This window comes from Paramormyrops kingsleyae, chromosome 15, assembly GCF_048594095.1.
Source record: "Paramormyrops kingsleyae isolate MSU_618 chromosome 15, PKINGS_0.4, whole genome shotgun sequence".
Taxonomy (NCBI): Eukaryota; Metazoa; Chordata; class Actinopteri; order Osteoglossiformes; family Mormyridae; genus Paramormyrops; species Paramormyrops kingsleyae.
Window position 1 is genome coordinate 27,835,655 of NC_132811.1, and position 71,458 is coordinate 27,907,112.

The 71,458-nt window shown below is 41.4% G+C and overlaps 1 protein-coding gene and 1 long non-coding RNA gene across 2 annotated transcripts; one reads left to right on the forward strand and one right to left on the reverse strand.

The window, feature by feature from the left end:
* Window positions 1-11,013: 11,013 nt before the first annotated feature.
* On the reverse strand, window positions 11,014-21,485 carry LOC140578536 (uncharacterized). Its single transcript, XR_011982787.1, has 4 exons — window positions 21,464-21,485; window positions 20,896-20,954; window positions 14,305-14,366; window positions 11,014-11,092 (listed from the first exon to the last, which is right to left on the reverse strand). It is a non-coding gene; the product is annotated as an uncharacterized lncRNA (long non-coding RNA).
* Window positions 21,486-44,790: 23,305 nt separating this feature from the next.
* Window positions 44,791-53,248, forward strand: LOC140578543 (sterile alpha motif domain-containing protein 3-like). Its single transcript, XM_072700033.1, has 7 exons — window positions 44,791-45,640; window positions 46,420-46,474; window positions 49,488-49,649; window positions 50,027-50,974; window positions 51,121-51,273; window positions 51,654-51,743; window positions 52,702-53,248. The coding sequence occupies exons 4-7, from the start codon at window positions 50,036-50,038 to the stop codon at window positions 53,002-53,004; spliced, it is 1,485 nt and encodes a 494-aa protein (XP_072556134.1). The 5' UTR covers window positions 44,791-45,640; window positions 46,420-46,474; window positions 49,488-49,649; window positions 50,027-50,035; the 3' UTR covers window positions 53,005-53,248.
* Window positions 53,249-71,458: the final 18,210 nt, after the last annotated feature.

A 71,458-nucleotide genomic window follows, 5' to 3' on the forward strand; every position in this document is an offset into this window, starting at 1 on the left:
TGTGGTCGAATGTGGAGGGTTCCTCCTGTCACATTGATCATGGGGCACATATGGGCCAGGGGCGCTGTTGAGAGCGCCTCCCTACCCTTATACGCTGAGGGACAATCCCCATGTTTTACTTGTTTTTCTTTTACGGGAGGGAGTGACTTACCCTCCCCTTTTTCCTCACTATGGAGGTGGTCTGTCCCTTGCCAAAATATGGCTAATCTCGCCCACACTCTCCTTTTCTTCTCATGCCTCTCTTCCTCTTTTTTTCCACTTCCCTTTCTGCACTATACTGGCTGTCGCCCTCTGCCTTGCTGCTTCGTCCCTTTGGCTAGCATGCTCTCTCTCCTTTTTCCACAGTAATTCTCCCAGTGAGCGCTTATCCTCTACTCCACACACGGCGCTTCGAACCGCCCCACACATACGCTCCCCGGCATCAGCTACCTCCTTCTCTTTATCTCCTTCACCACTTGCCCCTTCTATGGCTTCCTTCACCACCTGGATCTGCTTTACTAGTGGCTTCCACACTGCATTTTCCTGGGGCGCCCATCCCCCCTCATCTAGCTCCCAATCAAACTTGCGATCCATTTTTAATCCTGACTGTTTTAATCCCTTGTCTAACAGCCCTTCTGCCTCCGGATGTGGGTTCAGCCACCCACACTTAGTACACATCCTTAACCTAGTCAAATGTCCTACCAACAAACACCACCAATACATAAATCAACAACTTCTAAAATAATAAGACTATATTCAGAGCAGCTCACTGTTGTGTCCCCCCTGAACAGGGCACGTCCCACAAGCTCAATCCCAGTCAAACAGGCACGCTCCCAGCCGAAACCCCCCCCCCCCCGATCTCCAGCAATGTCAACTTGGAAGGGGGTGTTCTGTACGCACAACTGAGACAACCCAGGTGGGAGTCAGCTTATCGACCGCACTACCAGTGTTCTGACTCAACCAAGGCCGGCAAAATAGCCTTCAGGCGTCACCCACCCTCCCGAGAGTCCAAGCTAGGGGTGTTCTTAGAACTCACCCTAGGCGAGGTCCTGCTCGGCAGTTGTAATGAACGCCCGAGGTACCCGTCGGCCCTGCCCGTACTGAGTCAGCGGGTGTGGCCGGGCTGGCACGCTTTTGGGCATCCAATTGCTGAGAACTCCCCTTCGGTTCTGACAAACTGTAAGACCGCAAGCAGTGACAGCAGAGCCACGGGCAGCTCAACCAACAGAGAGCGAGCGGCGAGCACCCTGAACAGGAAGAACCCACAACCCTGCTCACACACAACTCAGCACAACAACACACAAATAGCTTTGAGACTCCTCGTCTCGAGACTCCAACCTGTTTTAGAGAGGGGGACCTTATTCCCTCTGGCCAATCTAGCATTCGGGGGTCTTGAATTCCCCGGGACTCTAACCCAGCTTTTCTACCGCTCGTCAGCAAATAGTGGGGTTGCCACACCAAATACAATGCGGGGGTCTCGTACCCTCCGCTCCCTAAGGTCCTACTTCCCTGCGGGGTTCCCGTACCTTCCGCTCCTTAAAATTCTATTTCCCTGCGGGGGTCCCGTGCCCTCCACTCCTTAAGGTTCTATTTCTCTGCGCACAATACCTGGACACAATGCATACACAATACACAGACATACCCAATATATTATATAAACACAGTGCGTGCAACCTCTCCTCCGTCTTAATTTACTGACGGGCCCCAGGACACTTCAAACTGCTCAATTTGACATATCCAATGTGCAGATTTTGATATAACAGGCTCTGCATACCTCTTCTAGTCGGCGCCTCACAGTTCTCTGTGTCCAAGTAGGCCGCGTCACCTCTTAGCCGAATCTTGCGAATCTCCTGGGGATCCCGGACGAGCCCCCAAATTGTTGGAGCACGCCGTCTCCACCGGGTCCGTGGATGAGAAGAGATTCACAGCTGACACGGGGAGAAGTTGCAAATCACCGGTTTATTGTCTTGACTGATTATAATCAGGGAGCGGCCGTCTGACATACATTCAGCATGTACAGGAGGAGGCTCTGCCATATGTATCAGCTGTATCCCTTTTAAAGCCCTTTGGGCATCCCCCCCCCCTTTCTCGGTACCTTCTGTGTACGTGACAACCACATGTGTGATTCCAGCCGACTCGTAGTTGTCCTTCTGGAAGGCTAAAAGATAAGTAGGGGGCCGCTGATATTCTCTGTCGCCCTCCCTATCTGTTCCGATTAGGTAGCCTTGCCTTGCCGGCGCGCCAGTCAGTTCTCATTTTGATTAGTTACAGCATTATAGAATCATTCCCTTTTTTTTATTAATTATTCCCTCACTGGAGACCCCAAATTTTCAAGATATCCTGCCTACCCTGCTGCCTGCGATGTCTCCACTACCTGCTATGCCCTTCTGGCCTGCTCGCCCTTCTGCCTGTGGTGTCTTATCTGTATGCCCTGATGCCATACTACTGTTCACCCTGCCATCTGAAGCAGCTCTAGCACTTGTCTGTCATCACCTCCCTGCCCTCCGCTTTGTATCACAAATGTTAAGACTGGGAAAATGTGAATTGGGACTTTGACTTTCCCTGCCAGCCCCAGGAGGGTCTGAGTCTGGTTCCTCCAAAGGTTTCTTCCTTTTAGGGAGTTTTTCCTTACCACTGTTGCCTGTGGCTTGCTCACTGGTGGCTTTAGGCAGGGATGCTGTAAAGTGCTTTGAGACAATGTAATGTTGTGAGAACGCGCTATACAAATAAATTGAATTCAATTGAATAATATAGAAGAATATTAGGTTGACTTAAAAGGAAAAAAATATACGAAGCATTTTGAGATGAGCTGTTTGTAGGAGAATCAATCTTGTCCTTTCTGGCTTCATTCTACACGAAAGGAAGGCTCACGTCTGCTAACATATGTGTTCGCAAATTTTTCAGCCCACAACCCCAAACCAAAAGTGACAGAGACTAACGACTGCCACTAGATTTATGTTAGTGTTTCCAACCTTTAGAGTGATAGCTATTGAGTCCCTGGGGGGCTGGGCGGGTAGAAGAGATTGAAGTAACAGTTAAAATGGATTTTTTTTTCTGCAAATCATCTCACAACTGCCCACTTTGGGAACTGCTGAGCTAGGAGAAGTTATCCATAGATTGAAATCTCTCTCATATCTCCTTGTTGCTCCCTTGCTTGTTCTTGTCACAAGAGTTTCGCAGTTCTGTGCTCTACAGTCCATGTATGCCTGTTGTTACGAGCCCCAGTCTAGGGTTGGGGCGTAACAGAATGGAAGGGAAAGGGGAATAAGGGAAACACAGGGTGTGGTGCACAAGGGAACACATGTGGACAAAGTGGTATTTTTATGTATTTTTCTGACTTTATTTACACGCGACAGACACAGAACAAATAAATCTGGTGCAAAAGGACTCAGGAGTGATTATAGCCAAAATAACAAAACAGAAAGCCCAACTACCGAACGCAACCCAAATCTAACTTAACCCCCTGGGGTCTTCTTTTCCACTTTCGGGGTAGTCTGACATGCCTTGACATTTCAAAATATTTCACCTATCTAAAAAACATTTATTCCAAAGTGTTACATTTGCTGTTATTCAGCACAAACTCAGCACCAATAATCTGAGACCTCTTAGAATGTTATTATTCTGTTTTTTGTTAAAATCAACTTTAAACATATACTTTTCAAAAACCTATTTTCAGACATGCTGAGAAATCACATTATAGACATTTCTAGGTAAGACTTTTGAGCTCTGAAGCTTATAGACACAAGGGTTGGCTACACATAGGTGAAAGTGACATTCTGAAATTTTATGTGGTTTGATTACTAAAGTGTTAGCACTTTAGAGTGACACTCTTTTTCTCAAAGTCAGTGGTCTTCACAATGAATATATATGAGATAGGTGTTCTCACACCTGTAGTAGTTTGCATACTGTCAATGGCCCATCAGTCTGGAATGTCACTGCACCCCACACCCATCACTTTGGAAAGGCAGTTTGAAACGCAAGAAAAGTAGCAACAATAAAATCCCTTTCACAGTTTATTGGTAGATGGAATGAAAAATGAAAAACTGTGACTATATAAATATAGAAAGCGATAAATATGATGCAGTGACTATTATTAACGCTCTGGGGACGAGGGCATCGTCGACCGCGTATCTTTCTCGTGTACACTGTAAAAAAAATGTTAGTTGTTTCAACTTAAAAAAGTAAGTGTTTGTGCTGCCTTAAAATGTTAAGTTTTGTTAACTTAAATTGTGAAGTTGTCTTAACTAAAAATGAAGTGGACAGGACTTTATAAAACAAGTGCAATGAACAAAATTTAAGTTTAGTGAACTTAAATTGTGATGTTGTATTACCTAAGAATAAAGTTGACAGGACTTTATAAAACAAGTGCAATTAACTAAGTTTAGTGAACTTAAATTGTGAAGTTGTCTCGACTAAGAATAAAGTTGAACAGACAAGTGCATAAACATTTAAAATTTATTTTTTCACTAAAAGTTCAATTAATTAGCAATGATACTGTGTGAAGCATACAGTGATGTACTGCATAAAAATTCATAAAATACAGGGTAATGTACTGCATGAACAACAATGAACTGAATGAAGCATACAGTGATGTACTGCATAAACAATACTGTATAAAACATACAATTTACTGCATAAACAATACTGCATAAAATACAGAGTAATGTACTGCATGAAGGAGTGATGTACTGCATAAACATGCATAAAATACAGAGTAATGTACTGCATGAACAAAGATAATGTACTGTATGAAGCATACAGTGATGTAATACAAACAATACTGCAGAAAATAAGAGTAAATGTACTGCATGAACAAAGATATGTACTCTATGAAGCATACAGTGATGTAATACATAATACTGCATAAAATAGAGTAATTCACTGCATGAACTAGTGATGTACTGCATAAACATGCATAAAATACAGAGCAATGTACTGCATGAACGATTATGTACTGTATGAAAAACAATACCGTCTAAAACAGTAACGTACAGCATTAAATACTGCATTAAAAACTTTGCAATGAACAACACTGTGTAAAGAGTCAAATGTCCAAAATCAAACAATACTGCATAAAAACGAAGGAAACTGAAGAACATACTCCATGAACAATACTGTATAAACAGTATAAAAGTGTCACTGTTTTCGCTTAGGACACTACTGTTTTGCGAAGGAGTCTATTTTTCAGTCCATGCACTTTTACCGAACACTTATCACCTCCAAGGTCAATGAAAATCTTTTGAATCACCTCAAATGTGTAGCGTAGTTTTTTGGGGTAATCAATATTAAGCGCAAAAATCAGCCCAACTAGTAGAGCTACAGCATGAGGAAGCTCTTTCACATCTCTCAGGACAATCTCTTCCTCCAGCACCACTGAATAGTCAAAGGCATCTTCTCCTTCAGGCATTATGAGAATGCCCACATCCATTCCTGCAGTCATTTGGTCTTCAATGTCGGTTTCCTACAGTAATTGCATTAATCAAAATATTTACTGACAGTTATTTTATTGTTGTACAACCCAATTATTAGCAGAAAATTAAGTAGGGAGAACAACTATCTTAATTGAGACCCTGCCTGCAAAATGCTATGGTATTTTATGCAATTTACTGTTTTCTACATTAAATTATCCTACATGACATAAAGAAGATCCTATGAAAATATGACGATAATTTACGTTTGAAAAAATATGCATTACTTAATGCACAGATAATCACGAGTTAATGTATAACTCATGAAGAACTAAACCATTTATTATTGATTACTACATCAGTGTAGGAATTATTAGCTCAGGTAAATTTTAATATCTCCACCAATATGTTTGAATTAATTAAAGTTTAATTAATTATTATTTAATGCTGATTATTAATCAATTGTTATGCCGAATGGTCGGCTCCTCCAAACTCGATTGCGGTATCCCTGTGAGCCTGTTAATGTGAGACTTAAATGGGATTCACTAATTACCAGTATCGCTTAGTAACCTGGGTTAGAAGGCTCGTCCAGCGAGCTGCATCACCAGGTAATGTACACGATTGGTAGCGAAGCTCCCCTCACGGCCAATGAGAGAGAGTCTCGCGATGTTTCAGGCGAGTTTGAGGTTCAGAGCGTGTAGCAAGATCGCATAGAGGCAGGAACTTAGTGTGAGTACTCAATGACGGAGGCTGAAGTTGTGTAAAAGACATGCATTTATTCCTAGCTAACACTACAACTAACATAAGACAGACATTACACCTAACACAAACAACAAACACGAAATAACGGAATAAAACAAACGATGTAATTATGAAAATGCAATGACCGGATTTTAAATGAGTAACCTTAAATGGGAAATACTGTTCTGCAAAGCAAGCACAGTTTGTGGAAACACGACCCTAAAGTCTTATAGCAGGTTAAACAGAACAGCTTAAGTTGTTAGAATGAAAGGAAGTTGGATTACTTGGTTGAAGAGTGGGGGGGGGGGGTCTTGGCAGTTGATGGCAGAGCTGCTGAGCTGATGGCACTCAGGAAGGCGCGGCGTTTGGAGCAGTGGAGTGGAGTCCCTTTAGATTCTCTCTCCTGGTGAAGCTTTGTCTTGGGTGCTGTTCTCTGTTCAGCTGGGCCTTCACCGGGGGTTTCTTGTGGGCTTCTCGTCTCCCCGGCTGATGTTCTTCTTCGGGCTGGCGGTTATTCTCTGCACACCTTTGTTCTGAGGTTCTAAATTTTTATGGTCTAAAGTTCATGAATAGGGATGACCAGGAATTCGACTCCTGGCCCAATGGCTGGCCATCCATTTGGCGGGCTTTCGGAAGGGGGTCTGTATCAGTCCTTTTGGGATTTATGGCCCGACTGATTCTCCCTTTACAGATGATTTTCATTAAGCTGTTATAACTTTTGATACATCCACTTTTATGGTAATCACTGACCAGATTTGGAATCAGGGGTGATTAGCAATCAGTTTGACACCAAACATGCCATACCAGCTTCACAGGTACATACCTCATACCATCTGCATTAATTGATTAAACAATTAATTATTTTATCTATGTGACTGATTCACATCAGTATAGGATACAGGTGTTTTGGGTTGCACATCAACAGATGTTACACTTTGTGCAGACATTACATCAAATAGTCATATTACAAACAGCACATCTTATCCATAGATAGGCGTGGCCATTAGTTTGTGGTAATATCAATATAAGTTGCACATCTGGACACAACATATCTTGGTTGGTGTGGCTTATTCTAATTGATCTTCTCCAAAATGGATAATGTACACCTTAATTCAGTTCTTTTTAATATAGTATGTTAGAACACAGAAACTTGGTAATGGTCCACCAAGATCAGATAAGGACCACAAAGGAATGTTGGACACATAAAAGATAGGACACATTGGTTACACTCACTTTCCAGATTCTTCTGGTATACCGTGAGAACATATATACAATGGTAGCTATACCTATCTATTTATTTAAATTTATATGTGTTCAAGTGCAAAGGGGTAAAATAGGTGATACTCCGTGAACATGGTTATAAGGGTGGCACACAAAACACTAAGATTGTCTAAGGACACATACAAACATAACCTATCTGTATATTGAGACCAGTAGTCGTAAGTAAATCAATATACAGGGTATACAAAAGCCAAATTAAATGAAATTTCCTTTAGGGTGTTCATCTGTTGGGTGAGTGATATGTAAGGCAGAGTGTATGGGGAGGGGGTTGTGTGCCAAGTCGAGGGACCCCTGTCCATTAGGTCCACTCTGCTTGTCTGTGGGTCCCTAAATCTTTGGGCAATAAAAGTTGGAGTGCTGGCCTCCCTTGTTATCTGTGTGTGTGTGTTTATGTGTGTAACCCCCCTTTGGTGCCTCTCGTACCAGGCTCGGCCTTGTCTCAGGCCACCTGGAATTTAGGCCCTGTGATATGTGCATGTGTGATCCTACATCAGCAACTGATGAATATTCTATATGACTCATACATTAAGTAATCAATACATTGTTATTAGTTAAATTTGTCATAATGTACTAATTCCCTAATAATTTATTTTATTAACTAATGATGTAAATTCCTATGTTAATTACCAGTGGTCAAAGCTATGTACTTCAACTTCCAGTTGTCTGCTTTAGTTACTCAATAGCTAATAATTTGCAAATGTATCATTATGTTATGAATTAATTTGTTAATCGTTCTGTGCCTTAACAAAATATGTCATTCTGGTTATGGATAAAGAATTAGTTAGTCATGTGCCTCAATAAGTTAAAGCCATGCATTTCAACTTCCAGTTGTCTTCTTTAATTAAACATTACCTAACTCATTCTAAATCCATAACCACAAATTACTTAATTAGTTAATAGTTCTGTGCCTCAACAAGTCATAACATAATTTCTTTGCAAATCATTGACTAATGATTAAAGCAGACAACTGGAAGTTGAAATGGATGGCTTCAACCCATTGTGGAAATTAAAACATGAATTTACACTATTAGTTAATAAAATACGTTATTAGGGAATTAATACAATGACACATTTAACCAATAACAATTTATTGAATTAATATATAAATCATATAGAATGTTCATGTTACGAATGCAGTAATTATTAATAAATGGTTTAGTTCTTCATGACTTAAAAATTAACTCATGATTATCTCTGCATTAGATAAGGATGAATGAATGCATATTTGTGTACCCGTATTGAACAGCTAAAATCAAAATTTGGCATTTGTTATCTAATAATTAGATTATGAACCTATTCTAGATTTCACAAAAAGGCTCATGATTGAACATATACAGACCATTATTTTAAGAAAAGGTATAATATTAACATGCAAGTCTACCTCTGCTGACTTGAAGAAATCTGAAGGATTCTCGCTGAGGTAATGTGGAAGGCCCTGAAGAACAATGGCCCTTTTCATTGACAGGGAATTCTTAAAAAAAAAAAATATTAGATTGATTTAGGTTAAGGCTGACAAAAATGTAACTGCTTTATAGTTATCTCTAGTCTACCAGACTTAAGTACCGTATTTTTCGGACCATAAGACGCACCGGACCATAAGACGCACCTAGTTGTAGGGGAGGGAAATGAAGAAAAAAAAGATTCTGAACCAAATAGTGTCCTACAATATTTTACGTCAACCATGTACAGTGAACAGTAGTCAACAGCAGCATTAAGAACCATTATCACTGTTATTAACAAATAAAGTCAGTAAAAAACAATAAAAGTACAAAGAAACAAGGAGACACTTCAGTAACAAAAAACTTTCATGTGTATGAATGATCCATTGACACCTGGCCACATCCCTCCCCCCTATTATGGCGCTGATGGGGATGTATTTGGATCGTGTTTCACCGTTGCGTTGTTCACCAAATTACCATGCAAATGTGATTTGAATACGCGCTAATGCGGCTATTTAGAATGTGAATAGCGATCTTCGGGTGACAGCGGTACTACACGCCCCCGATGCAGGTAAAACAAAGTAAGGGGACATAGTTTAATTTTTTGCCGATTTAACCTAATTTTAAAAACTGTAATACTTCCGACAATGGACGTTTTGAAAAGAAGACAGATTACGGATTTAGCCAGTGTTTTTTCATGATTCTACATTAAGATTTCAGCGAGAGATAAACTGAAATAGACGCGAGAAGTACGCTGCGTCGCCAACTATGCATTCGACCCCAGAGGGTTAAAGCATGTGAGCAGAGCAATATTCGGACCATAAGACGCAGTGACTTTTTCTCCCCTCTTTTGGGGGAGGAAAAGGTGCGTCTTATGGTCCGAAAAATACGGTATTTAACTTTAAAATGCACAAAATATTCTTTCACAGAAGATGTACACTGACCAAAATTATGAATGCAAATGACTTTTGTTTTTGCCCCCATTTTTCATGAGCTGAACTCGAAGATCTAAGATTTAACCGTTTTGCTCCTGTAATGAGTGGTATGCCACAACATGACAAAAACAGCACACCACACACTACAGGAGCAAAACAGTTAAATCTAGGATTTTTCCTCCTCATGTTTGTGGTCACTCACGTTTTGAAGATCTTATAAGATTTGAAAAATCTTTTAGTGTGTGCCCAGCCTTAGTGAGCACTTCTCCTTTGCCAAGATAATCCATCCATCTCACAGGTATGTCATATCAAGATGCTGATTAGATAGCATGATTATTGCACAGGTATGCCTTAGGCTGGCCACAATAAAAGGGCACTCTAAAATGTGCAGTTTTACTATATGGGGTGGTGGTTCAAAAACCAGTCAGTATCTGGTGTGACCACCATTTGCCTCACACAGTGCAACACATCTTCACATAGAGTTGATTAAGTCAGTTACGACGATGAACTGCAGTCAGGTCGAGACCCCGATGAGGACGACGAGCATGCAGATGAGCTTCCGTGAGGTGGTTCCTGACAGTTTGTGCAGAAATTCTTTGGTTATACAAACCGATTGTTGTTCTCAGACAATCTTGGAGGTGAAGATGCTGGATGTGGAGGTCCTGGGCTGGTGTGTTTACACGTGGTCTGCATCTTTGAGGCCAGTTGGATGTACTGCCAAATTCTCTGAAACGCCTTTGGAGACGGATTATGGTAGACAAATGAACATTCGATTGACAGGCAACAGGTCTGGTGGACATTCTTTCAGTCAGCATGCCAATTGCACACTCCATCAAAACTTGCGACATCTGTGGCATTGTGCTGTGTGATAACGCTGCACATTTTAGAGTGGTCTTTTACTGTGGCCAGCCTAAAGCACACCTGTGCAATAATCAGCATCTTGATATTCCACACCTGTGAGGTGGATGGATTATCTCAGCAAAGAAGAAGTGCTCACTAACACAGATTTAGACAGATTTTTGAGACATTTTGGGTTTTATGAAGATAGGGAGAAAAGGGAACGGAACAGTGGACAGAAAATGACACGCAAGATCTGCGTGATTAAAATTAAACAAAACCAACATTTGAACAAGCACAAAACTAAAATACTCACATCACTGTCAATCTTGCTGAGAAGACTTTCCAATTGTGAAATGCTGCTCATCTTTGCTTTAAACATCTGAAGGAATCTGGGAACATACTGGTCCAAACCCGACAGAAAGGCGTTCATGAGGTCCTTAGAAGTCAGGCGAGTAAACTCTGCTTCAATCTGTTAGACATAAAGACATGTCATTTACTCTGCAATTCATAAATTAAACAAAATATGTGCTAACATAAATAGACAGCAATGGCACTGAATAACTGCATTTATGTAACAATATGAAGCAGTTGAGGCAGGGAATAATTTGTAAATGTGACAAATGTATGGATAGCAATAATTATACAGTATTTTAGCATTAGAAATACTACTGTGACCAAAGAGATTACACATGGGGTGTAATGGTACAACATTTGTACGAACAGTTTTGGTACAGGGCTTCTGGTTCGGTACACACATGTAGCGAATGCAATCAGTAGTTAGCAGTAAGTTAGCATAAGAACATAAGAACATAAGAAATATACAAACGAGAGGAGGCCATTCGGCCCATCGAGCTCGCTTGGGGAGAACTTAACTAATAGCTCAGAGTTGTTAAAATCTTATCTAGCTCTGATTTAAAGGAACCCAAGGATTCAGCTTGCACTACGTTATCAGGAAGACTATTCCATACTCTGACTACACGCTGTGTAAAGAAGTGCTTCCTTAAATCCAGTTTGAAATGTTCTCCCGCTAATTTCCACCTATGGCCACGAGTTCTTGTATTTGAACTAATGCTGAAGTAACTATTCGGTTGAACAGCATCCAAACCTGTTAGAATCTTATAGACCTGGATCATGTCCCCCCTCAGTCTCCTTTGCTTGAGGCTGAACAGATTTAGCTCAAATAACCTTTCCTCGTATGACATTCCTCTAAGACCAGGAATCATTCTTGTGGCCCTACGCTGCACCTTTTCTAAGGCCGCTATGTCCTTTTTAAGATATGGTGACCAAACCTGTACACAATATTCTAGGTGAGGTCTCACCAAGGAATTGTATAATCTTAGCATTACCTCCCTTGACTTAAACTCCACACACCTGGAGATATACCCCAACATCCTATTGGCCTTTTTTATTGCTTCCCCGCACTGGCGAGAATGAGACATGGAAGCATCAACATACACACCAAGGTCTTTCTCATAATCAGCTACCTTTATTTCAGTAGGTCCCATAAAATACCTGTACTTTATATTTCTGCTCCCTACATGGAGTACCTTACATTTGTCTATGTTAAATTTCATCTGCCAGGTGTCAGCCCAGTCACTAATTAAATTAAGATCCCGCTGTAGCTGCTGAGCCGCTAGTTCAGTATCTGCTACACCACCCACCTTGGTGTCATCTGCAAATTTCACCAGTTTACTGTATATATTGGTGTCTATATCATTTATGTAAATTAGGAACAAAAGTGGTCCTAAAATTGAACCCTGCGGTACCCCACTATGAACGCAGGCCCACTGTGACATCGAGCCTCTTATACAGTAACTACTCGCTGCTTCCTATCCGTTAACCAGTTATCAATCCAAGTTGCTACAGTTCCTAAAATACCTGTCGCTTTGAGTTTAAGTGAGAGCCTCTTGTGGGGAACAACATCAAAAGCCTTTTGGAAATCTAAATAGATGACATCATAGGCCTTCTTATCATCAACTTCCTGAGTAGCTTCCTCAAAAAACTCCAACAGATTTGTTAAACAGGATCTACCTCTCCTAAATCCATGCTGGCTATCCCTCAAAATGTTATTTGAGTCCAGGTAATCTACCATTTTCTCTTTGATTATAGCCTCCATAACTTTACCAGTTATACAAGTTAGACTGATTGGCCTATAGTTTGACAAATTACTTCTATCCCCTTTTTTGAAAATGGGCGTTATGTTGGCATGCTTCCAATCAGAATGTACCACGCCTTCAGATAAGGATTTTTGAAACAGTAATGTTAAGGGTCGGCAAATAATATCCCTCATCTCTTTTAACACTATAGGTAAGATGCCATCAGGGCCCTGTGATTTATTTATTTTGAGCTTAGCTAGGCTTTGCAAAACATCAGCTTCAGTTATATATATATTAGTTATAGACGATGTTGGATTAGTAATAAGAACTGGTAAGTTACTAGTGTCCTCAACAGTGAATACCCGTGCAAAACTATCATTGAACTCATTTACTATGTCAATGTCGTTTTCAATTATAAGACCCTTACTATCCTGCAGATTAGTGATTTCAGCTTTTAGAGCTCTTTTAGAGTTAAAATACTGGAAGAAACTTTTAACGTCATCCTTAGCCTCCAATGCGATCTTACTTTCGACATTCCTTTTAGCTCGTCTAATGTCATTTTTTAATTCAGCCTGTAGATTTAGATACTCTTGCTTTATTATGTCATCATCAGTTATTTTCCATCTCTGGAACAAAGCCCTTTTCCTCCTTACTTTATACTTTATGTCCCTATTAAACCACCTAGGTTGCAATTTCCTAGATTTATTCTAGGTTAATAAGACTTTGTGCAACATTGTCAAAATCGTCACGCTGTGGGTATGGGGTGAAGGCATATATTGCTTCTGCTAATTTCTCAAGAATTTCCGATTTTGTTTCCTTGCTTATGTCCAATAAACTTCCATTGTTGTGATATGCCTCATTTCCACGTCTCAGTTGTTACTCTACGTCATACGTAAATTTGGGGATAGGAAATGGACATGGCAAAGAGCGTCGACCACCACTTGTGGGATTATCCAGGGATGATGCAGTGCTTGAACTTCCCACCTCTATCGTAGGATCCGTGTTATTCGACTCCAGTGTTGGTTGAACAATTACTTTTAATGTGGCCTTTTCTTTGGGAAGCTCTGCTAAGTTTGTCAAATTACAGAATTCATTGTTAAAATCCAGATCCTGGAATTGAACCACAAAGCTTCCATCTACTGCAAGCTTGCATTTCAAAAATGCAAAGAAATCATCAAGAGTTTCTGGTAAACAATCGGCATGGATTTTCCGAATGTCATTCTCGCCGAGTATGATCCTAAACAGCATTATGATCCTCCAGATCTAAAAGAAAATAAATATTTGCACAATAAAAGCATTTTAGAATAGATATTCAGGAATATTTTAAGCCTACAATTATCAGTTGAACAACTAAACCATGGCTATATACAGTAGCTCCGCTTTTTTCAATTAGTGTAACGATTAGGACCGTCACACAAAAAGATATCATGCCTCAGAAACAATTGTAAAAGTTGATATTGTTGTCTTTTTATGAATATTTTATGCCACAGACTACATAATTTTAATATAAAAATGCAAATAAAGTGAACTGGAGCCTCCTAATAAAAATACTGCTGAACAAACTACAGTTTTAAACAAACATCACCTCTCCAGTGAACCGGAGCCTCTTAATCTGGACACAGAAACAGGAAGCTCGGAGGTGTAAGTCTGCAAATAACAAAAGCATTAGAGAAATCACATGTGAATAAAAATACTGCTCAACAAACCACAGTTATATACAAACAAACAAACCTCACCTATCCAGTTAACTCACTTCACTTAAGAAGAAATGCTTTTGGAGAGAGGAGGCACCTGCCTCTCACCATGTATGCAGATAGGGGAGAATAATGATTTAGATCCTCTGGCTGGACAGCACGTTGTTTTTCTAGGTGGTTCTTGCAGAGTTCATAACATCCGAGATGTTCTATGTACCAAGATGTGTAAGGCTCAATGATGAAATATGGCTTGTTCTCAACAATCAATACATTGACTATTTTACCGAAGTCAGGAAGTCCACTTGTGCTCCCAGCTGATAGAAACATCCCTCTGGTGTACTTTGTTCCATGAATTGTAGCATTTGTAGCAAGACACACAGTCATCACACTACTGAATTGACTCTTGATGGTGCTTTTGACAGAGGAATCCAAACAGTCAAGAGCCACCACTGAAATTTTCTTCACTTAAACTGCTGGCTTAAACAAAGCGGGTGAGTCCATGTAATAAGTCAGCATAAGCTGATGACGGCAAGCTAATGTATGTAGAATGTTTTTGAAGTTATTTATATCCCGTACAACCTTCTTGAAAAAACTATGCTTTGCTTCAAACCTTATGGTCCAGAAGTCAAGCGGAGGTCCAAAACAGCGAATGAGATACGGATAATGTTCGATAAAATGGTGCTTAGGTGTCAGTTTAAACTCTGGAAAAACCTCCCGCAGAAGTTGTCTGTGCTCGTGGATTTTGGCCTCAAGGTAGCAAAGTTTTTCTTCAGTAAATACAGATGATGCAAGAACTTCAACAATATCTTTTAACTCTAAAATTACAGACCATACACAGTCATTCTCAGGGATTTTATCTCCAATTAGTAGAGGCAACAGTCTCAAGAGACACCAATTCTCGTGTCCATTCCCTCTAATTGTACCATTAAAGGTCTTAAAGGTCTTAAAGGTCTTAGGGATTTTCTGTGGCCTATTTTTATTGTCAAAAAATCTGTAGGGAAAATTCTGGATCGCAGTATTCAGTTCCTCAAATGTAAAGTATTTCCTGTCAATCAGCGTCTTTAAACACAAACCAAGTTCCACAGGTACAATTCCTTCCAATAAATCGTGCAAAAAGTCCAGAAGAAAGCCAGTAATACAGTGGAAGTAGCTCAGTTCATTTAAGGCACATTCACTCTTTACTCCATCAACTGCTGAAGTTTCCTGCTCTTTTAAAGTCTTGATCGCATCATTGTAGGACAGTTCGGTTCTAATTGGAAATGTACCCGATCTTACCGAAACTGCCTGAATTTCACTGCGACCAGCAAGGCAGAATCTGCAAAATCTTTCTACAGTAAATGACTCCTGAAAGCCAGCAAAAGAATGTGCTCCTAAATTTTCTGAAGAAACATAAAGAACTGTACCTTTAACACATGTATCCAAATGGCTAATGTAAAATCCCTGGTTTTCAAGCACTTTAAGTTCTTTCAGAAGTGGTTCAATTACTTGTTTGTATCCAAAAGTCTTCAAATCATTGCTTTTGCATAGGATTGCAAGGTATATGCTGGATAAAACTGATCTATATTTTACAGGCAAATCTGCCAATACCCAGTGTATTACAGTAACCTTATATTTTTTCCTTGAGGTTCCCAAGGGATTACAGATTTCAAATTCATCTATATATAACCCCAAGGAAATGCACAACTCTTCACCAGACAGAAGCGGGTTATTTTTTAAGTTTAAACCATCAGGAACAGATTGATACACACTATGGTGAGATGGTGAGTTTACTTGTTCAAGAATTTTGTCTATGACATCACCTCTGTTTAACAAGACAGGTAATACCTTAGAAAGTGGTATATACACAAAGTTGTTCTTTTCTGAACCATCCAAAGTATACTCAATAGGGTCAATAACATTGAAATTCTCCTTATAATAAAGCCCCCGCTTATATTCCATTCCAAAATTACCTACACTTGACAAACAGCTAAACGGATCGTTTTCCTGAAGACACTCTGTAACCAACCCAATTGTGGTGTCATCTATATGACTTCTTTGCAGAGCTTTTCTTATAGAGTTCTTTGAAAGTTCACCAGTTAAAACACCAATGTCATATACTGTAGTTCATCTACAATTTCTTGTGTGGCTGACTTGGATATGTGCAAAATGGCTTGCATACGGAGAAGCAACAATCCAAGCCGTCTCTTGATGTTTTTACTTTTATCATCATTTTGAGTTTCATCAACAACTGAACATGAAGCAGTGTCTATCAGGGTATATACAGAAATCCAGAGGTTAAATTTAACACTTTTTAATACCTTTTTTAATACTTTCTCAATATTTTTAAAAACCCGCACGGCATTGAGTTGCAACCGTTTTTAAACAAGTTTCAAACTGATTTAAAGATTTATAATGTTACACAATTTTGGCCTGTACAACAGAATTTAAATAGGGAACATGGGTCAACAGAATAAATTTAGTGACTGTGATTTTGAAAACATCTTGCATTTAACTTCTTCAGTCACAAGTCCATATCTTTATCCACTAGGCTATTCATGGCAAGTGCCTTAATTGTTTGGCTTTTTCTTCAATGAGTTTGTCGATTTGCTCCAGTTGACCAACTGCTCTCATCCATGCATTCCTGATTTATGAGTTGTGCATCGCATATGCGAAAAGAGAGCACTGACTGTCATTATCATAAATTTATCACGTTGATTTAAACTCTTGGTGTGTAAACTTTGTAGTTGCCTGCAGGCACCTTACGTTAGCAAGATAAGTTTGGTGATAATTAATGCAGCTAGCGAATTACTTACATAAAAACCTACTATTTGGGGTTGCAATAAGTTATCGTATTGACCAGTAAATGACAAGAAACATAAATAACACAATCAACAAAAATCTGCTGCCAAGTCAATCAGTACTTGTACTGATCGCTTGCTCCATTTTGATCGCGGTTCCCGAAGAGAACTCTATCAGCAATCTATGGCTCATCCTGCTAGTCCCGGATGTAGAGGGTTGAATTTCGGGTCGTATTTTAAACCACTGAAATTGTGGCAGCATATTTGAAACAGCGAAAATAACGGGACTGAATATTGTAAAGCAGAAATAAGAGGACTGAATGTTACTGCTTGAATAATAAAGATGTGAATAAAACACATGGAATATTTTCAACTGAATTTGTTCTTTTGAAATTTATTTTGAGGCAAAATTAAATGAACTGAATTCATGTGGTTGAATTATAAACATGCACTTTAAAATACGTATCTTTTGGAACTGAATTTTGTACTGAATATTTAAGCAATGAAATTATGATTGAAATGTTTTCAGTTGAAATGTTCAATGTTTAAATGTATGCACATATTAAATTACAGTCCCCAAAAATTCAAAGCGTCATTAATGCAATGCGTTTTTACTCGATAAGTGTAATTCAACGTGTTTTTTTTCATCAACGACTTTTGTCATTAATTTACTTCCATAGTCCTTAAACGCTGGGTCCTCTAACCACTTACGTGCAAATTTGCACTTACCCATGATGACTATGACTTAGCTTTTCTGAGTGCAAGCAGCCAACATGTACTTCAGCGCGCAAACTGTTTAAGACGTCGCTCGACCACCGAATATGACGTCAGCATCACAGAGATCATCTATGAATGAAGGAATGAGCTAATCCACATTTAAAATAATTTGCGAGAAATTTAGCAGAAAAACTTTAAAACACAAATGGACAATTTGTAGTTAAAAAAAAATCTAAAATTTAATACCTCGTAAATTTGCGTGTAATAACTTTTAATACTTTTTAATGGCTTTAATTTTTGCTTATGTGATTTACTACCTTTTAATACTTTTTAAAACCCCGCGGACACCCTGGTCTATATGTTCTGAAGTAGTACAAGTATCAACATTATTTGGTTGTTCTGATGCTCTCAATGAGCGATCAACAAGCTCAGATTTAAAATCTTCAAAAGACAGTGAGTTGTGATGACAACTTTTGTGTGACCTTAAACTAGAATACACAGAAGACTTAAAGAAACAGTTATTATATGGGCATGTAACGGTTTCTTTGTTTTTTAAATGACAGCCAAGATGATGAAAGTAGTCTTTAACATTTACAACCTCATTAAAGTCACACAACAGACACTTAACTCTACAGTTTACAATTTCACTCTGGAAAAATCCGTGAAAATCTGGCAAATTACGTGAGTTTGGAGAGATTTGTGTGACCTAAAATAGCACACACAATCACCATAAATGCAAGGGAAACCAAATCTTTTTCCGTGGTGACCGTGACTGGACTTATAATGTTCTAGCATTCTCTGGCGACGGTTTGTGAAGTATGTGCAAAATTTGCACGTCCATTTCATTTAAAAAGGCCGATGAAGGCCGATGTAATAATCTAAAAAAAAAAAAAAAAAATTAAATATCAACACAATTATATGATTATTGTGATAAAAAGCAGTTGCAAATGTTTTACAAAATATAGAACCTCTCTCTGCAGTTTGCAACAATAAAATGTGCAATACTTTACATTGTACTACCAAATTATATGGACATCTAATTATTTACATTGCATTGTAAAGTATTCCACGTCAACTCATGAGGCCTGGTCAAAAAGTCTTTAGAGTGCTTTATATTACATACTATGCAATCAACTTACATTCAAGTTACAAAAAAAAATACCTTTTCAGGGTATATACAGGAATCATGGAGTTAAATTTAATAACTTTTAAGACTCTTTCCATACAGTTTTAGACCTCATCACCACTTCTAGTTTAGGACCCGCAGGATTGCTTATATTAAAGACATTAAATGCAAAAGAACAGGCACGAGAACCCACTGTTTCTGTCAGTGGTAAGTTTTCATTTAATATGTTTGTGATGGCCCAAGTTTAACGCAAGCTTTTAATGCATTCGTGCTGATCTGATTTCACACGCCACAATCATGCAGGTGCGACACTTCCACACAGGATGCGGAATGGGCTGTGCTGCCCTATAAAACCCAAAAATTTCAATGGCTTGTGCCGCGAAAGAATTTTTTGTCAGTATTGTTTTTTGTCAGTATTATTTTTCGTTTTAATTATTATTATACGTTTTACTGATCCCAAACTTTCGAGCGATAGGTTACAATGTTAAATAGGGGTCGCGCCGCATAGACATTAATGCATATAAAGCAGAGAAAAAACTAAATTTGCTTTTATGCAGGTTGCACTTGCAGTCTCAAAAATGGTTGGTTGCTTATGATAGAGATTGTTGTTGTTAGGGTGAGGGTTGTTAATAGGTAATTAGGTAAAACTACTGAGCGTATTTCACGTTTTAACGTTATTGATAATCATTTTGTTAGTTTACATAAATGCTGTTTATCGCCCATTCTTTCTTAACATTCCATTACTCACCTTAAACTTCACAATGAAGCTTAATTAACCAAAGGAAAGAGCAATGCAGATTGCAGAAATCTATCACATTTAACAGATAAACGAACCTCAGAACAGAGCTAAGCATACATGAATGTTACCAACACACAGGACGAGGCTGCAGCGTTAAATTTGCAAGTGCATTTTTAGTTAATTGTCTATAAAAACACATTTCCTACATTATTTGTATCTAATCAACAGAGATTATTTATGCAACCAAAAAAAATTACCGATTGGAATGTAAAACGCGCTAAATGCCTTACAAATAATTTCATACACAAAAAAGGTTTGCACAGCATTGGTTGCTGTGTTGGGACTAGCAACAGTTGAACTACCCAAAACTGACCAGGATGAAGCTTGAAGGCTCAGTTAACATATTTAAAAGCATATTTCTACTATCTTCAAAAACAAATTTAACAAATAAATGACGCTGGCATTTGTGGAAAAACGCATGACTCGAGCAAGCTCATGGCAACATAAAAATTAGAAAATGGTGGCGGTTGCAGACACATAGATATACAGTATATACGTAGATACCCCATTGGACCGCTCCAAGCACGTACATGCGTTCGCCATATTGGAACAATCAACATGACGTCATTCGCCATACTACAGGTTCTCAGACCAACGGCTGTGCAGGACTGTGGCGTTTCGATTATTCAGTGATTACTATGGTGAATAACATAGATCTATGGGTGAATGATGTCAAGTTGACCGCTAAAATGGCGGACGGCTTACGAATAGAGTTCATCGTCTGACGTTATCTGCATAAAAACTATAAAATTAAATAATTTTTAATCATTAGAGAATTTTTTTAAGCGAACAACTGTTTGCCCACAAAGTACTGCATTTTCAATATGAAATGCATTACATGAATTGGCTTATAACGTAACAAAGTTCAAATAGTTTTTGAGCGCGAAACTGGTGTTGGCCTGGTTTATACTGGAAATATCTTATAAGCGCATACAGAAGCACTCCAAATAATAAATGTAGTGATTCAATATGAAATTCAAATTTATCTTTTAAGCACTTCATGGATTTAACAATGGCGTTACCGAAGATGATAGGTATTAAAGAGACTTTTGTATTAACTCACCTTAAATGGACCAATATGAAGCTCCACGGCTAACACAGTGAAAATCTGGTTTCTCCTGTCTGCCAAAACAAATTTTAAAGATAAACGACGCAGGCAATTGAGAAGAAACTCCAGCAAGAACACATCAGCATGAAAGTGAGATAATGGCGGCGGTTAACATTACTGACGTTCATCGTCTGACGTCATCTAAAAAAAAATATTAAATTAAATAATTTCGAAATATTTGATAGTATTTTTAAAGTGAATAGCTGTTTGTCCACAAAGTACTGCATTTTTAATATGAAAGGCGTTAAATGACTTGGCTTACAAAGTTCAAGTTAACTTTTTGAGCGCGAAACTGGTTTAAGGCATTGGCCTGGTTTATAATAAAAATAGTTGACTACATTTAATATATTAAAACAATATCTTAGACGAGAATACAGAAATACTCCAAATAATAAATGTCGTGGCTCAATATTAAATTTAAATCTTCAAGTATTTCGATAGATAACATTAACGTTACCTTTCTGATATTCACAACGGCATTACCAAAGATGATAGATATTAAACAGACTTTTTCATTACTGACCTTAAATTGACCAAGATGAAGCTCCACGGCTCAATTAACACGTTAAAAAGCTGGTTTCTACTGTCTGACAAAACAAATTTAAAAAAGATAAACGACGCAGGTATCCGAAGAGAAATTCCAACAAGAACACATCAGCGTTAAGTGAGAAAATGGCGGTGGTTACTGGCAGAAGTTCATCGTCTGACGTCATTCAGAAAAAAAATGAAAGCTAAATTCCTACAAATTTTTATCTAATCAATAGTATAATCAATTTGATCTAATTTTCCCATACAGTATTGCATTTTAAATATGAAAGTTACATTATTTGGCTTAATGGTCACATTTTTGCACAGAAAACTGAATTACGGCACTGTTTATTGGGTTCGACTAGAAATCATTGTTGTCACGCCCCGCTCCGTCCGCTCCCGATGTGTGCCACGCCCACCTCGTTACCTCGTGTGATTCCCTGATTGTCTCTTACCTGTGATTCGTTACCCTTAGCCTGTGTCTTGTATTTAGTCCGTGTCTAAGTCAGTGTACCCCAGATCTGTCATCGTTGTATAGTCCGTCGATGTCCGCACCTGTCCTTCTGCCTCTAAAAATAAACCTTTTACCGGACTTCCTGGCTTCGCTCGCCTGCATCCTTGCTCGCACTCCCCACCGAAGCTGACAGAATGACAGATCTCCCGGAAAGCACGAAGCAGCAGTCCGAGCACCACCGGCTCGGACTGCTGCAGGACTTCGTGTACTGGCATTCCCAGCCCGAGGTACAGGAGGACCCGGTAGCCCTGGAGCTGGCTAGCCGGGGCCGGGACCTGCTCCGGAAGGAGCGCCCGTCGGGGCAGGACTACCCTCTGGGCAAAGCCCGGAAATGCCTCCGTCGGCTACAACGCCGGCTCGCCGAGCGAGGGGAGAGGCTGCAGGAGGAGACTCCGTCGCTCTTCCTGGGAGCCTGCTATCTCCTCCCCGCCTTTGATGACACCATCGCTACGAGCCTGGCCAGCTCGCATCCGGAGCAGCCCCCTCCGATGGAGGCTTTGTACTATCGGCCGGAGCGTCTGGGGCAAGGCGGAATTCGCGCCGCAAGAGACGGCGTTCCCCGGGTTCCCAAAGCCCGGAAAGGGAGGGCCCCCACGCGCTCAGCACCCTTCCTGCCGGCTCCGGACCTGCGTGTTCCGGATCTGCCCACGGCACCGCCTGCTGCTGATGCCGCCGCTCTGCCCGCGACGTCGCCTGCTGCTGCTGCCGCCGCCGATCTGCCCGCGGCTGCGCTGCTTGCTGCCGCCGCCGATCTGCCCGCGGCTGCGCTGCCTGCTGCCGCCGCCGATCTGCCCGCGGCTGCGCTGCCTGCTGCCGCCGGCGATCTGCCCGTGACTGCGCTGCCTGGTTTGCCTGCAGTCCCTGTAGCCGGCCGCGTGGAGGCCGCGCCCGCCGAGGCGCCCCCTGCTGACCACGTGACAGCGGCACCCGTCCCGCCTGTCCTGCCTGACCCGCCTGTCCCATCTGACCTGCCCGGCCTGCCTGTCCTCCCTGCTGCAGCTGCCGCCGCTCTGCCTGCGGCACCGCCTGCTGCGGCTTCCGCCGCTTTACCAGCGGCACTGCCTTTCCTGCCTGCTGCAGCTTCTGCCGCTCTGCCCGCGGCACAGTCTGCTGCAGCTTCCGCCGCTTTGCCAGCGGACCCGCCTGTCCTGCCTGACCCGCTTGCCCTGCTTGTCCTGCCTGCTGCAGCTGCCGCCACTCTGCCTGCGGCACCGCCTGCTGCAGCTTCCGCCGCAATGCCAGCGGCACCACCTGACCCGCCTGTTCTGCCTGCAGTCCCGGCAGCTGCCACCACTCTGGCTGCGGCACCCGCCGCGGTGCCCCCTGCTGGCCGTGTGCTGGCGGCGCCTGCTGCGGCGCCCCCTGCTGGCCAAATGGTTGCGGCACCCGCCGAGGTGCCCCCTGCCGGGTCCCCCCCTGGATCCTCGGTGCCGGTCCTCGGTCCCGCCTCCGGGTCCGTGTCGGTCGCCTCCGGGCCCCCCTGCTCCGGCTGGGCGTCGGACGGCGCCTTCGCCGGCTCCGGCTGCGCCTCCGCCTGCCGCGGCTTCCCCCTTCTGCCTGCCTGCACCGGTGTTCCCTCCTGCTCCCTCCGTGTCCCCTCCGTCACTCCCTCGTCCCGTTCCCTTGGCCCCTGGGTGGTCCCCTTCAGCTCCCTTCTCCCTCCCGCCTGCGGCCCCTCCGGCCGCTGCCTGTCGCCCGCCTGGGCTCCCTCGGGCTCCCCTGTTTCCTCCTCCCTTTCCGTTCGTCCCGCCTGTCTCTCCTTCTGGTCCCTTTGTTCCTCCTTTTGGCACTCCTGGCCCTTTCGTGTCGCCTGTGGGTGTTCCCCCTGTGTCTCCCTTCTTGATCTGTCTGTCCGCCTTCCCTGTCCTCTGTCAGGTCCTGTCCTTCTTTTCGTCCCTGTTCTTGTTTTGCGTCTCCATCCTGTTCCCTGGTTTTGGTTGACGGTCCGTCCGTCGCCTCCTCTCTGGCGCGCCCGGTGTGCGCGCCTTTGGGGGGGGGTTCTGTCACGCCCCGCTCCGTCCGCTCCCGATGTGTGCCACGCCCACCTCGTTACCTCGTGTGATTCCCTGATTGTCTCTTACCTGTGATTCGTTACCCTTAGCCTGTGTCTTGTATTTAGTCCGTGTCTAAGTCAGTGTACCCCAGATCTGTCATCGTTGTATAGTCCGTCGATGTCCGCACCTGTCCTTCTGCCTCTAAAAATAAACCTTTTACCGGACTTCCTGGCTTCGCTCGCCTGCATCCTTGCTCGCACTCCCCACCGAAGCTGACAATTGTTATCTTGGAATATATTAAAATTATATAGGAGTACGTACACAAACATTCTAAAGTTAATTATTAATGTTGTGGATCAAAACAAGATTCTGTTCTATTCTGTTATATATATATCATAATATATCTTAAACATTACACTGATATTAACATTTTTGGAGTTCACGGATATTACATTATAAATGGCATGCATATAAATACATAAAAAAAATTAAACAAATTACAAAATAGTTGATTGCATACAAATACAAATTTTAAATGTACTGATATCATAAAATATTAATTAGTTTTCATTTGTATGTATATATAAATATAAAATTGCTACAATATTTTTATCATAATATAGCTGAAACATTACACTGATATTTACATTTTGCAGTTCACGGACATTACATTATAAATGGCATGCATAGAAATACATCAAAAAATAATAAAATAAGTTACAAAATAGTTGACTGCATAATTATTATTTTTTAAATGTACTGATATAAAATATTAATTAGTTTTCATTTGCACATATTTATACTATTTAAAGCTCAGAAATTTGAAGCAGTTATGTTAACTGATATATCTGAGTTCAGTTGACTCATTCTTTTAAGTCTGATAAGTTCAACCAAGGAAAACTTAAATATTTGAATTATCTCAACAAGTTCAATCCAGATAAGTAAACTTGACTCAAAAGGTTAAGTTGTGATAACTAATTGGCACGATCATTTTTTACAGTGTATTTCAGTTTATATCTCGCTGAAATCATTATGTAGAACACGACAACAAAGTCGATCATCGAACTGCGGCCTAGGGTGTCCTGGTGCCAAGTGCACATATGAACACCCTTATGCTCACTTATCAGATCAAGATGGCGCCTCTGTTAGGCTATGCCTCTACCTTGCTCTGCTCACCTCCGTCTTTCCGTACTGCATTGATGGTTTTTTATTGTGTTTCGTTATTGCTTGTATGTGGCTTACCAGCTACGTTTACTTACGATCGCTCATCGCTGATTAACATACGGCTAGCGATGGGAAAGTTTTCTTGCCAGTACAATTTTACCTTTTCTCCTCCCTTGATGGAGGATGCCGCGTTGTTATGCGGATTCCCCCTGCTGCTAGCAAACAGTGCCCGGGACAATCTGCGGGCTCGTCGGAGGAAGAAGAGACGAGGAAAAAGGGCAGGTGTGCATGCGAGAACCCGGTGCTTATGGATCTTTGCTCCCTCGATTTTCTCTCGATTCGACGACCTTCAGCTAAGGCCGACTGTCCTGAGACCGGTACTTCCTGGAACTCCTGCTGTCTCGCGCAACACGCCTCGGCCAAGACCCCGAGTCTGCCGAGAAAGATCTCCTGGGCTACTCCGCGCTATTCCCCGCCACACCGGGTGTGGCGCTCTACCGGCTGCTGCTCCTGTACCGGTAATAACCATTATACTGTATTGTAATTTATCGACCACCTGGTGCAGCAGGCCAATTTCTGGCAGAATTTCAAGACTTTTTGTCCTCAATAATCAAACTGGACAGAGTCTTAATGATCGGTGATTTTAATATTCATGTAGACGACGCCTCATGCAATGTGTCGTCTGAATTCATGAATCTTACTGACTCTTTTAATTTCACTCAAGCATGTCACCGGTTCCACCCATAGCGGTGGGCATACACTGGACTTGGTTTTTTCACACGGGATCAAATTGAGCTGCTTGCCACATTGTGATGTTACTTTTAGTGACCATAAGTGTGTATTCTTTGAATTATTAATAAATGCAGAGTCGGTATTACCTGTTCATATTAGATGCACTCGTTATATTAATGAGTTAGTGACTAACCAGTTTGCGTATTTGTTTTCTAAATGTGATGTGGATAACAATGTTGGAAATGTGGAGTCAGCAGTCCAAAATTTTAATGATTCATGTACTGTAATTTTGGATAAGATAGCTCCATATAAAACCAGGCAGGGTTCTCACCCCTCTTCAGTCCCATGGATGAACGATGCCATCCGAAATCTCAGGAGATCTTGTCGCAAAGTTGAACGCCTGTGGAAGTCCACTAATCTGGAGGTTCACCGTTCATATTTAAAGGATTTGCTTATGTCATTTAATTCTACGGTAAGGGATGCCAGATCAGCTTACTTTTCAAACATTATTCGGGTTAATAAGCGAAACCCTAAAGTTTTAACATAATTAATAACATTGTTGCTCCTACACATTCTAATATTCCGGTGTTCGCTGATAACGATTGTAACAATTTCTTGAATTATTTTGTTGACAAGATTAATGATGTTAGGGCAAACATCGTGTCTGTGGCAGCTCCATCTCTTGTTCCTTTTCCATCTGTCTCAGAAACTTTTACATTCTCTCCAGTCTCACTCTCTGATCTTTCAAAGTTAGTCAGGAAGATGAAACCTTCTTCCTGTATTTCTGATGTGCTGCCGACAACATTATTGTTGAAGAATTTTGATTGTTTAGGCCAGCGGTGTCCAAAGTCCGGCCCGCAGGCCAATCACGGCCCTCGGCCAGATTTCATACGGCCCGCAGCTTCAGTCTCATAATGTGTTATTTATGGTCCGCTAGCTCTGTCAGAATAAATAAATACTTTAAAAACGTAATTCCTCCTTTCACCACACGGTTCCGATGCTATCTGGCTCTGCATTAGAGACCTGCACTCCCGCGGGATCCAACGCACCGAGTGCGGCGCGAGACAAGATTTGATGGGTGAATGCGGGTGCGGGCGGTAAGGTCCTCATGTATGTGCGGGTTTCGGGAGAATAGAATTAATCGCGGGACTCCCGCAAAATTGAATTATCTTAAAATTAATTTATTAAAAACAAATATTCTATTATTTATCTACTGCACAAAAGCAACAAGAACGACTAAATTAAAATAATAATTTACAGGCACAAGGTCGGAAGCTAATTCTCGCGTGGTTCATGCGCGGAACTATAGGCTATATCTATATCCTCGTTCGTGTCCAATGTTCATCATTCCATTTAATTAAACTCAAATAAAACGAAACATATTTGTTTGTTTTCTGTTTCTTTTTTATATATACTCAAAAGGGAAGCAAGTGAAACAAACAACAGAGTAGCGGGAAGAAGCGGTAAAAATAAAACTACTTATATGTTTACCTGCGGGATTTTGCGTGCGGGAATGGGACAAAACTTGAATACTGCGGGCGGGAGCGGGAGAAAATAATATATATTTTTAGCGGGAGCGGGACAGAATCTTGCGGGAGCGGGACTGAAAAATCCGTCCCGCGCAGGTCTCTACTCTGCATCCCTTCTTCACTCATTGTGGTCAAGGATGACTGACTCCCACTTACGTGACATTTTACGCATCTCAACCACTGCCCTCAAGCCAGACCTGGTCTCTTTACTGAAATCTAGATCTCAGTATCACCCTTCTCATTAGTATCAGCAAGTTATCTGTTCCTTGTTCAATCTGAAATTGAGTGTTTTTTGAACGGTAACATCTGTCACTATTAACAATGAAAGGCCTAAAGCACAATAATAAACTTAGACTTATGTCACTTATTTTATTAAACTCTAATAAGATTTGGTTATAACTGTTGATGTTATGTTTGGTTACATTGCCATTTAAAAAATAAAGGTAATCGTGACAATGAAAATTGCTTTATAACAGTGTGTATTTTCATGTAACTTTTCTGGTTAAAAAAATGTCAGAAGGAACTAGTGGCCCCCGGACATCTTCACGTTATCAAATTTGGCCCTCCTTGCAAAAAGTTTGGACACCCCTGGTTTAGGCCCTCACCTTTTAAACATTATAAACTGTTCCTTGTCATCGGGCGTTGTTCCTTTCGGGCGTTGTTCCTTGTCATCGGCCGTTATTTAACCACTGTTAAAGAAAAACAATTTAGATCCAACTCTTCTGAGCAGCTACAGGCCCATCTCAAAACTGCCTTTTATTGCTAAGGTATTAGAAAAGGTTGCCGAACAGCAACTTGGTGCCTTCTTAGATGAGCACCAGCTCCTTGATCCCCTACAGTCTGGTTTTAGGAGGCTGCACTCTACAGAAACTGCCCTCCTTAAAGTTTTAAATGATCTTTTAATTGCTGCTGATGGGGGCCTGTGCTCTGTGCTTGTTTTGCTGGATCTAAGTGCGGCGTTTGACACGGTGGATCATACAGTCTTAATAAATAGGTTAGGGCAGTTAGTGGGCATCTCCGATTCTACTTTAGAATGGTTTGCATCCTATTTTACCAATCGCAGTTTCTCAGTCAGTGTGGCTGATTTTACATCCAATGTTGCGACTATGTTAAGTGGGGTGCCTCAGGGGTCGGTTCTTGGTCCGTTACTCTTCTCAATTTATATTTTCCCCTTATCTTTAATCCTTAAATCATTTCAGGATATCACATATCACTTTTATGCAGATGATATACAGCTTTATTTTTCATTTAAACCCAATCAGTTGAACAAATTATCTACTCTGGTTGACTGCTTGTCTCAGGTGAGGGACTGGTGTAGTAATAATTATTTACAATTAAACTCTGGAAAAACCGAGATGTTAATTGTATCTCCCCCTAGCCTCCACTCTGAGATTAGACTACAACTATCATCTGTTATTCCTGCCTCTAAGTCAAGTGTTCGTAATCTTGGGGTTACATTGGATCAGTCTTTATGTCTCGACTCCCATGTGAGATCGGTTAGCCGTTCATGCTTTTTTCATCTACGAAACCTGTCTAAAATAAGGTCTGTTGTATCAAAACCAGAATTGGAGATGCTGGTTCATTCATTTATTTCATCACGACTCGACTACTATAATGCCCTTTACACGACCCTGAGTAAGTCCGCCCTCTCACGCCTTCAGTTGGTTCAAAATGCAGCTGCTAGGCTTTTAACCCGTTGTAATAGAAAAGACCACATTACTCCAATCCTGTACTCACTGCATTGGCTTCTAGTGCAGTTCCGAGTTCAGTATAAAGTTCTGGTGCTCACTTATAGAGCCTTGCATGGTCAAGCACCGGAATACATTGCCCACCTGCTTCATCGCTATACAGCCTGTCGGGAGCTTAGATCTGGTCAGCAGGGGCTATTAGTGATTCCTCGTACCAGATTGAAAACCCGTGGCGATTGTGCTTTTCAGGCAGTAGCACCTAAGCTTTGGAATGGCTTGCCATGTGACTTGCGCACTGCTGCTACAGTGGACTCTTTTAAAAAACAGCTCAAAACTTTTCTTTTTATCGAGGCCTTTACTCATAGCTGAGCATGGCATGTTTTATGTATTTGTTTGTTGTTTATGTAATGTTTTTTACTGAGTTTTAAGTTTTGTATTTCTTTTTTTTTTTCTGTTTTACTTTGTTTCATTATTGTACAGCGCTTTGTGACTATTTGTCTGTGAAAAGCGCTCTATAAATAAATTACTTACTTACTTATGCCTGAACATGGTGTTCATTATGGACAATCCATGACGTGCACAGAAGTCCAACAACAAAACACCGCTCGGGTTCAGATCGGGGGGGGCGTTCCTCCCAATCACGCCACTCCAGGTCTCACTGTCATTGCCCACGTGGGCATTGAAGTCCCCCAGTAGAACAAGAGAGTCCCCAGGAGGAGTGCTCTCCAACACCCCTTCCAAGGACTCCAAAAAGGGTGTGTAATCTGGACTGCCGCCTGGTGCATAAGCACAAACAACAGTCAGGACCCGTCCCCCCACCCAAAGGTGAAGGGAGGCTACCCTCTCGTCCACTGCGGTAAACCCCAATGTACAGACGCCCAGCCAGGGGGCAATAAGTATGCCCATCCCCGCTCGGCGCCTCTCCCCATGAGCAACTCCAGAGTGGAAGAGGGTCCAACCCCCTTCGAGGAGACTGGTTCCAGAGCCCAAGCCGTGCGTCGAGGTGAGCCCGACTATGTCTAGCCGGAACTTCACAACCTCGCGCACCAGCTCAGGCTCCTTCCCCATCAGAGAGGTGACATTCCATGTCCCTAGAACTAGCTTCTGCAGCCGAGGATCGGACCGCCAAGGTCCCCGCCTTCGACCACTGCCCAGCTCGCATCACACCCAACCCCTATGGCCCCTCCTATGGGTGGTGAGTCCATTGGAGGGGGGACCCACGTGCCTTGTTCGGGCTGCGCCACTATTTTTTTTCATCATAAGGGGTCTTGTGAGCCGCACTTCATCTGGTTCCTCACCCCGGACCTGTTTGCCTTTGGTGACCCTACCAGGGGCATAAAGCCCCAGGCAACTTAGCTCCTGGGATCATTGGAACACGCAAACCCCTCCACCACAATAAGGTGTAGGCTCCTGGAGAGGTAAACTGAAACCGTCATACACAATAGTCAAATCAAAGATAGCAAACCATGTCATAATGGTACCACTGGTTTCTTTGTGTGTATACTGTTTGTGTGTGTCCCTGGATCTTGTCTTTCAGATACAGCAGCTGTCCTCTTATTACTCTATCCTTTTTGTTCTACTGTTTGTTATGTATTATTTTTCTTTCCCTGTCTCTCTCTCCCTCTGACCCCCCTCCTTATTTTATTTTTATTTTTATTATGTATTTATTTATTTTTCTACTTCCTCTGTCTCTCACCCCTTTCTCTCCTTTCTCACTGTCTCTCTCTATCTCTTTCCCACTAACCCCCCGTCAGCTCCGGCTTTGTGGCGCAATGACATAAAAATGATTAATAAAGAGTATACCTCAAGTAACAAGAGGAGCTTAAATCCGAAGCTCCGCTTGTTAAAATAAAAGTGTTGGCACAATAAGGCACCCAGACTAACATCCTGCTTGCTAAACTGCTGGACACGACAAGGGGAAAAAAAAAAAAAGATAGCAAACCAATAGTAATCTAAAAATGAGCAGAGCTCCCGAAGTATTCCAGTTGTGGCCTTTCCTTTTCAGGTCCCGGAAGTGACGAGTGGTGCATCGGAGGAGTCGTGGGCGGGGTCTGGATGCGGAGGCGGAGCAAAGATGCAGCCGGCGAATGGCGACGAGGGAGATCCGGAGAACCTGTAGGCATCCCCTTGAAACTAACGGCACGTAACACTGTGTTGTTCCCTGTGCCAGCTTTCCCATTTGGATGTACCTTAAAATGATTTTTCCAGATATTAAGCACATTTTCAATAGTTATCAGGCTTCTGTTTTTATAGTCATTTGTGAAATATGTTTTAGATTTAGATTTTTTATGGAAATGTAATTTATGGAGATGCACACATGAATAAGCATTAAAATCATGACTAACAGCAATGAGTTGTGAATTGATCTGAATAGGCAGGCAAGGGCAGGAGCATACATACACAAATGAGGTTCAAACTAGAGACAGGTATGAACAGTTTACACATTAGGCTGAAAACAATCAGGGACTTACATGATGGCCAATGGTCTCTGCTGGCCAAATGGAAATATAACAGTAGCTTTGAAATGATCCATCCATCCATCCATCCATCCATTGTCCAGCCTGTTTATCCTACTGGGTAGTGGGGGGTCTGGAGCCTATCTCAGAAGCAACGGGCACGAGGCAGGGAACAACTGTGGATGGGGGGCCAGCCCATTGCAGGGCACACTCACACAAACCATTCACTCACACATGCACACCTAAGGGCAATTTAGCAATGCCAATTAGCCTCAGCATGTCTTTTGATTGTTGGGGGAAACTGGAGTACCCTGAGGAAACCCCTTGATGACATGGGGAGAACATGCAAACTTCATACACATGTGACCCATGTGGAGACTCAAACCCAGGTCCCAGAGGTGCGAGGCAACAGGGCTAACCACTGCACCACCATGCCACCCCACTTTGAACCTACTCATTCATTTATTGCACATTCTACTTATATGCCAATTTGCACAATCTTTCCCAACCAGTTAGATGACTAACTGCATTTCTTTGTGTGTCTTAATGTTTATGTCTTACAATATCATTTTTGTTATTGTCACAACCCAACTGTGTTAGGGTCTGCACCTGTCTGTCCGAGTATTTCATGTCTTGGTGCCGCTGGCCATCCTGTTCTCACCACTGTCAGTTGTTAGTGTTTCCCATGCGTCCCAGATGGCCGTATAGCTCAATGAGCTGAGCATGTGGCTACCTGTAATCCCCTGAGTCGTGTGTTAAAATCCTGTCTCCTCTGTTTTTGTATTTTGTTCCCTAGTGTTCCATTTATCAGTTTCTAGTTCCTGTGAGTTTGTGCTTTGTTTTGGTTTTTGCTTTGTACCTTGGTTGTGTTTAACCTGTCTTTGTTATTCCCCAGTATTAGATTCTGTTTTCTTGTGTTTCTTAGGTTCCCTGTATGATCTCCCGGTTCCTTGAGTTAATTATTAGTTTAACCTGTTGCCTGTTCTTGTGCCAGTCTTTGTTTGTTTCCTGATTGTGTGATTGCTCGTTGTCCTGCACCCTCCCTGATTGGCTAATTGTTTTATGTCTCACTCCTGTTCCATCATTACCCAGTTCAGTTTATGTATTTATTTTCCTGCCTTAGTTCAGCTCTTAGTGTGTCAATGTTTCTTAATATTTCATGTGCTTTTCTGAAGGTGTATTTCAGTTGTTAGTCAGTGTTGTTGTGTTGTTGTGTTGTTGTGTTGTTGTGTTGTCCTGTCCTCTGCCTGCCTGCTCCTTGTTGCCCTGACCTTTGGTAGTTAGTCTTTGTTTTTCCCTGTTTGGTTTTTGACCCGTCGTGGTCCATTGTTTTCTAGTGTTCCCTGTGTTTTCAGTTTCTGTTAATAAACCCCATTCTTCCTGTGAGCCAAAAGTGGATTGTCCCCATCCTTTCCCTGCCTGCACGATTCCCTGCCCTCATGATTGAAATTCCCAAGTCTGTGATAAATTGAAATACAATCTGAAAGTCAAATATTGAAACCAAACCAGAACAACAATCATAATAATAGTCCAAGATGATCTCAAGATAATGTGGGGGATTGGGGAACTGCCAGAAACACGGTTTGGATATCAGAGTGGACTGCAGCAGATGAACATGATGAACTGGAGAGGAGCTGAAAAAGAAACAGATGGACATACAGCACACAAAACATGCAGGTTGCTACATTATATTCTTTATATGTGCAAATATTTATATTCTATGTATTCCCAATTTGTATTATGTAACATTTGGGCCATGGCTGTCACGTCAGCGAGGGCAGAGCCAGACAAGTGCAACCAGTCAGGAGGCAATTAACCTCCTGATATAAGGAGATTCAGCGCTACAGGACAGTGCGAAGTATTGCGCTCATGTTACGTAGCCTTACCAAGCAATTCTCCTGTCTCCTGTCTACCCGTTCTCCCTTACCTGACCTGTTTGCCTCCTGTCGATTCCTTACCTCTTCTCCTTCCTCCCACAGCCCAGATCCCGAACCTGACCCGCCTTTCCCGCCGAGCCCGGCTCCTCGTGTCTCCCCTCACCTTTGTGGTCTTGTCTTGTCTTTCTTCGTCGGACGGATTTCCCCGGCAACGACCTCCTCTTCTGAACCACGACCATGAGTACTTCTAGCCTCTCATCGGACATCCCAGCATCCTTACCTGTCCAGGGGCTCGGCCCCGAGCCTTGCTCCCTACTCAGGTCCACCTAGGGAAGAGTCAGTGGACTTCCCCTCCTGCTCTGTCTACTGGTGTGGCTCTCTGTCTTTGAACCATCCATTAAACCTTGGTTCTCCCTGCATTCCTGGATCCTGGTCTCTGTTCCCTAGCCTGCGTGACAGAATACTTCGCCTCAGAATGGATCCAGTGGGGAACCTAGAGAACCGAGTGACGGCTATGGAGAGAATGCTAGCAGCGCGCGCCGACCAGATACCCCTCCCGGAATCCCCTCCGTGTTCCACCGCACCTCTGCCGATCGCCTTACCGGAACGCTACAATGGCGATCCAGATCAGTGTAAAGGCTTCTTGATGCAATGTGGCATTTACGTAGAGGAGCATCCCGAGATGTTCACTACCCCTGGAGCTGAGGTCCGTTTTACGATCTCCCTACTAACCTGCAGGGCGCGTGAATGGGCCACCGCACTGTGGGTTGATGACAGCCCGCTGCTTCGGTCTGGCAGAGAGTTTCATCAAGCATTGCGGGAGGGATCTTCGATCATCCTGCAGTTGGTAGGCGCCCAGGATTCCGCCTGCTGGACTGTCGCCAAGGCAACCGGGCCGCAGCCGACTTCTCCTTAGAGTTCCGGACCATCGCGGCTAATCTCAGATGGCCAGACGATTGTCTGCAGACGATCTGCATCCGGGCTTTGAACCCCGACTTGCAAGATGAGCTCTCTGCGCGAGGCGAGGTCCCATCCTTCGACGAGTTGGTTCGTCAAGCGGTCTGCTTGGATAACACAGTGAGGGATCGCAGACGTCGTAGGCAGGCGGACCTCCCACGCGTGATGCCAACCCCGGGACTCGATACGACGGAGCCGATGCAGGTGGGCCGATCTCCATTAACTCCAATGGAGCAACGACGGAGGACCCAAGGGGGATTGTGCCTCTACTGCGGAGGGACGAACCATAACATCTCCAGCTGTCCCATTCGACCCCCACGAGAGGAAGCCCCTGTGCCAGTAGGTGTGTCTTCTTTACCACTTACCTCGATGTCCCAGTTCACGGTGCCTGTACTAATGGGTTGGAATGGTAAAACACGTAAGGTGAAAGCATTACTGGATAGCCGAGCAGCAGGTAACTTTATCGATCTGAAGGTCGCTCAACAGCTGAACATCCCGCTCCGGAAATTAGCTTATCCCATCACTGTTGCAAGGGGTGACAGGAGAGAGGATGACAGCTGGGATCATTAGTCACCGAACACACCCCTTCGTGCTTCAGGTGGGAGCTCTTCATGTAGAGACCATAGAGGTCTATATCTTGCCCCGTGCTAAAGACCCCCTGATTCTGGGACGCCCCTGGCTAAGTACGCATACCCCTCGCCTTCAGTGGTGGACCGGTGACATAACAGCCTGGTCAGATCGTTGCCTTCGGGAATGTATGAGTCTCCCATGCAGAGCTACGATGATTGAAAGCCCGGAACCTGAGAATCTTGAGATAATACCGGTTGAGTATCAAGATTTTAAAGATGTGTTTAGTAAAGACAAAGCTTTCAGACTTCCCCCTCACAGGAATTGCGATTGCGCAATCGATCTGCTGGACGGAGCCACCTTGCCACGGGGCCAATTGTACCCCATCTCCCTGCAGGAAGAAGAAGCCTTGGAGACGTACATACGGGATGGACTAAAACAGGGTATTATTCAACCTTCCACTTCCCCTGTTACGGCTGGATTCTTCTTCATTAAGAAGAAGGATGGGGGATTGCGACCAGTAGTAGACTACCGAGCGTTGAATGCTATCTCTGTGAAAAGAAGAGAACCTCTCCCCTTGATTCCTTCTTCCCTAGAGCACTTGCGAGAGGCCGTGATATTTACCAAGTTGGATCTCCGCAGTGCATACAACTTGATTCATATCAGAGCCGGACACGAGTGGAAGACCTCCTTCGTGACCAGTAGGGGGCAGTACGAATATCTGGTTATGCCGTACGAGTTAGCGAACAGCCCGTCCATCTTTCAGTCATTCATGAATCACGTCTTTTGGGACATGTTACACCAGTTTGTGTTCCAAACAGACCCATGTACAGCATGTAAGACAGGTGCTCCAACGGCTGCGGAGTCATAACCTGTTTGTCAAAGGCGAGAAATGTGAGTTCCACCAGGTCAAGGTGAAGTTCCTGGGGTACGTCATTCAGCCCGGAGAGGTGGCTATGGACGTACAGATGATCTCGGCTATACGTGAGTGGCCGCAACCCCGAACATTAACCCCTGGGAGTCTGAAGGTGTTTTGGAGCCCTGAAGAGATTCTGACATGTCCTGACATTTGTGTATTTTTCAGTTACTTATAAAGATATAAATGTCTAAAGTCTGATAACATTGTATTCAGCACAAACTGGGCTACAATAATGTATGAGAGAGAGATGGAGAATACCGCTTTTGTCAAAATGACAGGTTGGGTCAAAGGTCACAAAGGTCAAATAAATCAAAAAGTGACAGGTCTTTGAAGTGAGCCATGTGACGCAACTAGTGTTAATTAAAGGTAACATAAATCAAAAAATGACAGGTCTGGGCTGTGAGCCAGCAACGACTAGTGACGTTGGGAGATGTTTTTTTTTTTATTATTAATTATTTATTATTTATTTATTTATTATTAATACATTATTATTATAATATTTATTATTATTTATTTACTATTTAATTATTATTTATTTTTATTTGAGTAGAGTGAATTGTGTGCTTATGAGTGGGTTTTTGTGGGAATAGCCCCGTGCTACGAGGGTGCCGAGGACGGAGCTGAGGACGGGGGCTGAGTGGGTCGGTTACCTGATGGAGTGTGAGCGTACGGTGCCTGTGGAGCGGTACCTTGGGAAGGTCCCAGTCGGTCCAGCGGAGCGTGTACTTGGGCATAGCGCAAAGGCCTCGGAGAGAGCGATGCTGTGTCTGGTGCGGTACCGTGGTAAGGTCCCATGGCTTTGGATAATCCGCAAAGGACTCGGAGAGAGCGATGCCGGAGAGCTGAGAGCCGTGCTGCGCGAGTCTGAAAGAAACTCTGAGAGAATGAGACTCTGGGAAAAAATGATCAAGTTGGAGCAAAGAATGAGAGGAGGAGGTGGGTCTGGGTCTGACACTATCCTCCTCCAATGAACGCTTAGCAGCAGTTTGGGGGTGTGTGTTGACACCCCGTGCAGCAGCAGCAACAGCTTGGCCTTGTGTGGTAGCGGTTTTCAAGTTTGTGTTTTTCGTCATGCAGCCGTTGTATTACATCAGCGTAGTTCAAATCCCGGTCATCCGTAATAATTTGGGCCAGACATCAAATTGGACATTTTGTATTTCAGTAAATTTTGTTTGAAGTTTTGGTTTTTCCCATGCACCTGTTATGTACATCGTCTGTGCAGTTAAAAGAAAAAACGTACATCGAAATAGACTTAGGAAAAATCTGATAAAACTTGACAGGCCGTATATTTCTCCTTAAAGAATCCTAAGAAGTAACCAACCGCAGATATTTTTAGTATGCCGAGCAGGGTTTCCCTCCTTTGGTAAAGAGACACAAGTACCCCACTGGAAAGAGAAAACTACACGGGACATGCAAAGAGTGAGTATATTATTTCTTTTATACATATGATAAACGCTATACATTAAACACTATACATTATAACTTATTCTAATAATAGGTATTCCCTGTTTTCTATGTACAAGAGAGACGGCGCGGACCGGTCAAGAGAAAATCTATGCAAGACCTGAATCGCAGGTATGGACGGAGCAACACCCCCCTCCTATACCTGAAGCGCTATTAAATGAAATAGACAACATCAACAACGCTAATAATGATGAAAATGATGCGGTTTACTTTGCTCAACACGACTCGCCACCCGCAGCGTCTGGTGAAGCGACGGCCCAAGAGCCCTGTTTGCTACCATCCTTAGAGACATTAACCTTCCTGTGCTGTTAGGGTCGGCACCGACCCGTTTTTAAGTTTAACATGCATAAAAGCACCACATACATTTGTGCATACTCTTAAAACAAAAGGTTCCATATTGAACCTTTTAGCTTGGTACATACAGTATATGACACTCCTTGGACATTCTCAATTAAAAGAAATGGCACCTTTTTCAAGGCAATGGTTATATTTCCTCTGGTTAGAACCCCTATAGTTCTATATAGCACACCCAAGAACCTTTTTTTCTAAATATATACTGCATCAAAGCTTTTTGACTTTGTCAGGAATCTCTATTTAAACTAAATAAATTAAAACAAAATCAAGGTAAGGCATCCCCACACATGTAAGGTAAGATAAGACCAGTTCAGTTTATTTATATAATTCTCTAGAGGTTTATTTTATCATTATTTTTTATTGAAAACGAGAGGAATGCTGTCAAAAGAAAGGTCCAGAAAGCCACACCAAAAATATTAAAACCAATCTTTTCATGGATAAGGAAGCCTAACAAGGTAACCAAGAAGTAAGAAACAAATTGGATGATAAATAATTGTTTTGAGGGTATCTTATGGCTGATGTAAGACACGTGCTGCTTGACACCGACCCGTCTAACATAAGAGACAGGAACAGAAAGCTAACATAGGCCGAAGGTTAAGCGTGTTAAATGAAAGGCAGCGGGATAATTCCCCATAATGCCGCACTATAACAAAATCAATCGCGACGTGAAAACGTTTAATAGACCTCAATAAACATGTCTACGACAAACGCAGATTGTTGCCTAGTGGGGAAACTGCCTTTTGGATACCGAAATGTAAAACTAGCAGCATCGCAAAAGGGTGTTGTAAGTCTTTAAAAATATTTCATTGAATGAATTTGTTAATGTAACATGAAAGTTTTTTCAAAGTAAGATGTACAGATGTTTTAAAATGTAACATATGAAAGTTTTTTCAAAGTAAGATGAACAGATATTTTAAAATGTAATATGAAAGCTTTTCAAAGTAAGATGTACAGATGTTTTAAAATGTTCGGGTGTTTTATTTTCTAGACGCGTTGTACAAAAACGTTTTGTTACGTGTATGCAGCGCAAGCGTGTTTGTACAAAGTTATATGCATTCATTTTGCGAATCGGTTTTGAAATCTAATATGAACGTGGCTTTTATTTTACAAAAACAAAGTTGCAAAAAATTTGTAGGCTCTTTATCAAAGCAGATTTTGTTAATATAACATGAAGTTTTTTTTATTTTCAAAGTTGCACAATGGTTTTAAAATGTAACATGTATACGTGTGTTTTATTTTTCAAACTTGTACAAAAATGTCTGTGTACATTTATCAAATGAGTTTTAAAATGTGCTAATATTTGCGGGATGGTGGGAATAAAGCGTATTTAAAGGGGTACCTCTCGTGGAATCTACCAATCTTTAGCAGCTTTTGAACCCTGAGCCACACGGGGACTGGGGTTTTTAACCGTGAGACTCGACACCTAGCTACACATTAGATCCTTACTTCAGCAATGGTCCCCATGTACCCAGTGTAGGGTCAGGTCCATCGCAATAGAATATCTCCGCCGTGAAAGAACGATCCACCAGCATTTTGTGTATTAAGGAATCTGTAATCATTCTTTCCATTGATTATATGCTGAGTTTTCCAAAATTGTTTTTTAGCTGAAGCACCAAAAGCTGTAACTTCGAGTGCACCTGGTTTAATAGCATTTTATTTATAACAGTAGGAGCTTGTAAACTGCATTTAGCAGTCGCATTAAAACACATTAAAAACTTTAAAGAATAAAGCCTTAGTTATTTTTAATAAAGACGGCTTTCTAGTAAATGGTTTTCCTACAAGGTGACCCCGCGGCCTATACTTAAGACATCCGGGCGCCTGATTTGAGATGTTTACTGAGGACGGTATGTTAAGTTAACAGTGGTGACTGAGCTGCACCGTGTTTGACTCTTAATGAAACTTAGACCTAATTCAACAGAACCAGTCGTCATCCACTTTGCAGTGAGATTTCTGAGCGAAATGTGAACAGAGATTCATTTTCTTACTTTACCACTTATCGGATAACAAGGGAAATGGCAGCGGCAATAACCTACACAGTTATTTGTTCCTTCCATATGTATATATATAGCACCGCAGAACGTTTTGCACTTTTTTGCACTATTTGTTTATTGTTTGTTGTGTGTTCTACATGCATGTTTGCACTGGAGGATCTGCTTTTTATTCTCACTGTACATGTGTATAGTGACAATAAAAAGGCATTTCATTCATTCATAATATGTCGGGCACAATGGCTCTGAGCACGAGGGAGTCTGAGGTGAGGCGCACGAGCTGCTAGCTGATGTAATGCTGCGAACGGTCGGGGCTCTGACATTCTTAAGGTGCGGCTATCTATCCCCGAGACACTTTAGCCAGGATCGTGTATATTTGCGCTTATTAATGCTGCAATGTCAGGGTTTTGCTGACTCTTATAGGAAGCTGGCTAGCAATAACATTTTTTAGCTGGTCTTTTTCATTTAGTACATACACGGTTTAGAAGAAAACCTAATCACCATTAAAATAAATAAACGTACAAAACTATTGAAATCCCCCAGAAGCATGTGCATATTTTTCTGGTTTGCATGTTGTGTGTGGGTGTGTGTGTGTGGTTACCTAAGCACAGTCGGCCTAGTGTTTGATAGGTGATGGAGAAGCGTACGGTCGTGGGGACAATAAACTACATGCGCCTATGCCAACATGTGTTTAAGTATAGCGACAAACATGGACGCTTTCTTTAACGTAAAACAGTTAAAGGCTCATTCGGTTTTGTTTACATTTTTATTTTTTTTTATTTCAAGTAGCCTCTAATCACCTTACATTAGTTCTGATTTACTGTAGTCACCAATCAGAGTATTTTAAAACAATGGCACTGAAATGTCACCACATGTTAAAGCTAACAAGGTAACATGATTATATCAGCGGAACAAACCAGTCGCCGGTACGTATAGACAGATCATGTGTTGCTCAACAATTGACAGCATTTTGAAATCTATTTGTATTTAGACAAATATATTTTATTTATTTATTTACCTTTATTTTACCAGGAAGTCCCATTGAGATATAAAATCTCTTTTACAAGAGACCTGGCCAAGGTAGCAGCCATACAAAACGTAAACATATACATGACAATAAAACATTAAACCGTAAAACAGAACAACAATTGTTTTTGCACAGTGGCTTCTCAAGCAAAACATTGACATTCCTCAGTCACTGTACTATTTATGATGATCTTAAAATCCTTTAAAAATATTAGTGTTTGCAATTTAAGAACTTTTTGAAGGTTGTTCCATGACCATGGTGCGTAATAAGAAAATGCTGTTTTGCCAAGGTCTGTCAGGACCTGGGGGACATACAAAGGCAACCACTTTGAGGCACGCAAGTGGTAGCTATTGGAGCTGATGCAGAGTAGGGTACGGAGATATTCTGGGAGTTTACCCAGCAAAGCTTTGTAAACAAACATGTACCAATGCTGTTTTCTACGGATGGTTAATGACGTCCAGCCAACTAAGTCGTATAAAATGCAATGATGAGTGAGGGATTTTGCATTTAAAATAAAACGTAGAGAGGCATGATACATTGAATCTAGGCTCCTTAAAGTGGAGGAGACCGCATGCATGTACAGCATATCACCATAGTCTATCACAGGTAAAAAGGTAGCTTCCACTAGTCTTTTCTTTGAGGCAAATGTAAAACATGATTTATTTCTAAAATAAAAACCAATCTTCATTTTGAGTTTCTTACCTAAATTAGAAATATGTATATTGAATGAAAGCTTTTCATCAATCCATATTCCCAAATATTTATATGAAGAGACCCTTTCAATCACTATGCCATCAGTAGTAGAAATGTGCAAATTATCAAAATTTTGTGAGAATGCTTTTGTAAAAATCATAAACTTTGTTTTCTGGGTATTTAAGATTAATTTTAAACCTGTTAAAGCTCTTTGGAGTGAATTAAATGAAATCTGAAGTTCTTCTAAAGCCTGTGCTGCAGACTGAGCAGATGTATAGACAATTATATCATCTGCATACAAATGCATTTTAGCTTGGATATGTTTATGTAGGTCATTTATAAAAATAGAGAATAAAATAGGAGCCAAGATTGAACCTTGTGGCACACCTGTACTTATATCTAGAAACTCTGATTTATAGTTTTCAGCGTGAACGCACTGTCCTACCTGTTAAATAGTTTCTAAACCAATTCAAGGCTGTCGGACTTAAACCGATATTCCTGAGTTTATCTAAAAGTATAACATGATCTACTGAGTCAAATGCTTTTGACATGTCTACAAATAAGGCGGCACAATGCTGCTTTCTGTCCAAGGCTCGAATAATATCATTTGTCACAGCCATAACAGCAGTTATGGTACTATGACCATTTCTAAAACCTGACTGCAACTCACATAGACTATTTTGATCAGCTAAAAACTGTTTCAACTGTTAATTGACCTGAGATTCAAGTAATTTTTGATTCAAGTAAATATTGGGAATAAAGCGTTGTGTTTTAAAAGGCAGACATTGAGGTCTAATTTAAATTGGTCACAGTTGTATTTTTTTCCGCAGCTAGAAGTGTCGGCTGAGGCTGATTTTAATTGGCATGTCAGTTTAGGATTCTTGCAGTAGAAGTTATGTAGTGAATTGCGGTACTCTGAAATTAAGTGATATGTGTATTAGAATCGTGAAGCGTCATCTTCCTTTGTTTTAGGTTCACCCCGGGCATTTTATGAATTGTAATGTAGTATCAGACAGTGTGTGATGAATTTCTGAAGACCTGTTATATATGACAATTTCGTGGAACCGTCTCATGGAAAAATGTAGTTGCAGTTTGTCAGGACTAAAGACTGGCTAATATGACATGGTGAACAAGTCCTGTGGTTAAAGAATGCCTGCCTGTTGCTTTTAAAACATTGTGTTGTATGCCGAATGTTTCTTGCCCATAGACTACATGTTGCTATACTGTTCCTTTATAATATTCAAGTATTATTTTTTAAATCATTTAATGAAATAGGTAAATACCTCATCATTGATGACTATGGTCCACCTGAGTGACAAGTAACCCGCCCTGGACAGAGGTTTCTTCAAGGCCTGTTGTGGGAACCCCATGGTGTAGGATTAAGAGAAAGAATACAGGGAGTGGTATAAATGAGCAGTTGTCCTGCCCCCCTTTTACTCATTTTGGATGCTTAAATTACTAAATTGTGATTTTAATGCTAATCTGTATGATTCTATGGTCTGAGCGAGTCTCCAGTACTATATGAATGGTAAACTTAAAAACTCTACTTCTCTTAGCTTAATGATATTTTCTTTTACTGTGTACGATTGGTAGAAATGAAAATCGTGATTTGCCTCTCAGCTTGTGTGTGTGTGTGTGTGTGTGTGTGCGTGCGGTGTGTCAACAATGGCAATTAATCACTAAATTCTAAACAAACCCACATATAAAACCCCCTCCCCACCCTCCCCAGACACCTATAAAACACAGCATTCTTGCTCTCACCCCCCACTCATTTTGTGAAAAAGCATGTCTGTTGCCAAGACTACAGCTCGTGTCTTGAGTCGTACATACTATGACCCCAGCCACCCGGGGTCATACGGAGGGGCCTCCAGACTGCAGAGAGCCGTGCAGGAAGATACGGGGAAAAAAGTGGCTACTGATGACATCAGAGAGTGGCTGTCTATGCAAGACAGTTATACTTTACATAAGCCGGCTAAAAAGAATTTCCCCAGGAGCAGAGTGTTTAATACCGAGAGCCTTGTATCAGCGGCAGGCCGGTTTATGTGACATGCAAGGGCTGGCGATGTACAACGACGGGTTAAAGTATCTCCTTACGGTGATTGATGTTTTTTCCTAAAAGGCCTACTTGCGTGTGTTAAGAAACAAGACAGGGGTGGTTGTAACGGAGGCCTTTGATTTAATTTTAACCGAGGGGGCGTGTCCCTCAAGTTACACACGGATGCGGGTAATAAGTTTTCAGAAGGCACCTGTCACCGTGCCTTCCCTCCGCCCTCTCCGGGTTCCCCCTGACGGGGTGCGCCCGGCTGCTGGGCGAGGGACGGGGCCACCGCACCCCGGCGCGACTGCCGACCGGTCCGTACTGTCCCGGAGGGAAGGCACGGTGACAGGTCATCTCCCTCGGCCCCGGGAAGCTGCGAGGTGGTGGCGGGCAGGGGCTGTAACACCCGCCTGCTGACCCCCTCCCCCGAGAGGGAACACACACCACACACTCCCATGTTAAATTAATGTGTGCAGTCCTGCTACTCTTGTAGCTAAGGGAGAGCGGTCGCTGATATTACTGTTTAATAGAATTATTTGCGGGCAAAATGTTTTTACTTTATTAAAAAGCATTACATTTGAATGTGTACACTACACATTAGGGTGGCCCTTATTTTTGAAGTATTGAAAACTCTTCCTCTGACCCTGTTATATGTTTCCAAATAATAATAAAAAAAATTTGGTAAAGTTTGAGGGCAATATACCAATTGTAACAGGTTGCTCAATGGTCAGCTAATCAGTGTTATATGACAAATAGGCCGTTTTAACCACTATAGTCACAATAATGACAATATACAGTATTATAGTGGGAATTACACTTCTGGTCTGTTCAGTATTCATATATTTCATGTAGGGTACCATAGTATAGGCCTACTTTATTGATGATCTCTGTTGGGCCTTGTCTGAGTATATTCATCATCAACCAAAGCCACAGTGAACAAACAAGGCTTACATAAATTAGTACTGAGTCTACTGACTGTATCAAAAGACCTATTTAATGTTGTATTTATACATGTACACTGTACAGTGCAAGTGAGAGTATTGATCAAATTTAGGAACCAGACATCAGCTAATTCAGCTTTGATGACAAAATGGAAGCAATTGGCAAACAGGCAATGAAAGTAAAGAAATCCAAACGTCAAAAGTCATACCTGCTATCGCCTGAAGCAGATATCACAGGTGCAAAGTTGCCTTCTAAGAAGCAAGTTTTAGGACACTTTCTGTACTGTCACATTGAAAACAAAAATCCATTAAGACAAGCTGCAAGTAATACTGTTGAGAAAGTAGAGAAATTTTGGAAGAGAGCAAGAATTCCCATTCAGCACAAGCAAGACATGATTAAGAAAGTAGAAAATCTGTACAAGACATATCAGGCTTTAAAGAAGAATGCATACAGAAGGTCTGCTAAACAAATTGAAAATGAGAAGGCATTTACTGAAGATTTTGAAGATATTTTTGATGTGGCACATCAAGATGCACTAAATATAATGAACATCCCTGAAGATAAAGACTTCTTGATTGCCCAAAGAGAAAAAGGACGTAGAGGTAGCATGACATCAGTGGACAAGGTGTTAGAGAAAAGGGAAAACATGAAAAGAGAGAGACTGGATAAAGAGGAGAAGAGAAAGTCTAAGGCAGCTGAAGAGTTTAAAAGAATGACTGAAACAATGAGCCTAGATGATAGCAGCAGCTGCACCACATCTCAGTCTGAAACAGAATCAGAAACTGAGCAGACAGAACCAGTAGCTGGTTGCAGCTCTTCTGAGCCAAGAGCTAAAAGGGGTCGTAAGCAGTTTGTCACTTCTGAACTTGGAGTGTGTCTAGACCGAACAGGACTGTCAGACAGAAAAGCTATGATGGTTGTGGCTGAAACTGCAAAAAGCCTACACTGTAAAATGTAATTCTAGATGTTTGTTGTTTTAACATATTATTCCATGTCAGTATGACAATAGATGACTGAAGTTGTTGTTATAACATAGAATTATAAGTTAAAAACGTCCCAATTACATCAAAAAAAGCTAACTTGAAAACTCATGTCCAGCTAAATCAGAAACTTATGTGAACTTGACAATGTGGTGAAGTTGAGCACTGCAGGGTTCAAAATTGCTTCACGTGACTGCTATCGAGGTGCATTATGGGGAATTGGCGGTTAAAGACAAGCTCACGTTGCTTGGACATTTACTAATCGTCTCCATTGAAATCTGCTTTCAATGTGAGTAACATCGGTTATAACTATAACAAAAGTAGCTACAAAATTTGGAATACGTTTTTAAATTTATGGCATGATGTGTGTTTTTCTCTTTTACCGAAACATTTGCTTTAACTAATGTAACTTTAGCCGACATGGTCCAGCTTGTGCGCCATGACCAAACTTAACCTAATAAACTGATATATGTCCTTTTTATGGGTTTAATGTTGCACGGACCAAATGAAAAGTGTTGTGCCGCTAGTTTTAAGGTTGCACATTCAACAACTGTTGCGATATTAGCAAGCTAACTCTGCTAATTAATATGGCTTATGTCATATTGCCTGTGTACTTGTACATTTCTTTTAACTTCACAGCCTGTTATATTTTGGTGGAGGTTTAGTTTGGCAATATTTCCAGTAACTGACTGACTAAAAGAACATTTTTTTGGTAGGACTGTTGTGCTTGTTGTCATCTCTTTGTCCCTATAAAATCACTTAAGCTGCTATTTACTGCTGTGTGCTGAGCTGCAAGAGTGCACTGAGGAGTGAGACAAAATATGGTCTGCAACCCAGCATTATATTAGTTTTTATGAGAGAGTTCAGTGTTTATCTTATGCTGGCTAACACCTACCAGCTCATATTGACTATTCATTTCCATACTGTCCTGTTCTTATTTTTCAGACAGAAGTCTGTTTTCTTTTGTTTGAATGTGGAAAACTTTCGTACTCTTATCTTGGCCCAGAACATTGATGGATATTCTTCCTTTGGGTTATATATATCTGATATGTTTTTATTTTATTTTAGGTCTGTGAAGCCAAACTAGGTGCTGGCCATTTATTTTTGCCAATAGAGTGAAATGGTAAGTTCCTTTTTTTCATACTGGAAACACCACAGACTATATTGTAATTTAATAGCTCTGTAGAATAAAGCACTGTAGTGTCAAGGTACTTCTTCTTTACGCAGCATGTATAGTTACAGTATGGAATAGTCTTCCTGATAACGTAGTGCAAGCGGAATCCTTGGGTTCCTTTAAATCAGAGCTAGATAAGATTTTAACAACTCTGAGCTATTAGTTAAGTTCTCCCCAAGCGAGCTTGATGGGCCGAATGGCCTCCTCTCGTTTGTATAGTTCTTATGTTCTTATGAAGAAGTAATATTGGGCGATTGATGATCACATGCAGGTGGCATAACCTAAGTATTGAGAGATGCTACCAACAAATAATTCATTAACAAAAGCAATGGAGAACACTTTTTATGCTACTGTGTTTGTAATAGCACCCATAACTAAAGGTTTTTCATTAATTTATTTTCACAGGTCTAGATGGTCACATCTGTTTCTGTCTTTTGAATGAGGTGGACTTGCAAATTTTGTACTTTTTTTTGTGGAAATCGCAAGAGAATCATTGAACATTACAGTAACAGTCACAGACATTACGGAAGAAGCTGTCCACTACCCTGCATATACACCGACTGTGCACAGTATTTCAGATCTAAAAAAGCCTTGCAGGTCCATTTAAGAGATCATGGGGTCACAGAAGGAGTATGTAATGGACTTGCTGGCTTTAAAGTAAAATGCCTGCTGTGTAGCTTTAATCAGGCAGTTGGACTAAAGCAGTATATTGCTCATCAAGGTAAACATCTGAGGAATAGGGAAATTGTTACTTGCCCTTTTAATCAGTGTTCTTTTAAATCACACCTTTACTCCAGTTTTACATCACATAAGAGTCGTTTTCACCCTCATTCTACTATAAAAGATTTCAAGACAGAGCTTATTGTCCAAGAAAATGAATTTGCAGAATTTGGATCTGAAGTAAATGTTGATTTGCAGTCAGAAGATACTCACAGTGATGGCCATGTGCCACTTCAAGATAATTGTGGCAGTGAAGTAGAACACCATGATACCACTTACAAAATTCAGGAAAAGCTTGCATCTTTACTTCTGCGCATGCAAGCAATATTGCATGTTTCCAAATTAGCTACCCAGGAAATAATCAATGAGTTTCATGAAATTGGCATTTTGATAGGTGATCTAAATAGGAATACAGTGAAAAGGGTTTTAAGGCAGCACAATGGTAACATTGATGACGACACTATTACTTTGGTAACTGATTCCTTGAACAGCCTCAGTCCTCTTTGCTCCATTTCAGAGAGTGGGTGTTTAGGATCAGAACAAAAAAGGTTGTCCTATTTCAGAGAAAAATTTGGCGTTATAGACCCAGTTGAATATATCTTAGATTTAGCATCAAAGAAAACCTTTGTTTATGTTCCAGTTCTAAAAACTCTGCAGGAGTTGTTAAATAAGGGGGATATTATTGACAAAGTTTTAGAAAAAGACAATACAGGATCAAAACCTGGCCAGTACAACAGCTCATTTGATGGCTCATATTTCAAGGAGAACCCACTTCTGTCTGGGGAAGAGCAAAGCATTTCATTAGCTCTGTACATTGATGATTTTGAGGTCTGTAATCCTTTAGGAACCTCAAGAAAAAAACATAAATTGTGTGCAATATACTGGGTGATAGTAAATTTACCAGTGAAATACAGGTCATCGCTGTCTAGCATTTACCTTGCTCTCTTGTGTAAAAGTGTAGATGTTAAGACATTTGGATATAAGAGGATTGTAGAGCCACTTCTGAGAGATCTCCAACTGCTTGAAAACCAAGGGGTTTACATAAGTAGGCTGGGAACCAGTGTTAGGGGTACAGTGTTGTATGTGTCATCTGATAATTTAGGAGCACATTCCTTTGCTGGTTTTCAGGAGTCATTTAATGTTGATAAATTTTGTCGGTTTTGCTTAGCCAGTCGTAGTGATATTCAGCGTGTTCCTGTACGAAGTGGGTCATTTTCATTGAGAACAAAAGAGTCATATAATGCCAATGTTTCAAAGCTCAAAGAAAATGTGAAATTGAAAAGTGCTGATGGAGTGAAAAAGGAATGTGTACTAAACAAGTTGTCTTATTTTCATTGCATAACTGGGTTTCCCCCTGACTTTTTGCATGATGTTTTAGAAGGTATTGTACCTTGGGAGCTCTGTTTGTGTTTGAAAACTTTGATTGGACAGAAATACTTTACATTAGATTATTTGAATACTGCCATTCAACGCTTTCCCTATAAATTTTCTGACAAAACTAACTGTCCACAGAAAATTACAGAAAAAATACTTGTCTGTGAAACTATTGGGGGTAATGGCCATGAGAACTGGACTCTGTTGAGGTTGCTACCTCTGCTCATTGGTGACGTTGTACCTGAAAATAATGATGCTTGGTGTGTAATTCTGGAACTGAAAGACATTGTGGAACTTTTAGCATCCTCCACTTTTACTGAGGAAAGCCTGTGCTATCTTGATGCTAAAATAAGTGAACACAGGAGACTTTTGCAAAGTGTGTTTCCAGGACAGAAACTTAAACCTAAACACCATTTCCTGGAGCACTACCCTCATTTGATCCGCTGCTTTGGGCCACTGGTTGACTTTTGGACAATTCGTTTTGAAGCTAAACATAGCTTTTTCAAGAAAGTGGTTCGTGATGTCAATAATTTCAAAAACATTCTACTGACTTTGTCTCTTAGACACCAGCTTATGCTGGCATACCACTTGGACATGACTACCCTGTTTAAACCAAGAGTGGAAGTTAAGGGAGCATCAAATGTTTCTGTGGACATGCTAGCTTCCTCTGTCATGCAAGTGATGGAGAAGAAATTTACAACTCTGAGAAGTGTGTCACTGGCTACAACAGCATACATACATGGGACACAATACACCACAGGAATGTTTGTCTCATTTGGAAGCACAAGTGGACTTCCTGATTTTTCTAAAATTGTTCATGTGCTGCTTGTATGCAACAAGCCATTTTTTGTTTTGGAATCTTTCTCAGCTTGGTTTGTGGAGCACCTCAGATGTTACGAACTCTGCGAAAGGAATACTGCTCAACTGATGGTAGCTGAACCTGAAGAGCTTAACCACTACATCCCATTGTCAGCATACACTGTACGGGGCAGACTCCTGGTGTCACCAAAGGCATTTCTTGTACATTAAGGTAATTTGTTTTTGTGGCATGTCATCGTAGTCTAAGGAGCTTGGAAAGAAATATATATTATAGAAATATTATAGTCTAAAACTAAATGATGTTTTAGTCAAAACACTGACTATAGCTAAATCAAAATGTGCTGTCAAAATTAACACTGGTTCAATGTTTTGTAACTTTTCCAGCTTGTTAAATGCATTATTTACAATTTACACAATTCTCCTATTTTAAATAATGGTAAAGCTCTTTTTTTATATACAGTACATAGATGGCTGCCAAAAAAGTCAGTAGTCGTATGTGAATGGTTGATATATTTTTTTTTTCTTAGCATCTCCTGTGAAAATGTATTCGTGCTATTCACACTTTATTTCTGTTTTTCTTGTTGGAAGCGATTCATCATGCTGCTGCGCATCATCCTGAGTGAAGATGACATAAGAAAGGTTACCATCGACAACTTGCCTGAAACTGTTGAAAACTTCCATATACTTCTGAAGACGAAACTTGGATTGGAGGGGGACCTTGTGGTTCAATATCAAGACCCTGAATTTGATAATGAACTGTGCAATCTGAGTAGCATATCAGAACTTCCTAAAGAGAAAGCAACATTGAAGGTATACACGAAGACTTTTACAACCTACAACACAGACTCCACTCTAGACACAGCAAGCCTGTCATCAACTCTTGAGGAGGGCAGCAGTGGTGGCCAAACTCGTCAGCTGCCTCAGCCATTTGTTATTCCTGCCTTTTCTTTTGATGTTGAGTTAAAACTGAAGCAAGGAAATGAAGCCTACCACAAAGATGGATCCTTACTTGACATATCGAAGGACATGAAATCGGATATCTTGGAGAAACTGGCAGAAGCCATGTATGTCCACAACCCCTACCCAACACGTGACGAATATGATTGTGTGGCCCAGGCTCTCATCAACAAGCATCCTTGTCTCAAGGAACCAGGGTCTGTCAATGGGTGGTACTGTTGGAAATTTAGTTTAAAGTTCAAAATGGGTAACTTCAGACAGAGGCTGCGAGTGGCTGGATGTCCTGAACTCAAAGTAAACACACGTACCTCTAGTCAAACTGGGTCAAAAAAACTGAAGCGGGCCAAAAAGTCAGAGGTAAATTTTCTACCAGGTTTTCCAGAGGGGAAAACCCAACATGATCTTGACATAGAGAGATCAGTCTTGGTCAGTGAGATGAAGAAAAGAAAGGTTGACTGGAGGCAAATTGATGAAATGATGTTCAACACATTCTCTTTACGGAGAAAAGAGATTGTTGAGGATGAACCTCTGGTGGCACAAGTCAAAGAAAGATGGCCAGCCTTGTTCTCTGAACGGCAGGTAAAATGCATCTTTGTGGTTGTTTTGCTTTTGTGTGTGTATTTTGTCTAATGGGCCTCAGATGATGTTTGCTTAAATTTAGATCTTAAAGCATTTTTTTATTAAATTCTGCCTGTACCCCCCACCCCTCTTCTTCCATTGCTCAGGTTGAAGCTGAATTTGCCCGTCTTACATCTGTTGACCTGAAAGGCTCCCTCTTTGCTGGGCTTGACCAATATCTGGAGAGGTTCCTTGAGCTGTACAAAACCAAGAGCGGCATAGCAGGGCTAACTAGGCTCATAAAATGCCTAGATGATGATGTAAGTGTTCAACTGCTAAATGTTCTCCGTTTGTCTAAGTTTTAGGTTATCCATTTTAAGTGATGAACTCATTCAAAGAAAGCTGTAGTAATATTTCACAATTGGACATTTAGTGTGGTAACTTTTACAGAATCTGTGTATAGTATATTGGTGTTAGATTTGATATCATATTCTACTTTAATGTGCTGATCAGCCTGATTCAAATTATAAGATATTAAAACATTAAAAGACAGGTGTAACTGACCCAGTTATCTCCACTGATACTCATATATTGATGAAATGAAATGAAAAAGCAAAAAGCTGTTTATTTGGAGCTGTCTAGGTGTTTCATAAACACTGTTTAAAACATTTTTTGTTTTGTTTTTCAATTCTTTGACCAGAGCTCTACACAAAGGAAGAGGACAGTTCTTCTGCTGGGCCTTCCTCATTTTCTCAAGGAAGATCCCTCACACATTTTCAAGACTGTGGAGGTGAGCATTGTTTCTTATTAATTCTAGTTAATTCTATAATTACAGTACCACAGTGGATTTTAAATCAAGACTTTCAGCCTTAACTCAAGGGGTTAACTCCCTGCTCACTATAGATGCCAGCAAATGTATTATTACGAGATCTGTGAGACTGGATTTAGTCTGGTTTTCAGAGAAACTACCTGATAAACTACTATGGGTATTGTTCGTTTATTGTGTTTATTCATGTCTTCACCAGGGTCTTTGACATTGTGCTGCTGTACTGTTCCCTACAGCTTTGCATTGGATTTCTCACACACTGTATATTTGTAATGGCAGACATATTAGGATATTTAAGTGATTACAGCGGCTGCTACAGCTGTTGGGGGGGCAATACTTTGGTGAAATGTCTTCGACCCTGGACTGTTTAAACAATTAAGTCACTGGCCCAGTCATTGGACAGCTGGGTAAAGGTGGATGTTGTCATTCAATGCCAGTTATGCAACCAATCCAGCTACGTCTATATGTTCGTTTTTCATGCAGTTTAATATAAGGGGAACTGTTACTGATTAAAGAAGCATTGTCTGTGGAGTTACATTCTGCTACGGTAGTGTAGCTCCAGTTTGCACATTTCATGCATTCTCAGTCACATTTTATTCAGAGCACAGCCAATATTTAGCACAATTAGCATGTATTTAAATTGTTGTTCACATTCTGCAATTGAAGACATGCTTTATTATTAATGAACATGATCTTTGTTCAAAGCAAGAAATGGATTTGTAACATGGGGGTGCAATTCTTATTCTGAAAAAATTTAAACAACGTAAGAAGTGTTACCCAAAGCCAATCACCATCATCCAAGGCATCAGTATGGCTATTCTTTAGAAAGACATGATTTATAAAGCACAAGGGATATTGTGTATTTTCTTTTAAGTTTTGTAAATGATTTTTTTTTTCTTTTTGTCTTTGAACCCTTTTATAGCCCACAGATATTGAAGACACTTTCACCAAGGGGATGAAAGTTGGCATTGTGACGGTGAAAGGAGAAGACATCATTGATGTGTTGGTTGTCCTTGAGGAGGCAGTAGTCCTGTCTAATCTGAGGGATGTCCCGAGTGCCATTTCCATGCTGATGGGTCTTCTTTTTGCCCTCAACATAGACTATCCAAAGGAACTCAAGTATACCTTTGAAATTATTCAGAAGGTCCTCATGAACATTGGAGGAAGGCAGTGCTCCTCACTAGTGCATGGTCTAAGAAACAGACTCTTGCGGAAGACCATATAGAACTGTAATTGTATGCTCACAGCATACTGTGCCTTAGCATTAAAGACAGTTTTTGTTTTACTGTTTGTTTTTTCCATACTTTCAAGATCTCATGTTTCATTTTTGTATGTCACTAAATGACTAGTTTACTGTGACGTACCGCGTCGTCCGTCTCGTTCAAGCCCTGTGTGTCGCCACGCCCACCTTGTTCCCTCTTGTAATTATCCAAATGTGATCACCTGTGAGGCGATGCTGCTCGCCAGTCCTGTGCCTTGTCTTGTGTATTTTAGTCTGCGCCAGCGTATGTCCCGGCAGATGCGGCATTGTTATTGATGTCTCCAAGTCGGTGTTTTTGTCTAATAAACCCTCGTTCCCGTCACTTTGGACTTGCTTCCGCTCTGTTCGTCCTGCTCGCACCGGCGAACGTCACAGAATGCGGCATTCTGTAACGTACGCCGGTGCGTGTAGGGCGAACAAAACCAAAGCATGGCGAAGGGACGGGAACGAGGGTTTATTAGACAAAAACACCGACTTGGAGACATCAATAACAATGCCGTATCTGCCGGGACATACGCTGGCGCAGACTAAAATACACAAGACAAGGCACAGGACTGGCGAGTGGCATCGCCTCACAGGTGATCACATTTGGATAATTACAAGAGGGAACAAGGTGGGCGTGGCGACACACAGGGCTTGAACGAGACGGACGACGCGGTACGTCACATTTACATTTCAGTTTAGACAATTACTCATGTTTTGAAACTTATTTGTGAACAAAAATATAATAGGGGACTTTAATTTTAATGCAGCAGTTCTAGCTCATCTTGTTGAAAAACTGATCTCATGTCATAGTGTTCTGTTGTCAAATTGTCAACAATTCACAAGAATTGTTAAATGCTCCTGGGTCAGATTTTAATCAAACTTGCAAGTCACTGATTTTCTGATTTTGTTTGTCAGAGGAGTAAGATGGAGCAATAAATGTTTGATGTTGGATGTTAATGGGTAATTGTCTTGCTATGTTCTTAAAACAAACTTCATGCATCAGATACATTTTAATTAAATCTGTGGGTGGGGGGTTCTGAAGTGTAAACAACATAAAATTAATTTAAATGAATGTAGACATTTAAACATGGGATCTAAGATAAACGTAACAGGATTTTTTTTGCTGAAATGGATGGTGGAAAGCTCAACTTATTTTTTTGTGTAGTGAACATCTTTACATCAAGTCAATCAACCTTTAAATCAGTTTGATTTTATTTATAAAGTTCACACAGCTACCTTAATAAACCTTAATCAACTTAATAAGTTAAGCTAAAATAGATTCCTAAGTTGAGAGAACCACTAAAACATTTGAATTAACTAAGAAACCCAAGTCAACTAAATTAGAACAAGAGTTTAAACAATTGATTATTTTAATTTAGCTTAAATAGTTTTCCCAAGTAAAAATGACTATTAAAGCAGTTGAACTGACTAACAAACCTTAGTCAACTAAACTAAGACAAAAGTTTAGACAACATGTGATTTTTCATTAGGATAACAATTGGTTGAGTTATAAGAACAAACTCTATTTCTTGACTTAACTTAAAATTTTAAGGCAGCCCTTTACCTGATATTTTTAAGTTGAAACAACAAGTTATATTTTACAGTGTAGGATGCAACCTTGAAAACTATGCACTAAATCGTAGCACAATACAGAGACAGAGAAAAAAAATCCGCAAAGATGAAGCAGCCCGTATCCAGGAAACCTTTGACCCAGATGTGCCTCTAGTTGTTCACTGGGATGGTAAACTTCTAGAAGACCTCACAGGAACCGAAAAGGTTGATCGATTGCCAGTACTAGTGACAGGAAATGGTGCTTCTCAGTTGCTTGCTGTTCCAAAACTTCCAAACAGTAGTGGACAGGCTCAAGCTAATGCTGTTATGGATACACTAAAATCATGGAATATAGAGCAGCAAGTGTGTGGCATGTGCTTTGACACAACAAGTTCTAACACAGGACGTAAAAATGGAGCTTGTGTTCTGGTGGAGCATATTATAGGCAAGGAGCTACTGCATCTTGCATGCCGCCATCATATAATGGAGTTGATAGCAGGTGCAGCATTTACTACATGCTTTGGTCCAAGTTCTGCTCCAGAAGTTGCTATATTTAAGAGATTCAAAACACAATGGAGTGAAATAGACAAAACCTCATATCAAGATGCAACTACTGATCCTTACACTGCAGAACATGTTAAAGAATTCAAACAGGATATAGAGGAATTCATCAAAGAACAACAGCAACTATATCATGCCAGAGATGACTACAAGGAGCTGTTAAAGCTAGTCTTAATCTACATTGGAGCAACTGCCACACAGCCACTGAGATTTCTTGCACCAGGTCCAGTTCATCATGCAAGGTGGATAGCCAAGGTCCTCTACACCTTCAAAATCTGGTTGTTTCGAGCACAGTTTCACCTTACAAAACGAGAAGAAAAAGCTCTTCGTGACCTCTGTCTCTTCTTCTCAAAGCTGTATATAAAGTCATGGCTCACTTGCCCTGATGCTGTCAGTGCTCCAAGAAATGATCTCTCCTTCCTCCAAGCACTGTTAAACTATGGAGATATCAATAAACCCATTTCTGACTCCACATCAAAGAAGCTGTCAAAGCATCTCTGGTATCTGTCAGAGCATCTAGTAGGGTTAGCGCTATTTGACATGAAGGTACCGAATGACACCAAGGTCCTAATGGTTGCTGCAATGAATGAAGTTCAAAGTGACAACAGTGCAAAGCAGAAAGAAGTTGTTGATCTCCACTCTGTTGCAAATATGGACCTTCAAGACTTCACAACCAAAAGCACAGTTGAACTCCTAGAAGCCTTGCAAGTTCCGAAAGAATTCTTGAGGACGCCCTCTACATGGCTAGAAAGAGATGATTTCCAGGATGGAGCAAAAAAAGCTGCTGCTCTCTCTGTAGTGAATGATCATGCAGAAAGAGCAGTAGCCTTGGTGCAAGATTTCAACAAATCAACAAAGAATGAAGAGCAGCTGCAGTACCTGCTACAAGTGATAGCGGATCATCGGAAGCAGTACCCAAATGCCACGAAGACTGCACTAATGAAGACTTGAACTTTGCCAATTGCACATTATAATATATAATTTCTCCAATTTACACTATGTATTAACAGAGACTAATTGTGATTTGTCACTTAGTAGTTTAAAATAAATATGATTCATGTTTCTCAATTTCTCATAGCTATTGGTTTTTGTATCTGTAGAATTATTGCAGTAGTCCAATCTAGAAGTTATAAAGGCATGTATTAGTTTTTCTGCATCTTGAAAGGACAGCAACTTCCGAAGCTTGGCTATGTTCCGTAGATGATAAAATGCCGTACTGGTAATGCTATTTATGTGAGCACTGAAGCAGAGGTCGGAGTCTACCAGGACACCAAGATTTCTGACCACTGTTTTAAATTGAGTAGGGAGGCCGCTAGGGTTGGGGTTTACAAACTTATTGCGGGCCTCCTTAGGACCGATTAAAAGAACCTCAGTTTTTTCAGTATTTAACATGAGGAAATTCCTTGCCATCCAACAACGGATGTCTAGCAGACAGTCGGCTAAAGAAGAGAGCTGGGATGCGTCACTAGGTTTAACAGATATATACAATTGTGTATCATCAGCATAACAATGAAAATTAACACTAGTTTCTAATTATGTTACCAAGCGGTAGCATATATAGATTGAACAGTAGAGGGCCCAGCACTGATCCCTGCGGGACACCATATCTTACTTTAGTGGCTATGGATGACTCATTGTTTACATGGACAAACTGGTAACGATCAGTTAAATACGAACGAAACCACAGTAGTGCTGTCCCTTTAATGCCAATCAATGTTTCCAACCGGTCCAAAAGAATATTATGGTCTACAGTATCGAATGCTGCAGTTAGATCCAGTAAGAATAATAGCGATATACAGCCACGGTCGGAAGCCATAAGCAAGTCGTTTATCACTTTGACTAAGGCCGTTTCTGTGCTATGATTGGGTCTGAAACCAGACTGATATAGCTCGTTAGCATTATTATCTTGAAGAAAGGAGGACAGCTGGTGAGCAACAACTTTCTCAAGAATTTTAGAAATGAAGGGAAGATTTGAGATGGGTCTATAGTTTCCTAAGTCACTAGGTTCAAGATTTGGTTTCTTTAGGATAGGTCTAATAACAGCCATTTTAAAAGATTTAGAAACATATCCAAGACTAAGAGATGAGTTTAACAAGTTTAACAATGTAGTGCTAATCAGTGGTGCAATTTCCTTAAGTAGATTGGTGGGTATTGGGTCAACAAGGCTAGTAGTGGGTTTGCAAGAGGAAATTAACTGAAGGAGTTCTGTCTGCACTACAGGAGTGAAACATTCAAAGATGTTATCATTAGTACTAATAACACTAGCACTAGCAGAGGATTGGTGGTTGTGTGCAACCGTGGGCGTGCTCGTGATGGTATGTCTAATCGTGGTTATTTTATTATTAAATAACGCAATAAAGGCATCACTACCAAGAGCTTCTGGGACTTGTGAGTTTAACATTGAACGATTCTTTGTTAACCTAGATACAGTTTCAAATAGGAATTTAGGATTGGTTTTGTTATTTTCTATTAGTTTAGAGAGATACATAGACCTAGCAGTCATTAGTGCATGTCTATACTTAGACAGGCTCTCTTTCCAGGCAAATCTAAAAACTTCTAATTTTGTTGACCGCCATTTGCGTTCTAGCTTTCGTGAAGCTTGTTTAAGTTCACGTGTACGGTTAGAGTACCAGGGGGCAGGTTTCTTATCTCTATGTTTTATTTTCTTGAGTGGTGCTACATGATCAAGAGTGGTACGAAATGATTCTACCATGTTCACGGTTACCTGTTCAAGTTCATTTACACATGACACTTCAGAGGTTAGGTTAAAGGACTGTGGGAGCTGTTCCAGAAAAGTTGCAGCGGATAATGAGGCTATGGAACGTCTAGTATCGTACCTCTGGTCTGGGGCTTTAGGGGAGTTATGCTGTATTGGAAATGTTAAAAGGTAATGATCTGAAAGTAGAGGATTCTGAGGGATAATTGATATGTGTTCTACCAGGACACCATGACTAAGAATCAGGTCTAGGGTGTGGTTACAGGCATGAGTTGGCCCAGTTACATTCTGATGTACACCGACAGAGTCAAGAATGGCAGTAAATGCTTTTGTTACTGGATCACTTTCATTTTCCATAAAGTAGACAGGGCTACGGCAGGCTGCAGAGCATTCTCTTACAGAGCTCCGCAGCTGTGGAATGGTCTCCCGGCGGATGTGCGGGATTCAGGCACACTCTCGCTTTTCAAGTCTAGATTAAAAATGCACTTGTATAGCTTAGCGTATAGGAAACCTAGTTCTGGTTCCAGCTAGTCCCTCACTCCCAGTCAGACTAACAGTATGAGGTGATGAGCTGGGTGGGGATCGGTGTCATTGGCTTTGGATAAACTGAGGCGTCAGTGCTGTCACTCTAGCTCTACACTAGAGTGCTGATGTTCAGGGAGTCCCCATGCCTGTGTTCCCGCCTGTCTCTCCCTCTTTCTCATGCTGCTATACTCAGATCTGCCGGAGCCTAGACGAATATTGCACTCGATCATTTTGCTTGCACTGCCTCTGATTTCCTCAACTCTGGCTAATACACAATTATTCTTACTTCCTCCCTCACCCCTTCTGGGGTGTGCTCCATGGAGCACAATGTCGTTGAAGAGTTTATGCCTCTGCGGCCTGCAAGATAACTACCTCCACCTCCGGCAACTACCCTCCAACCTGCCTGCCCTTGGCCCAACACGATGCCTCGCCATCCATCCTGCGGCTGTGTGTCTGTTAATCCTGCCATCGTGCATCAAGCACCACGTGCCTGCACCGGTCGGCCGCTGCATTGAGACATATATTTCAACCCCTGTATTAGCTTAGTCATTTCATCTTGTTTGTTTGACTCATCTGCCGGCCCCTGGAGGATGGGCTCCCCCTTTGGGTCTGGTTCCTCCCAAGGTTTCTTCCTCTTAGGGAGTTTTTCCTTGCCACCATTGCCTTTGGCTTACTCAATGGGGGGTCCTTACGAGGCAGAAATGTAAAGCGCATTGAGACAATGTAATGTTGTGATAATGCGCTATATAAATAAAATTGAATTGAAAATTATTGCGTGATTGGCCAGCCTTATGTTCCTGGCCTTTGAGCAACCTGTAGAATTTGTTCAAATGTAAAAAAAATTTAGGGGAATTATTTTCAATATAAAAGGAAAGATTCTAGAGGGTCAGAGTAATAAAATTCAAACTTTTATTTTTTTCACTATATAATAAGGGCCACCCTACTACACATTGTATGTGTGGCACAATGAAAAGATGTGACCAGTTTTCAAGCTGTAAGAAAATACAATTTGACTTGGACATCCTCTCTTTTAACGTTCGGTTAAATGGTGAAATGGGTGATTTTATGACTTTTTAAAAGTTTCTGAAAAGTTCATTCTGAAACTCATTACCCGCATCCGTGTGTAACTTGAGGGACACGCCCCCTCGGTTAAAATAAAATCAAAGGCCTCCGTTACAACCACCCCTGTCTTGTTTCTTAACACACGCAAGTAGGCCTTTTAGGAAAAAACATCAATCACCGTAAGGAGATACTTTACCCCGTCGTTGTACATCGCCAGCCCTTGCATGTCGCATAAACCGGCCTGCCGCTGATACAAGGCTCTCGGTATTAAACACTCTGCTCCTGGGGAAATTCTTTTTAGCCGGCTTATGTAAAGTATAACTGTCTTGCATAGACAGCCACTCTCTGATGTCATCAGTAGCCACTTTTTTCCCCGTATCTTCCTGCACGGCTCTCTGCAGTCTGGAGGCCCCTCCGTATGACCCCGGGTGGCTGGGGTCATAGTATGTACGACTCAAGACACGAGCTGTAGTCTTGGCAACAGACATGCTTTTTCACAAAATGAGTGGGGGGTGAGAGCAAGAATGCTGTGTTTTATAGGTGTCTGGGGAGGGTGGGGAGGGGGTTTTATATGTGGGTTTGTTTAGAATTTAGTGATTAATTGCCATTGTTGACACACCGCACGCACACACACACACACACACACACACAAGCTGAGAGGCAAATCACGATTTTCATTTCTACCAATCGTACACAGTAAAAGAAAATATCATTAAGCTAAGAGAAGTAGAGTTTTTAAGTTTACCATTCATGTAGTACTGGAGACTCGCTCAGACCATAGAATCATACAGATTAGCATTAAAATCACAATTTAGTAATTTAAGCATCCAAAATGAGTAAAAGGGGGGCAGGACAACTGCTCATTTGTACCACTCCCTGTATTCTTTCTCTTAATCCTACACCATGGGGTTCCCACAAAAGGCCTTGAAGAAACCTCTGTCCAGGACGGGTTACTTGTCACTCAGGTGGACCATAGTCATCAATGATGAGGTATTTACCTATTTCATTAAATGATTTAAAAAATAATACTTGAATATTATAAAGGAACAGTATAGCAACATGTAGTCTATGGGCAAGAAACATTCGGCATACAACACAATGTTTTAAAAGCAACAGGCAGGCATTCTTTAACCACAGGACTTGTTCACCATGTCATATTAGCCAGTCTTTAGTCCTGACAAACTGCAACTACATTTTTCCATGAGACGGTTCCACGAAATTGTCATATATAACAGGTCTTCAGAAATTCATCACACACTGTCTGATATTACATTACAATTCATAAAATGCCCGGGTGAACCTAAAACAAAGGAAGATGACGCTTCACAATTCTAATACACATATCACTTAATTTCAGAGTACCGCAATTCACTACATAACTTCTACTGCAAGAATCCTAAACTGACATGCCAATTAAAATCAGCCTCAGCCGACACTTCTAGCTGCGGAAAAAAATACAATTGTGACCAATTTAAATTCGACCTCAATGTCTGCCTTTTAAAACACAACGCTTTATTCCCAATATATTTGTCTAAATACAAATAGATTTCAAAATGCTGTCGATTGTTGAGCAACACATGATCTGTCTATACGTACCGGCGACTGGTTTGTTCCGCTGATATAATCATGTTACCTTGTTAGCTTTAACATGTGGTGACATTTCAGTGCCATTGTTTTAAAATACTCTGATTGGTGACTACAGTAAATCAGAACTAATGTAAGGTGATTAGAGGCTACTTGAAATAAAAAAAAATAAAAATGTAAACAAAACCGAATGAGCCTTTAACTGTTTTACGTTAAAGAAAGCGTCCATGTTTGTCGCTATACTTAAACACGTTGGCATAGGCGCATGTAGTTTATTGTCCCCACGACCGTACGCTTCTCCATCACCTATCAAACACTAGGCCGACTGTGCTTAGGTAACCACACACACACACCCACACACAACATGCAAACCAGAAAAATATGCACATGCTTCTGGGGGATTTCAATAGTTTTGTACGTTTATTTATTTATTTATTTTAATGGTGATTAGGTTTTCTTCTAAACCGTGTATGTACTAAATGAAAAAGACCAGCTAAAAAATGTTATTGCTAGCCAGCTTCCTATAAGAGTCAGCAAAACCCTGACATTGCAGCATTAATAAGCGCAAATATACACGATCCTGGCTAAAGTGTCTCGGGGATAGATAGCCGCACCTTAAGAATGTCAGAGCCCCGACCGTTCGCAGCATTACATCAGCTAGCAGCTCGTGCGCCTCACCTCAGACTCCCTCGTGCTCAGAGCCATTGTGCCCGACATATTATGAATGAATGAAATGCCTTTTTATTGTCACTATACACATGTACAGTGAGAATAAAAAGCAGATCCTCCAGTGCAAACATGCATGTAGAACACACAACAAACAATAAACAAATAGTGCAAAAAGTGCAAAACGTTCTGCGGTGCTATATATATACATATGGAAGGAACAAATAACTGTGTAGGTTATTGCCGCTGCCATTTCCCTTGTTATCCGATAAGTGGTAAAGTAAGAAAATGAATCTCTGTTCACATTTCGCTCAGAAATCTCACTGCAAAGTGGATGACGACTGGTTCTGTTGAATTAGGTCTAAGTTTCATTAAGAGTCAAACACGGTGCAGCTCAGTCACCACTGTTAACTTAACATACCGTCCTCAGTAAACATCTCAAATCAGGCGCCCGGATGTCTTAAGTATAGGCCGCGGGGTCACCTTGTAGGAAAACCATTTACTAGAAAGCCGTCTTTATTAAAAATAACTAAGGCTTTATTCTTTAAAGTTTTTAATGTGTTTTAATGCGACTGCTAAATGCAGTTTACAAGCTCCTACTGTTATAAATAAAATGCTATTAAACCAGGTGCACTCGAAGTTACAGCTTTTGGTGCTTCAGCTAAAAAACAATTTTGGAAAACTCAGCATATAATCAATGGAAAGAATGATTACAGATTCCTTAATACACAAAATGCTGGTGGATCGTTCTTTCACGGCGGAGATATTCTCTTGCGATGGACCTGACCCTACACTGGGTACATGGGGACCATTGCTGAAGTAAGGATCTAATGCGTAGCTAGGTGTCGAGTCTCACGGTTAAAAACCCCAGTCCCCGTGTGGCTCAGGGTTCAAAAGCTGCTAAAGATTGGTAGATTCCACGAGAGGTACCCCTTTAAATACGCTTTATTCCCACCATCCCGCAAATATTAGCACATTTTAAAACTCATTTGATAAATGTACACAGACATTTTTGTACAAGTTTGAAAAATAAAACACACGTATACATGTTACATTTTAAAACCATTGTGCAACTTTGAAAATAAAAAAAACTTCATGTTATATTAACAAAATCTGCTTTGATAAAGAGCCTACAAATTTTTTGCAACTTTGTTTTTATAAAATAAAAGCCACGTTCATATTAGATTTCAAAACCGATTCGCAAAATGAATGCATATAACTTTGTACAAACACGCTTGCGCTGCATACACGTAACAAAACGTTTTTGTACAACGCGTCTAGAAAATAAAACACCCGAACATTTTAAAACATCTGTACATCTTACTTTGAAAAGCTTTCATATTACATTTTAAAATATCTGTTCATCTTACTTTGAAAAAACTTTCATATGTTACATTTTAAAACATCTGTACATCTTACTTTGAAAAAACTTTCATGTTACATTAACAAATTCATTCAATGAAATATTTTTAAAGACTTACAACACCCTTTTGCGATGCTGCTAGTTTTACATTTCGGTATCCAAAAGGCAGTTTCCCCACTAGGCAACAATCTGCGTTTGTCGTAGACATGTTTATTGAGGTCTATTAAACGTTTTCACGTCGCGATTGATTTTGTTATAGTGCGGCATTATGGGGAATTATCCCGCTGCCTTTCATTTAACACGCTTAACCTTCGGCCTATGTTAGCTTTCTGTTCCTGTCTCTTATGTTAGACGGGTCGGTGTCAAGCAGCACGTGTCTTACATCAGCCATAAGATACCCTCAAAACAATTATTTATCATCCAATTTGTTTCTTACTTCTTGGTTACCTTGTTAGGCTTCCTTATCCATGAAAAGATTGGTTTTAATATTTTTGGTGTGGCTTTCTGGACCTTTCTTTTGACAGCATTCCTCTCGTTTTCAATAAAAAATAATGATAAAATAAACCTCTAGAGAATTATATAAATAAACTGAACTGGTCTTATCTTACCTTACATGTGTGGGGATGCCTTACCTTGATTTTGTTTTAATTTATTTAGTTTAAATAGAGATTCCTGACAAAGTCAAAAAGCTTTGATGCAGTATATATTTAGAAAAAAAGGTTCTTGGGTGTGCTATATAGAACTATAGGGGTTCTAACCAGAGGAAATATAACCATTGCCTTGAAAAAGGTGCCATTTCTTTTAATTGAGAATGTCCAAGGAGTGTCATATACTGTATGTACCAAGCTAAAAGGTTCAATATGGAACCTTTTGTTTTAAGAGTATGCACAAATGTATGTGGTGCTTTTATGCATGTTAAACTTAAAAACGGGTCGGTGCCGACCCTAACAGCACAGGAAGGTTAATGTCTCTAAGGATGGTAGCAAACAGGGCTCTTGGGCCGTCGCTTCACCAGACGCTGCGGGTGGCGAGTCGTGTTGAGCAAAGTAAACCGCATCATTTTCATCATTATTAGCGTTGTTGATGTTGTCTATTTCATTTAATAGCGCTTCAGGTATAGGAGGGGGGTGTTGCTCCGTCCATACCTGCGATTCAGGTCTTGCATAGATTTTCTCTTGACCGGTCCGCGCCGTCTCTCTTGTACATAGAAAACAGGGAATACCTATTATTAGAATAAGTTATAATGTATAGTGTTTAATGTATAGCGTTTATCATATGTATAAAAGAAATAATATACTCACTCTATGCATGTCCCGTATAGTTTTCTCTTTCCAGTGGGGTACTTGTGTCTCTTTACCAAAGGAGGGAAACCCTGCTCGGCATACTAAAAATATCTGCGGTTGGTTACTTCTTAGGATTCTTTAAGGAGAAATATACGGCCTGTCAAGTTTTATCAGATTTTTCCTAAGTCTATTTCGATGTACGTTTTTTCTTTTAACTGCACAGACGATGTACATAACAGGTGCATGGGAAAAACCAAAACTTCAAACAAAATTTACTGAAATACAAAATGTCCAATTTGATGTCTGGCCCAAATTATTACGGATGACCGGGATTTGAACTACGCTGATGTAATACAACGGCTGCATGACGAAAAACACAAACTTGAAAACCGCTACCACACAAGGCCAAGCTGTTGCTGCTGCTGCACGGGGTGTCAACACACACCCCCAAACTGCTGCTAAGCGTTCATTGGAGGAGGATAGTGTCAGACCCAGACCCACCTCCTCCTCTCATTCTTTGCTCCAACTTGATCATTTTTTCCCAGAGTCTCATTCTCTCAGAGTTTCTTTCAGACTCGCGCAGCACGGCTCTCAGCTCTCCGGCATCGCTCTCTCCGAGTCCTTTGCGGATTATCCAAAGCCATGGGACCTTACCACGGTACCACACCAGACACAGCATCACTCTCTCCGAGGCCTTTGCGCTATGCCCAAGTACATGCTCCGCTGGACCGACTGGGACCTTCCCAAGGTACCGCTCCACAGGCACCGTACGCTCACACTCCATCAGGTAACCGACCCACTCAGCCCCCGTCCTCAGCTCCGTCCTCGGCACCCTCGTAGCACGGGGCTATTCCCACAAAAACCCACTCATAAGCACACAATTCACTCTACTCAAATAAAAATAAATAATAATAAAATAGTAAATAAATAATAATAAATATTATAATAATAATTAATTAATAATAAATAATTAATTAATAAAAAATAAAAAAAAACATCTCCCAACGTCACTACTCGTTGCTGGCTCACAGTCCAGACCTGTCATTTTTTGATTTATGTTACCTTTAATTAACACTAGTTGCGTCACATGGCTCACTTCAAAGACCTGTCACTTTTTGATTTATTTGACCTTTGTGACCTTTGACCCAACCTGTCATTTTGACAAAAGCGGTATTCTCCATCTCTCTTATGAGCAGCATGTATGTACAAGTCTTTATATTGGAAAAAAAAAACAGTTATGCGTGATTATTGAAAACAACAAAAAAATAAGTCACTGAAATTAGACCACAAAACACATTCATGACATTTGTGTACAAGACTTTTGTGACCTGGATCTTGTAGTGTAGAGGTTTTACTTCAAAATGATGTGACAATCATCTCACTCACTCATTTACAGAAAACAATACATTCATTTAAATTTTCTAAGACACTTTTTGTTTAGAAAGGCCATATGCGAGGAGGTGGGAATGATCATGAATAATGCTGTAGTTCACACCAGAGAAGACAAAGACCTGCATAATGAGCTGTATAATTACCCCTTTCAGTCAGGTATGGGACAGAGGAAAGTGCTACAAGGAAATAATTTAAGGACAGAAACATATTTCTTTGTTTGTGGTTTATTTAGCATGCGTGTCCTGATGTGAAGTGCTGGTGAAGGCAAGGGTGATGCAGACACATTCCTAAAAACAAATAAATAAAAAAATGTTAGTCTAAAAAAATGTTAGCATCTCTAACATTTACACCCGAAATGTTTGTGCTAAATAGCATTACCGATAGCAGTGTTATAGGCTAACCAAAACGGAGCGAAATATATATTAGCAACCATAATCTAAAGCTATCCAAAACGAGGTGAAATACATTAGAACATTTACAAACATCTGTAAACTCCATAAGGCATTAGCTTAGCCACCAGGAAATAACATGTTTGCTACATAAGGCAGCATGTTAGCAGAGTTATCTACATGCTACACTGAACTATGTAAAAGGAATTGAAAGCCAATGTTTCACATAAGCTGACAAAAGTTAGTTTCAGTTGATGAAAAAAGCACCCTGTTTATTTTCTTTATTTTACAAAAGGTGAGGAAAATATTTACTAATATTAGTTTAATATTATCAGAATAAAAGTTATATAAGACTTAATAACTTACCCATTGTCATAGCAGGTTGCTGTGTGTGTGTTTTTAAGCCGGTGTCCGGGGGGCGTGGCCTTGTACGTATAGTGCCCGGACTGTTTTCCGTGTGAATGGCGTGTGGGCGTGTCCTGCCTCGGGTCATTAGCAAATAATGAAGTGCGACAGAAATTCTGTGCCTCTCTTTGGTTTCACATGGATTACATAAACTGAAAATGTTTATTTTTTATTTAAATTGCTTTATTTAAAAGTAGACACTTTAAGCTTTCTATAGATATATTTCTCATGTCTATCTGTGCAGTATTCGCGGAGTTTTAGTTTATTTTAATGACGTGTTTCAAAAAGATTTTTCGCGGAGACTGAGACGGCTGAAAGCGCACCCTGTTTATTTTCTTTATTTTACAAAAGCACAATGTTTTGTGGATATTGTGAGTATACAGGACTGTCACAGAAAATTAGAATATTGTGATAAAGTTCTTTATTGTCCGTAATGCAATTAAAAAAACAAAAATGTCATACATTCTGGATTCATTACACATCAACTGAAATATTGCAAGCCTTTTATTGTTTTAATAGTGCTGATTATGCCATACAGCTTAGGAAAACTCAAAAATCCTATGTCAAAAAATTAGAATATCATGAAAAACTATACTAGCAGGCTATTTAACTAATCACTTGAATCGTCTAATTAACTCGAAACACCTGCAAGGGTTTCCCTGAGCCTTTAAAAACAGTCAGCTTGGTTCAGTAAACTAAATCACAAGTATGGGGAAGACTGCTGACCTGACTGCTGTCCAGAGGACCATCATTGACACTCTCCATCAGGAGGGTAAGACACAAAAAGAAATCTCCAAAAGAGCAGGCTGTTCACAGAGTGCAGTTTCAAAGCACATTCACAAAAAGTCTGTTGGAAGGAAGAAATGTGGCAGGAAACGCTGCACAACCAAGAGAGAGGACCGCAGACTTAACAGCATTGTGAAGAAGAGCCGCTTCCAGAATTTGGGTGAGCTTCAAAGACAGTGGACTGAAGCCGGAGTTCAGGTATCAAAAGCCACTGTTCACAGACGTGTCCGGGAAATGGGCTACAATAGCCGTATTCCCATGGTCAAGCCACTCCTGAACTCAAGACAACGGAAGAAGCGTCTGACCTGGGCTATGGAAAAGAAGCACTGGACAGTTGCAGAGTGGTCCAGAGTCCTGTTTTCAGATGAAAGCAAGTTTTGTATTTCATTTGGAAGTCAAGGCGCTAGAGTCTGGAGGAAGGCTGGAGAGGAGCAAAATCCAAGTTGCTTGAAATCCAGTGTGAAGTTCCCACAGTCAGCAATGGTTTGGGGAGCTGTGTCAGCTGCTGGTGTTGGTCCGTTGTGTTTCATCAAGTCCAGAGTCAATGCAGCTGTGTACCAAGAGATTTTGGAGCACTACATGCTTCCATCTGTTGAACAGCTCTATGGAGATAATGATTTCATTTTCCAGCATGATCTGGCACCTGCCCACAGTGCCAAAACCACCAGTAACTGGTGTATTGACCATGGCATCACTGTCCTCGATTGGCCTGCCAACTCCCCTGACCTGAACCCTATAGAGAATTTGTGGGGTATTGTGAAGAGGAAGCTGAAACACACCAGACCCAATAATGCAGTTGAGCTAATGGCCGCTATTGAAGCATCCTGGGCATCCATAACACATCAGCAATGCCACAGGTTGATTGCCTCCATGCCACGCCGAATTGATGCAGTAATCCGTGCAAAAGGATTCCCAACCAAGTACTGAGTGCATTAATTGACATTTTCAAATGTTTGATTTTGTTTTGCTGTTACAAATCTTATTTTTTTACTTGGACTGAGGAAATATTCTAATTTTCTGAGATGGGATTTTTGAGTTTTCCTAAGCTGTATGGCATAATCAGCACTATTAAAACAATAAAAGGCTTGCAATATTTCAGTTGATGTGTAATGAATCCAGAATGTATGACATTTTTGTTTTTTTAATTGCATTACAGACAATAAAGAACTTTATCACAATATTCTAATTTTCTGTGACAGTCCTGTACATGAATAAAAGTAGACCATTTACAGATTAAAATGATGTACTACACTTACGTGTATGATCAAACATGACGACGCATTTTAAGTTCTTTTCACGGTTACCAGAAAAAAATGCAAGTGTCCCCGCCGGCGGGTCTGCCGACTCCCAAGGGTTAAAGGAGTTGCAGAGGTTTCTAGGTTTTGCTAACTTTTATCGAAGGTTCATTCGGAATTTCATCAGGATTGCAGCGCCCCTCACCTCTCTCACGCAGGGAGAACCTGTGCGTCTGGTTTGGAGTTCCGAGGCCGAACAAGCTTTCTTCCTGTTGAAACGTGCCTTCTGTTCGGCACCTGTTCTCACACAACCCCGACCGGACCTCCCCTTTGAGGTCGAAGTGGATGCTTCTGAGGTCGGGGTTGGAGCCATCCTGATACAGCGTAATCCTGGAACTGGTCGGCGTGATCCTTGTGCCTACTTTTCTAGGAAGCTGACCTCAGCAGAAAGGAATTACGAGGTGGGTGACCGCGAGCTTCTAGCCATTAAACTCGCCCTAGAAGAGTGGAGGCATTGGCTGGAGGGAGCCCATCACCCTTTCCTGGTACTCACTGATCACCGTAATTTGGAGTATCTGCAGAATGCCAAATGACTCACCTCCCGTCAAGCACGCTGGGCACAGTGGTTCGCCCGTTTCTCCTTCAAGGTGAGTTACCTACCTGGAAAACGGAATGTCAAAGCCAATGCTCTGTCCCGATAGTTCAACGCTCCAGAGATCACGGAACGAACCTGTCCCATTCTCGATCCCTCCTGCTTCGTTTCATCCATTACCTGGGGTTTAGAGGAGACCATTAGACTAGAAAATGAAGACCGACCACTCCCCTCGTCTTGTCCTCCTGGCCTGCTGTTCGTGTCCCGACCTCATCGACCCGAATTGCTGCGGTGAATACACTCCCAGCCTGGCACGGGGCATCCGGGGATCTCCGCTACACAGCGCCTAGTCGCTCGGCGATACTGGTGGCCAGGGTGGCGGCAACAGGTGAAAGCCTTCGTGGAGAGCTGTTCAGACTGTGTCAAGTTCAAGTCCACCAACGCCAGCCCCGCAGGTCTCCTACAACCTCTGCCAATTCCCTCCAGACCCTGGTCCCACATTGTCATGACTTTTATCACCGACCTTCCCCGTTCGGCAGGTAAAACCATCATCCTTACGATCGTTGATCGCTTTTCGAAGATGTGTCGACTGGTGGCTCTGTCAAAGCTTCCGTCCGCAATGGAGCTGTCCGAGATTCTCGTTCGAGAACTATTCCGTTTCACAGGTCTCCCCGAGGACATCGTGTCCGATCGAGGTCCTCAGTTCGCCTCTAGGGTGTTTAAAGGATTCTGTGCCAAACTCAATGTGTCTCTTAACCTTACATCCGCTTATCATCCTCAATCCAACGGCTTAGCTGAATGCACTAACCGAGAAGTTTCCAAAGCCCTGCGTCTCCTATGCCACCAGGAACCTGCGGAATGGAGCTCTCATCTGGTATGGGTGGAATACTCACTAAATTCCAGGGTGAGTCCCGTAACCAAATTAACCCCCTTCCAGTGTGTGCTAGGATTCCAGCCCCCTTGTTCCCTTGGGACGCCCCTCCGTGACCAGTACCACGAGTCGAAACCTGGTTTCAAGGGAGCAAACAGGCGTGGCGCCGAATACAAGCAGCCCTGCGAACTCAAGCTGACTGAGTCAAGACGCATGCGGACCGACATCGGAGACCCGGGTTCCAGTATCGCGTGGGGCAACAAGTGTGGCTGTCTACTAGGAATCTCCGTATACTGGAATGCACGCTACATTGGACCGTTTTGGGTGTTGAAAAGAGTGGGACCGGTTTCTGTAAAGCTGCAATTGCCTCGGGTGTACCGAATATGCCCTACCTTTCATGTGTCACTTCTTAAGCCGGTTAAATACAGTTCCTTGCAGCCAACACCGGATCCCCCTGACGAGATGCCCCATCCTCCAGAGGCTGACGATCCCCAGTTGCAAGTGCGATCTCTAGTAGACTCCTGATGACGGCGAGGAAAACTGCAATATCTTGTGGATTGGGGGGGAGCAGACCCTGACGAGCGGAGTTGGGTCGCTACATCAGTTATTACAGATCCGACACTGAAGGCTGCATTCCACGTCGCGAACCCTGCAAAACCGGCCGCTCGCCCTAGAGGGCGCCCTCGCAAACGCCATCGGCCTCCGGGAGGCGGCCGTCAGGGGGGGGGCACTATCACGTCAGCGAGGGCGGAGCCAGACAAGTGCAACCACTCAGGAGGCAATTAACCTCCTGATATAAGGAGATTCAGCGCTACAGGACAGTGCGAAGTATCCTAGATAGATGCCCGAACCACCTCAGCTGGCTCTCTTTAGTGCAGAAGGGCAGTGGCTCTATTGTGAGCTCCTCCCGAATGTTTGAGCTCTTCATGCTATCTTTAAGGCTGCAAGGGAAACTCATTTCTGCCATTTGTATCCATGATTGCATTCTTTTGGTCACTACTCAAAGCTTGTGACCATGGGTGAGGATAGGAACGTAGATCGAGCTTTAAATCAATAACTTTACCTGCCAGCTCAGCTCTCTCTTTTCCATGACAGGGCACTACAGCATCCACATTACTGCAGATGCTTCACCAAACCGCCAGTCAATATCCTGCTCTCTTCTTCCCTCACTCATGAACAAGACCCCAAAATAATTAAACTCCGGCAGAGTTGAGGCAGTAACTCATTTCCGCCAGAAGAGAGCAATACACCCTTTTCTAGTTAATAACTATGGCCTCAGACCTGGAGGTGCTGATCTTCATCCCAGCAACTTCACACTCAGCTGCAAGCTGTCCCAATGCATGCTGCAGGTCATAGCCTGATGAAACCAAGAGGATCACATTATCTCCAAAAAACAAAGATACGATCCTGAGGTCACTGAACTGGACCCCTTCCACCCCTTGTCTGTGCCTA

What these genes read in the sequence shown, in the direction of transcription:
- LOC140578543 (XM_072700033.1), top strand. Translation starts at nt 50,036, where the DNA reads ATGCTGCTGCGCATCATCCTGAGTGAAGATGACATAAGAAAGGTTACC. An exon ending in TAAAATGCCTAGATGATGAT is followed by an intron (nt 51,274 to 51,653) that starts GTAAGTGTTCAA and finishes TTCTTTGACCAG; the next exon opens with AGCTCTACACAAAGGAAGAG. An exon ending in ACATTTTCAAGACTGTGGAG is followed by an intron (nt 51,744 to 52,701) that starts GTGAGCATTGTT and finishes ACCCTTTTATAG; the next exon opens with CCCACAGATATTGAAGACAC.